The sequence below is a fragment of the Camellia sinensis genome, chromosome 10 (assembly GCF_055761805.1).
Source record: "Camellia sinensis isolate YWXY chromosome 10, ASM5576180v1, whole genome shotgun sequence".
NCBI classification, from domain to species: Eukaryota; Viridiplantae; Streptophyta; class Magnoliopsida; order Ericales; family Theaceae; genus Camellia; species Camellia sinensis.
In genome coordinates this window covers 153,270,233-153,342,321 of record NC_138970.1, presented here as the reverse complement: position 1 = coordinate 153,342,321, position 72,089 = coordinate 153,270,233, and the positions used below count along the sequence as shown (strand labels likewise).

The window sequence follows — 72,089 nt, the reverse complement described above, 5'->3', positions numbered from 1 at the left end:
CTTGTTGAAATTCTGTGTGAATTTACAAGTTGAAGTTAAACCGAGATCATATTTAACACTTGTTGAAATTCTGTGTGAATTTACAAGTTGAAGTTAAACCGAGGTCATATTTAACACTTGTTGAAATTCTGTGTGAATTTACAAGTTGAAGTTAAATCGAGATGATATTTAACACTTGTTGAAATTCTGTGTGAATTTACAAGTTGAAGTTAAACCGAGGTGATATTTAAACACTTGTTAAAATTCTGTGTGAATTTACATGTTGAAGTTAAACCGAGGTCATGTTTAACACTTGTTGAAATTCTGTGTGAATTTACAAGTTGAAGTTAAATCGAGGTGATATTTAACACTTGTTGAAATTCTGTGTGAATTTACAAGTTGAAGTTAAACCGATGTGATATTTAACACTTGTTGAAATTCTGTGTGAAATTTACAAGTTGAAGTTAAACCGAGATGATATTTAACACTTATTGAAATTCTGTGTGAATTTACAAGTTGAAGTTAAACCGATGTGATATTTAAACACTTGTTGAAATTCTGTGTGAATTTACAAGTTGAAGTTAAACCGAGATGATGTTTAACACTTGTTGAAATTCTGTGTGAATTTACAAATTGAAGTTAAACAGATGTGATATTTAACATTTGTTGAAATTCTGTGTGAATTTACAAGTTGAAGTTAAACCGAGATGATATTTAACACTTATTGAAATTCTGTGTGAATTTACAAGTTGAAGTTAAACCGATGTGATATTTAAACACTTGTTGAAATTCTGTATGAATTTACAAGTTGAAGTTAAACCGAGATGATGTTTAACACTTGTTGAAATTCTGTGTGAATTTACAAGTTGAAGTTAAACCGATGTGATGTTTAACACTTATTGAAATTCTGTGTGAATTTACGAATTGAAGTTAAACCGAGGTCATATTTAACACTTGTTGAAATTCTGTATGAATTTACAAGTTGAAGTTAAACTGAGGTCGTATCGGAAGAAGATTGGTTTAAACACTTGTTGAAATTCTGTGTGAATTTACGAGTTATAATTAAACCGAGGTTATGATAAAGGAAGATGGTTTAACACTTGCTGAAATTTTGATACAAGCTGAAGTTAAGCCGAGGTTATGATAAAGGATGATGGTTAAACACTTGTTGAAATTTTTGAGAAAAATTTACAAGTTAAAGTTAAGTTCAAGCAATATCTGTGTACTTGCCGAGACTACCAGGTTGTCAAAACTTGAAATATGGAAAACTGAAGTCTTGATAGAAGACATTGAGAAAGTGACAAGTCCTAAACAACACTTGTGAAAATATTTGTTACAATATTTTTCAAGTGTTAGGACAAGGCCGAGATGAGCAAAATTAGAAGTTGTGACAGAGGTATTTTACCCGAAGAGATTGCACAGTCAAGGTGTACTTTGAAGACATGCAAATTATTCTAAGTATAGAATCATACAAGAGCAGAAAAAAGAAGACATACATTCAAAGAAGAAATCAGAGAAATGCATTTAAAGAAGAAAGAAGGCACTTCGGCCTGAATATTGAAAAATAAATTATTCAGACTACAAAAATGGCACGTCGGCCGGATTAAAAGCATATAAAGATGGACAAAGTACAAGGTACAAGGAGTAAAAGAAGGAAACAAAACTACTCAGCATCAATGGTAGGATATAGAAGACAGTTGGGAAGACTTCTCAGCAGCCTTCTCGGCCTCGAGCTCAGCATCGATCTCCCGAAGAGTTTGATCATGGCTCTTCTTGACGATTGGCACCTCGGAGTTTGAAGGCAAGGATTGAAAGCAAGAATCTGGAAAAAGACACAGAAAACAGAAACAAGAATGTAATTCGTAATCAAGAATGGTGATGAAGCTATCAGGAAATCAAGACAAAAAGATTGCACAAGTGTGTCAAGCCAAGAACAGTGGCAGAAATCAACAAATGTGTGAACAGTGTGTATTCAAGAAGATGATTTGGAAACAACGGGTAAAACAGCAATGGTGATTAACAATGAAGCAGAGCTTCTTGGAAAGCAACAAGAAATAAAACCAGGAGGAACAGTGGCTTAACAGAAAGAGGGAAGCTGGAATGAGAATTGCCGAAGTCTGACAACAATGACAGAATGACGTAAGCTTCACCGGAGGAGAGGAACGAAGACTGTTGCAGAAGCTTGAAAGCTTGGAACAATGACGGATTTAAGCAAAAGAGCTAGAAAGAGAAAAAGCCAGATGATTGAATGAAAAAAGAGAAAAATAGTTAAGAAGACGACAAAGTTCAAGAATAAAGCCAAATGCACAGGCATTAAGTAAGTACGTGAAGAACAAGAAAGTAATGACCCAGACACGATGCTAGCAACAGAAAGCGGATATGACAAGAACAGTGCCAGGCATTCAAACAATTCAAAACTTGAAGACAGACGAAAATAGAAGGCAACAGATGGCAAGTAAACAGATTCAGAAAAGTGAGCTTAATAGCAAGTAAAGAGTTTATGAACCTACAAAGTGAAATGAACGCCGATATGAAAATTGCCGGAGTCAAATAGATGACTGGAAATCGGGAACTCACCAGAGAGTGTGAGTGGAGCAGTTGCAAAACTCTTGGAGTTTACGAATTAATGGAACCAGAACCTCGGCTAGGAGGTGCGATTTCAAGCAGCTTGGAAAGCATGAAACTTGATTCTTGACACCAGTGGACAGTAAAGTCCAGGGAACTTTGAGGTCGGCGAGTTTGATCTCGGACAGAGGGGCACAGATGAACGAACAGTGTAGGTTTCATCACCTCAGAATGCCGAGGTAACAGAACCTAGGGGGCAGTTGTGGGGATATATTTTCTGAGTACCAACACGTGGCAAGGTGACGTCGACGTGTCAGCTAAGGTGCTACATGTCCTGGTCGTGATGCCGAGGTGATCTCGGCAAGGCCGAGGTTATCTCCGAAGATATCGGAATCCGAGATAAGTGGATAAGGGACAAGAGTCCTAGAATGAAAAGGGAACTCAACCTGAATGAGGGACAAGAGTCCTAGAATGAGAGAAGACTTCAGTTTGTATTAAGATAAGACTCTTAGAGAGTTTATCCTAATCTTACTGGGAGTCCAAGATTAGCAGTAATCCTGAGTCCATAGAAGTTAGGCTTCTATTGGGACTAGGTTTATGTTGGCTATAAAAGAGAGGCAACCCCATGGGTCTAAGGTATGCTTTTTAGGCTCAAGCTTGTGAGTTGAATAATTGATTATCTTTTAGAGATATACTGACTTGATCATCGGAGTGCCCCCGGGTGGACGAACCACCGCGGGATTCTTATATTTCTGTTGCAGGTCAGTCAGGGGCCATCTATTCTGCTAGTGCTCTCCAGCTGAATTATTGAGTTGGCAGTGTGGTCGGAAAATCACTCACACAGATAGTTAGATGGACACGGATAACTAATGATAATATGATCTTTTTAATTATTATTATTGTTTTTTGTTCTTTTAACCCCCCAAAAGTATACATCTTAGGGCTATTGTCCAAAAATTTATGAATTGAACTTATGGGCCAACAAAAAAAATAAAAAAATTACAAAAACACATGGCAAAGGGCTGAAAGTCCGGCCCAGTCCAATACAACAAGGTGCAGTAACCTGTTTGGGCTTGTTTAGCCCATGAATAAGTTGGAACTATTGGCCATGGAGTTGAGTGGGGAATTCATTGGGAATTTTGGCATTGGTTACGGTAACCAATTTTTTTGAGTTGAGATTTTTTTAGCCTGACTTTTTTAGTCTTGTTTGGTTTTTGTTTTTGGACTTTTTGATTTTTGTGAGAGAAAAAATATAATAATAATGGTTTGGATGTAACATTTTGTCTTATTAGCTTATATAGTCTATTTTGTCTTTTTGTGCTTTTTTAGCCCCAAAATGTTTATCAAACGAGGACTAAGGCTCCGTTTGGGATCATTTTTTTTTCTTGGCTAAATAAACTAAAAAGCAAAAGTACATTTGAGAATAGTTAAAAAGCCAAGCTAACTAAAAAATTCCAATTTTCTCACTAACATAAAAAGTACTTTTTTTGGCAATTCTCAAACACATCAAATTCTTTTTTTAATTTTTTTTAAAAGATCAAAAAAATACTAAAAAAACCATTACCAAACTCCTGTAGCACAGTTTTTATTTTTGATTAGGAAAAAAACAACTTTATTGATCACAATGAATTTTTATTTCTGATTAGAAAAAAAAGAACTTTATTAATAATATCATAATGAATTACATTAGACGGCCAAAGTTGATAGTCATATGGACAAAGATTTAAATTTTCCGCAGATTTAATCATAAGAGTAAACAACAGATTGAAATATCAAACAACAACAGAGTGAAAATGTCAAGGCAAATACTAATTTAAGAGGGGACTCTATTGTTTATACCATTATATAAAATGTATAAGTTAATTGATGTAAATACTTTTTAAACTTTTTCATACTTTTTTGTTAGTTTTCAAAAATTCCCACAACAAATAATCAATTTGAAATTATCATATGAAAAAATAAAACTGATTTAGATATTTAAAACTCCAAAAACACGGACAATTTCTAACAATATTCTCTCACATTGAGAGAATCACGTAAAATTCGTGTGTTGTTATTGATTTAATTTTTCCTTTTTAGTTTTTATTCTCATTGATTGATTTACTTGTGGGGAATCATATATTTTCCTTAACAACTGGTATCAGAGCTTACGGTTTATTTGGGTTTATTTATTTGTGTAAATCAATAGAGGGGAATGTGAGTCGTATGTCTAGCTTCAATGGAAGCAATTGGGTAATTTGAAAAACTAAAATAGAGGACATATTATTTTGTAAAAATTTGTTTAGGCTTGTTGAGGGTGAAGTGACAAGCCTGATGATATGAAAGATGATGAATGGAAGAGGTTTAATCAAAAAGCCGTTGGTGTTATTCGTCAATGGATTGATGACAGTGTGTTTCATCATGTTGCTACTGAAACTTCAGCACATGATTTATGAAAAAAATTAAATGGCCTTTATGATAGAAAATCAGTCACAAATAAAGCTTTTCTGTTTCGTAAGTTGGTTAATTTAAAATATAAACAGGGCAACCCTATTCTGGAACATTTGAATGAAATAAAGAGTATTGTTAACCAACTTGCTTCTATGAAAATTGTTTTTGATGATGAGTTGCAGGCTTTGATGTTACTTAGTTCTCTGCCCCGAAAATTGGGAGACTTTGGTTGTGACGGTTAGTAATTCGGTGCCCGATGGAGTTGTTACAATGAGCCAAGTTACTAATAGCTTGTTGAATGAGGAAACTAGAAGAAAATCAGCGGGTTCCTCTCATTCAGAAGCATTTGCTGTAAGAGGCCAAAGTAAAACAAGGGGGAGGAGTAAGACTCTTCATAGTCATGATCAAAGCCGTGACAAATCAAGAGATGGTTCTTTTTCAAAGAAAGACATTGAGTATTATTATTGCCATTGAAGCGGGAGTGCCGAAAGCTCAAGAACAAGGAGAAAAGGCTTGACAAAAGTGTAGATAAGAAACAAGAAGACACAACAACGGTTACTACCGATGGTGATCTTATGGTCGTTTGTGAAGATGATTGTATCAATTTTGTGGGCCAAGAGAGCAATTGGGTGCTTCTTTTCATGTGACTTCTTGAGTTGATTTCTCCACTACCTATACCAAAGGAGATTATGGTTGTGTTCGAATGGGTAATGAAGGTTTGTCCAAGATTATTGGCATGGGTGATGTTTGGTTGGAAACAAATTTGGGTTGCAAGTTGTTGCTTAAAGATGCGAGGCATGTTCCCGACATTCGCCTCAATTTGATCTCTACCAGAAAGCTAGATGATGAAGGCTACAACAACAAATTTGGTGATAGAATATGGAAGCTCACAAAGGGTTCTTTGGTGGTGGCTAAGTGCAAGAAGACTCATATACTTTATTCGATGTAAGGAAAAATTTGTAAAGGTGTTGTCAATGCACTTGAAGATGATACTTCTACCGAATTATGACGCAAGCGGCTTGACCATATGAGTGAAAAGGGGCTACAAGCTTTGTTTAAGAAAGAGCTTCTACCCGGTTTGAAAGGTACACATCTTAAAACTTGTGTTCATTGTTTGGCGGGTAAACAACATAGAGTTTCTTTTCATATAAATGTTGCTTCTAGAAAAGAAAATATTTTGAAGTTGATTCATTCAGATGATTGTGATCCTTTGAAAGTTAGAACACATAGTGGTGTACTTTATTTTGTTATTTTCATTGATGATTATTCAAGGAAAGATTGGACTTCTATACTAAAAACTAAAGATCAAGTTCTAGAAGTGTTTAAGCATTTTCAGGCCATGGTTGAAAGAGAAACATGGTAGAAATTGAAGTGCATCTGATCAGACAATGATGGTGAATACATTGGGCCATTTAATGAGTATTGTCACAGCCAAGGTATTCGGCACCAAAAGACAGTTAAGAAGACTCCTCAACAAAATGACGTTGTCGAGAGGATGAACCGCACCATTATGGAAAGAACAAGGTGTCTGCTTTCACGTGCTAAATTGCCAAGATCCTTTTGGGGTGAGGCAATGAGGACAGCGGTTGACGTGATCAATTTGTCTCCTTCCTATCCTTTGAATGGTGATGTTCCAGAAAAATTTTAGACCGGCAAAGATGTGTCTTATGAGCAATTGAGAGTGTTTGGTTGCCGAGCTTTTGTTCACATTCCAAAGGATGAGAGGTTCAAGCTTGATAGTAAGTCAAAACAATGTATTTTTCTTGGCTATGGGCGTGATGAATTCGGGTATAGATTGTGGGATCCGGTCAACAATTCGTGATGTTGTGTTTCTTGAAGACCAAACAATTGAAGACTTTGGTAAATGTGATCAACTGGAGCCAAAAAGTAATTATCTCATTGACATGGATCCATCTCCTTCATCATTAATTGATGATGGGGGAGATGTGGAGCCATCTATTGAAGATGTGGAGGATGATACTAACCCTAATGAACTTATAGCGATCCCGAGTTTGTCCCCTTTATGTACAGTGTTCCGGATTTAAGTTTCGAGGAGTTGGAGGTCATATGTCTTGTTGTCATCCTTTAATTCCGTATGTCTGATTTTTAGGATGTGTTAGGCGTGTTTCGAACAGATTTGCTGAGCCTTAGTCCCTTTCCTTGTTGCCCAGAGTTTTGGTAGTATGCTTGAGCGGGTACCTTTGCGCTCAAGCGGAGTTGGATTTTTGGTTGCCCGCTCGAGCGGGACATTTCACGCTCGAGCGGAGTTTTCACACTTCCAGTATCTGTGTCTCTGCAAAATTTCTGCAGATGTGTTTTTCATACTCGAGCAGGTTTCCTTACACTCGAGCGGGTCACGTTCGAGCGAGTCTGTCGGCGCTCGAGCGGGGTGTTCATTGTCAGTGAAAGTTTTGAGAGGGGGTAATCTATGCTCGAGCGGACTGGTCTTCGCGCTCGAGCGGATGTATTTTATTCTTGTGTCTTGGAGCTCGAGCGGGCCTTGTTGTGCTTGAGCGTGTTCAGATTTTTGTGCTTGACGCTCGAGCGTTCTATTCTCCGCTCGAGCGGGAGTGTTGTATATCAATTGGCAGCTGGGCATTTTTGAATCACTTTTTAACTTCTATTCTTTCTCTTACTTTTCCGAAAAGCCATTTTTGAGAGCTTCTCTCACTACTTTCTCCCTTCTCTCTTAGGATTGATCTAGTTAGAGTGTTCTCTTACACTTTGGCTTTTACAAAAAGTGTGTTGATCGTCGAGGGCTACGTTTTGATCCGAAAAGTTTGGAGTTTGGGGCACTTTGAGTTTGGTCTTCTTCTCCGTTTGAGCTCCAACTTCGAGGTAGGGATATCCTACTCCTCCTTATGAGTTTTGTCTTTAAATTTTAGCATTTTGACATGTTGGGGATTGTTGGGTAATTTTGAGAAAGTTTGGGTCTTTGTGTAATTTTATAAAAGATGGGGTTTTATTTATATAAGCCTATACGCATATTTAGCATGGAGAAATGAGATAAATGTTGGGTTATTGATAGAAATGGAATCTTAGGGTTGTTTTGTTAATTATGGAAAATGCCCTAATTACATTGATGAATTAATTTGTGAAATTAATTTTGAGAAATGAGAAGTTGAATTGAGAATGTTGAAATTGGGAACGTATGGGGTTAAAGGGTGTAGTTGGATCAGTTATCACTCGCCTAGTTAAAATGCTGATATTTTATCCATTTGGTGCATTTATTTTCTATTTAGAAATAACTGCTTTGGGCTATCGGTGGAGGATAGTCTTGATTGTTGTAGACAATGCATGATGATTAGGCAAATTAAAACTAATCAATTGAGTATGCCATCGGGTATGGTGGTTAGTATAAGACATCAAAATTTTGTATTGATTGATTGAACTTGTATATGATAATTGTTTATATACATTGTGTGTGGGAGGAGATAGGGGATGTACTTCACGGTTTAGGGGAAGATAGGGGATGGACCTCTAAATCGGATTTTGTGTGACATTGATACAGCACTACCATGTGTATCATTGTGAATTATAGAAGTGTTTTGGTTTGACATGGATATAGCACTACAATGTGTATAATTTGTCTTAATTAATTAAATTTGTATATGATCTCTGTTTATATACATTGTGTGTGGGATGAGATAGGGGATGCACTCCACGGTTTAAGGGAAGATAGGGGATGGACCTCTAAACCGGATTTTGTGTGACATTGATACAACACTACAATGTGTATCAAGTGTAGATTATGGAAGTGTTTGAATTGATTTGATATAGCACTAAAATGTATATCGTTATCAATTGTGAAGTATAGAAGTGTTTCTATGTGTTATTGATACAGCACTAAAATGTGTATCCATCTTGAATTTCGAAAGTGTTTTAAAGATGAGTCTTAATCTCATTAAGTTATTTGGCTAGGTTCTAAACCTTGTTTTCAAACTCAAAGTTGAATAAGAAATGGAAACTGAAGTGTGCCATAGACATGACTGTTGTGAAACTGTAATACGACATACATTGGAATACAAGTGTGGACCATCCATGGAATGTTATTATTTTAGTCATTGTTTATAGTTGGTTTAGTATATTTCTACTGGGCTGTGGCTCACCCTTTATGGGACATCATTTTCAGGTATAGGTAGCATGCCACCTCCAAGGACATAGCTTGAGAGGCTAGAGGCAGACAGACTGTTTCTGTTGTTTTGTTTTCTTTTGATGTATTACATGTATATCAAGCCAAGGGCTTTCTTTGTATAGAGTTAGTACTCTCTTTTTGTACCAAGTGTTGACTTGGAAAGTTGTAAGCCCATAGGACATTTACTTTTGTTGTCAACATGTAATACATTTTGTAATGATTACTCTGATGGAATATATTTATGTTTTATTTTCTTATGTCTAAGCAGGCTATTGTTGGATGATTTATGGGTTTATTTTGAGGGCGTTAAAACTTGGTATCAGAGCGTACCAGGTTCGAATACTTTGGGTACGTGGGAAGTGATTAGTATCACAATGGGTTTGTCTTGCTTGTTAGAGACTTAGATGTAATGTTATATGCTTATGTGATAACATGTTTATGTGACTATATGGGTATGGGATTTACTTTCTAGGATGTTGATTGGATCCTTGGGTTTCTGTGAGTCTTGTTGGATCAATGCTGTTTCTAACCGGAACTCTAGTAACGCCTCGGAACTATCATTACCCAGAAATGAAATTCGTAAGTGCTTATGTGTTTATATGCTTACGTGGAATGAATTACAGCCGTCTATCGTGTTAGGACGCTAGTGAGATAGTTTCGGCACCCTTGTTGTTGTGCTAATACCTTTGTTACTTTTACTAGAATGCCTAGGCGAGGAAGTTGTGATTTCCTTCCTTCTGCTCGGGAAGAGTTGCGGAAACAGTTTGTGGAACTGCGCCAAGGTACTACACCTTTGGTACGGTTTGAAGCATGGTTTGCTAACCTGTCGAGGTTTGCTCCAAAATTGGTGGAGACAGAAGAATTGCATTGTTTAGAATTTGAGAGTAGGCTGTGTGACGACATTCGTGAAAGGATAGCGGGGTCTGGGCATAGGAGTTATAGTGTGCTTGTTGAGGCGGCTGCTCATGTTGAGGCAGTGGTGCTAGCAATGGGGCAAAATAGGGAAGAGCTCATAGTTGAGAATGTTGGTCAGATCAGGGAGGAGGCCATCTCGGTGACTCCCACAACTTATAGGTACTCTAGGCCCAGTAAGAGGTGGAGGCGAAAGTATGCTCAGACCTAGGCTAAGCTCTTTTCTTCGTCAGGGGTTTCAGACTCTTTTGTTGGGAGGTCCAGAGAGGTTCAGGTTATCACTTGTTTCAAATGTGGTCAGCTGGGCCACAAGTCCCCTGCTTGCCCACAGAGGAAGAGGGCTGGGTTGACAGTTCGATCAATAGTTGCCCTACCAGAATCTTTTAGCCAGCCAAGTTTTGGGCCGATTGAATGCTTAGTGGGGAAGCAGTTGTTGGGGTCTCTATCAGCTCATACTTTGAGCCAGTCTCGTGCTAGAGAGCCGCTCTTTTGTTGGGTGTGTAATCGGCCGGATTATCTCAAACGTTTCTGTACCCAGCAGGGGGCTTCTTTGGGGGTTTTACAACCTAGTCGGGTCCAGCCTTATTCGACTGGACAGGGGCAGTATCGTTTTGGGAAACAATCAGGCCAGACTTCGAGGGCCTCAGGAGAGTCAAGTTCCCAAGTCCCACTTGGGAAAGTTCGCAGCTGTTCCAAGTGTGGTCGGTTTGGGCACATCAGTAGTTCTTGTCCGTGGCTTGTAAGCTCATAGGATATCTTGGGTCTGAGGATGACCAACTCTAGCAATCCGGTGAGGGACAGTAGTGGTGGTAATACCTATGGGGTGGTTTTGTTTTGACTAATCCGTTTTGTAATCGGTGAATTATCATTTTGTAATCATTGGATTCTGTTGTGTAACCAATGTGTTTTGGAATTGTCGGAACATCGAGGTTGTTTGTTTCTATATATATATAGTTATGTGTGCCTGTGCTTATCTATTTTCTTGAAATGGGCAGATTATAGCATGTTGTGGCTCTAAAAGTTTTATTAATGTAATAAGTCGTAGTGAGACCATAAAATTTTTGGTAATAATGCATTTGTATGCGTGTGAATTGGTTTGGGAAAAATGAGGGCTAATGAACAGTGTTTACAAATTTGGAAAGATTACTGAGGGATGCGTGTCTTAGTCAGGATTACTAGGGGGCGAGAACAGTCTTACTTGACGGGTGTTCGGAATCTCATTAGTGTTATTTAATTGATTTTTTTTTTTTGTGCGTGAAAGTGATGTTGATCTACTGTCGCAGGAACTCCTCAAGGGGATGTGAAGTGTGCGACTAATACTAGATGTAGTATGTATTTAACATGGTATTTTACGAGGTCATAGTGCATAATCTGGTTAGGAATAGAATTGTACCTTCGTGGTAGGTAACGTTGCTAAATTTGCATCTGTACTGACTGGTCGTTTCGATTGAGGGAGTGTTAGTCTCTATATAAGGTTGTGGTTGTTGCCATCAGAGAGTGGTGTGTTGTGAGCAGCTGGTGCTGTATCTCGGGTAGTAGTATATGGGTGTCTCCTAAGTTTTCGGGCTCCTTTATTATGAACGAATGCAATAGGTTTGTACCTTGGCACTAGTTAGGTTAGGAGATGCTATCGGAAGGGTTGATTGGGCGTATAGCCCGTGGTTAGGGTGTAACCCGTGGATGGAGTCACAATGGTATGGTGTTTGCGGATGAAGGTGCTATGTTGCTGGTGTTCAGTACGAACGGTTACTTGGTAGTGTTAAATGTCATGGTGTAGCAAACCCTGTCAGTTAAATCGGTATGAAGGAAGGAGTATGCAAATTCTGTTACTTCGAGTTCAATCGAGGTGGTGAGTGAAATCTCCAAATGAGGGAGTTTTGCATAGTGCGGTGTGCAATAGTGCGTGGTTCGTATGTTGTTAGTAGATGATGTGTAGAAGGGGATCACTCTTAGAAAATCCCAGGTGAATGCCTTGGTAAGGCTATAATGTGGTTAATGATGGAATCGCGTGGTTTGAGGTTTGGTAAAGCTGGGTCACTTTGATATAAGTGTCCGTCATCCAGTTTGGATTGTGATAGTACAAGTGAGGAAGTAAGGTTGTGTAGAGTGAGTGAGGCACTCTGTTAAAGTCGTTTTGACTCGTTCGGTCCTTGTTTATGCGTTGTAAGGCACGGGGGTGTGCAAAGTTATCCTTTATGTTGCTGTGTTGTTGGGAGCTTCAAACGTTTAGGAGTACCTATCATGAAAGTACTATTTTTGGGGATTGCGTCATCACCGTGGGTATGGCGGGTTTTGTGGGTTGGTTACGTTGTGATTCGCTTGAGGGACATTGAGTACTCTTCGTAAACTAAAATGATTTTGAATCGAAACGTGAGTTTGCGATCCTTGTTTTCGGAAAATAATTTGAGGAGAATCTCTGAGTTCGGCTGTGGCCAGTTGTAAGTGGCATGCTTAAGTAGTGACGATATAAGTCTGTATACCTTTAAAAAAAAAAAAAGGGAGTGCTTTGAAACAAACGGAGCAAATAAAATTCTTTAACTTGAATGGAATATTTTGTGGGAAGTTAGATTTGACCTAGCCTGAGTTGCTGGCTACATGTTTTGTGTCTTTGGTAAGACCTTAAAATTTTAGGGTATAAATGGGCCGTAATGTTGTTCCTTACCCTTGCTTTGTCTTGCGTTCCTATTTTGTGAAAGTCGACTGGAAGCCTTGTGTACAAATGATTTCATATTTCATATGTTGGGGTAGTAAGTACTAAATACTGGTTTGAGTATTGTCTGTAGCCGAGACGTTGTGGATGTCTCATAACACTGTAGTCGTTGCAGGTGGCTTACTATTATCATTGTTATCGGGTCTTGGGGGACGGGGCTCTTACATTAAATGAGGTGTTGTGGAAACATAACGGGGTTGGGGAAAGCCACTTGGGTAAGTGAATTTCAGGTCCGAGAGAAATATCCGGATCTATTTGTGGATGCTTGAGCATGTGTTGTATCCTTGTTGTTTTGTTAAAACTTTAGAGAGCATTGACCATGTCTCAAGTTGAAAAACATTGCATTTGTTTTGGTTTACGGAAGTATTTTGAAACTTGCCTTGAAATGGAAGTTTAATGTAACATTGCATATGTTGAATGTATTGTAGAACTAGGAACATATCATGAACTTTGACTATGATATGAAATTGTGAATCATGTATATTGGAAATCGTTGGGTTTGGAAGAAATGCATGTGGGTAATACGTGTTGTGATGTGTACTGTAGGTTGCCTCTCGAATAGAGACAGGGCGACCAGTAATGGGTCAAGTGGTTGATAGTTGAATTGTGATATTGTTGAGAAACTGATTTAATTTAAATCATGGATGGTCATGCGTTATGGGTGACATCGTGTTTATGAAAAATGTTTGCAAAAATTTTTAAGTTTCGTATGGAAATTGCAAAAATTTTTTTTTCTTACTTCAGAATGCCAACGTTGAAAATTTGATTTTTTTTTGAGAAATGCCTCATGAGCAAGAGAATAATTTCCCTTTATTTATACAAAAGATTTGCGTTGGTTGTTTTATTTGGAATTATAATTGTTGAGAAGTGACTTAGCTGGGAGGGCTAGTCGGGTGTTTTGGTGATTTATCTCGGGAAGAGTTTGGTTTTGTTGAGCTCTTTTGTGCCTGAGTGTTGTCTGTGGAACGTGTTTCTTTAGTTAGTCCTTTCTTTTGTGAGAGTTAACTACAAATTTGTTGAAAGAATAGTTTCTTCCCTAAGTGCTCGGGTGTTGAGTGCTTTGTGGTCGGTTGACCTTGTAATCGTGTTGTTTTCTTAATTTCGGGGACGAAATTCTTTAAGGGGGGGAGGTTATAGCGATCCCGGGTTTGTCTCCTTTATGTACAGTGTTCCGGATTTAAGTTCCGAGGAGTTGGAGGTCGTATGTCTTGTTGTCATCCTTTAATTCCGTATGTCTGAGTTTTAGGATGTGTTGGGCGTGTTTCGAACAGATTGGTTGAGCCTTAGTCCCTTTCCTTGTTGCCCAGAGTTTTGGTAGTACGCTCGAGCGGGTACCTTTGCGCTCGAGCGGAGTTGGATTTTTGGTTGCCCGCTCGAGCAGGACATTTCACGCTCGAGTGGAGTTTTCACACTTCCAGTATCTGTGTCTTTGCAAAACTTCTGCAGATGTGTTTTTCACGCTCGAGCGGGTTTCCTTACGCTCGAGCGGGTCACAATCGAGCGAGTCTGTCGGCGCTCGAGCGGGGTGTTCATTGTCAGTGAAAGTTCTGGAAGGGGGTAATCTACGCTCGAGCGGACTAGTCTTCGCACTCGAGCGGATGTATTTTATTCTTGTGCCTTGGAGCTCGAGCGGGCCTTGTTGCGCTTGAGCGTGTCCAGATTTTTGTGCTTGACGCTCGAGCGTTCTATTCTCCGCTCGAGCGGGAGTGTCGTATATCAGTTGGCAGCTGGGCATTTTTGAATCACTTTTTAACTTCCATTCTCTCTCTTACTTTTTCGAAAGCCATTTTTGAGAGCTTCTCTCACTACTTTCTCCTTTCTCTCTTAGGATTGATCTAGTTAGAGTGTTCTCCTACCCTTTGGCCTTTACAAAAAGTGTGTTGATCGTCGAGGGCTACGTTTTGATCCGAAAAGTTTAGAGTTTGAGGCACTTTGAGTTTGGTATTCTTCTCCGTTTGAGCTCCAACTTTGAGGTAGGGGTATCCTACTCCTCCTTATGAGTTTTGTCTTTAAATTTTAGCATTTTGACATGTTGGGGATTGTTGGGTAATTTTGAGAAAGTTTGGGTCTTTGTGTAATTTTACAAAAGATGGGGTTTTATTTATATAAGCCTATATGCATATTTAGCATGGAGAAATGAGATAAATGTTGGGTTATTGATAGAAATGGAATCTTAGGGTTGTTTTGTTAATTATGGAAAATGCCCTAATTACATTGATGAATTAATTTGTGAAATTAATTTTGAGAAATGAGAAGTTGAATTGAGAATGTTGAAATTGGGAACGTATGGGGTTAAAGGGTGTAGTTGGATCAGTTATCACTCGCCTAGTTAAAATGCTGATATTTTATCCATTTGGTGCATTTATTTTCTGTTTAGAAATAACTGCTTTGGGCTATCGGTGGAGGATAGTCTTGATTGTTGTAGACAATGCATGATGATTAGGCAAATTAAAACTAATCAATTGAGTATGCCATCGGGTATGGTGGTTAGTATAAGACATCAAAATTTTGTATTGATTGATTGAACTTGTATATGATAATTGTTTATATACATTGTGTGTGGGAGGAGATAGGGGATGTACTCCACGGTTTAGGAGAAGATAGGGGATGGACCTCTAAATCGAATTTTGTGTGACATTGATACAGCACTACCATGTGTATCATTGTGAATTATAGAAGTGTTTTGGTTTGACATGGATATAGCACTACAATGTGTATAATTTGTCTTAATTAATTAAATTTGTATATGATCTCTGTTTATATACATTGTGTGTGGGAGGAGATAGGGGATGCACTCCACGGTTTAAGGGAAGATAGGGGATGGACCTCTAAACTGGATTTTGTGTGACATTGATACAGCACTACAATGTGTATCAAGTGTGGATTATGGAAGTGTTTGAATTGATTTGATATAGCACTAAAATGTATATCGTTATCAATTGTGAAGTATAGAAGTGTTTTTATGTGTTATTGATACAGCACCAAAATGTGTATCCATCTTGAATTTCGAAAGTGTTTTAAAGATGAGTCTTAATCTCATTAAGTTATTTGGCTAGGTTCTAAGCCTTGTTTTCAAACTCAAAGTTGAATAAGAAATGGAAACTGAATTGTGCCATGGGCATGACTGTCGTGAAACTGTAATACGACATACGTTGGAATACAAGTGTGGACTATCTATTGAATATTATTATTTTAGTCATTGTTTATAGTTGGTTTAGTATATTTCTACTAGGCTGTGGCTCACCATTTATGAGACATCATTTTCAGGTACAGGTAGCATGCCACCTTCAAGGACATAGCTTGGGAGGCTAGAGGCAGACAGACTGTTTCTGTTGTTTTGTTTTCTTTTGATGTATTACATGTATATCAAGCCAAGGGCTTTCTTTGTATAGAGTTAGTACTCTTTTTTTTTTACCAAGTGTTGACTTGGAAAGTTGAAAACCCATAGGGCATTTACTTTTTTTGTCAACATGCAATACATTTTGTAATGATTACTCTGATGGAATATATTTATGCTTTATTTTCTTATGTCTAAGCAGGCTATTGTTGGATGATTTATGGGTTTATTTTGAGGGCGTTACAGAACTTGAGCTAGAAATTGAGGATGAGCATCCAACTCAAGAACCGTCACCACAACTTGAGTTGAGGAAATCTACAAGGGACCGACAACCTTCGAGAAAGCATCCTCCCAATGAATTTATGTTGATTTCTGATCAAGGAGAGCCTGCGAGCTACCAAGAAGCAATTGAGCATGCAAAGAAAGATGACTGGAAAAAGGCTATGGAAGAGGAGATGAATTCCTTACTTGAAAATCACACTTATGATTTAGTGAAGTTGCCTAAGGGGAGGAAAATTCTGAAAAATAAGTGGGTTTTCAAATTGAAGAATGATGGTAAGAATCTAAGGTACAAAGCGTGTCTTGTTGTGAAAGGCTTTAGGCAAAAGAAATGTATTGACTTTGATGAGATTTTCTCGCCAGTTGTGAAGATGTCTTCTATTCGAGTTGTACTTGGCATGGCTGCAACTATGAACCTTGAAGTTGAACAACTTGATGTGAAGACCGCATTTCTTCATGGTGACCTTGAAGAAGAAATTTACATGGAGCAACCGAAAGGTTTTATAGAGAAAGGGAAAGAGAAATTTGTTTGCAAATTGAAGAAAAGTTTGTATGGCCTCAAGCAAGCCCGCCGGCAATGGTACAAAAAAATTGACTCTTTCATGATGAATAATGATTTTTCTAAAACCACTTCGGATCATTGTGTGTATGTGAAAAATTTTTCGGATGACAAATTTATTATTCTTTTGCTTTATGTTGATGACATGTTAATTGTGGGTCAAGTTTCTATCATGATTAATAGGTTAAAGTTGGAGTTGAGTAAGTCTTTTGCTATGAATGATTTGGGACCGGCAAAGAAAATACTTGGTATAAAAATTATTTGTGATCACAAAGAGAGACTGATTTGGTTATTTCAAGAGAGCTACATTGAAAAAGTTCTTGAGAGGTTCAACATGGATAAAGCAAAGTCGATTTCTTGTCCACTTGTGGGTCATTTCAAGCTTAGTTCGAATCAGTGTCCTACAAGTGACAAAGACAAGGAAGAGATGCTGAAAATTCTTTATGCTTCAGCGGTTGGTTCTTTGATGTACGCCATGGTTTGTACAAGACCGGATATTGCTCACGTCGTTGGTGTGATGAGTCTGTTTCTCTCTAATCTGGGTGAAGAACATTGGGCAGCGGTAAAATGGATTCTAAGGTATCTTTGAGGGACTTCGAAGGTGTGTTTGTGTTTTGGGGATGGTAAGCCGATGCTTGATAGGTTCACGGATTCTGACATGCCCAGTAATGTTGATTCTAGGAAATCTACTTTAGGATATTTGATGACTTTTGCAAGGGGAGCTATGGCATAGTAATCTAAATTACAAAAATGTGTTGCTTTCTCAACTACTGAAGCTGAATTTATTGCCATTACGGAAGATTACAAAGAAGAGTTATGGTCAAATAAATTTTTGCAAGAATTGGGTTTGAAGCAAGAAATGTATGTGTTTTATTGTGATAGTCAAAGTGCTATCCATTTGAGTAAAAATTCCACTTTTCATTCGAGATCGAAACACATTGATGTGAGATACTATTGGATTTGTGATGTGTTAGATTCGAAATTATTGCAACTCAAAAAGGTTTACACAGATGATAATATTTCGGATATGTTGACTAAAACTTTGTAGAGGGACAAACATTTAAAGTGTCGAACTTCGGCGGGTATGGTTGATGTCTCCACCTAAGGCGATAGGGGGAAAATTGTTGGGTATACCTCCTTATTTGGAGTGTGGGACCCAATTAGTTTATTAAAAGAGTTTAGCTTGGTTTGGTGTTACTTATAATATATTTTAATATATTATATCTAACTTTTAGAGGCCTAATTCAGTTTGGTAACAATTAGGGTTTGATAACATAACCCAAGAATCAATAATATATATATATATATATATTTGGTATTGTTTTTCCAAAGGAGAGGTGCTGTGCGGCTGCTACAATATTGGGAAACCAATTCGGTGGAATTAAATTTGAGTTAGTGTGCTTCGGTTTCGGCTTCATAGTTGGATGATTTGGTGAAGTTAATTTGGGTTTTCTACAACTTTGTTTTGAAGACTTTTGTTAATCTATTTGGTGAGATTTTTCCTCTTGTTTATTTGTGATTATTTGGAATTTACCTAACGGTGGTTTGTGAGACCATTCATGTCTCATTTGTAATCATTTGGAAACTTTACGGTTGATAGTGGAATCGGATTTCGATCCCGTGGACATACATCATATTGAGGGATCTACGTAAAATTCTTGTGTTGCTATTGATTTAATTTTTTCGCATTAGTTTTTATTCTCATTCATTGATTTACTTGTGGGGAATCATATATAACACTTTATTCATAAACTATAGATCTTTGTATGCGTATCATATGTGCACCCACACCAGTATCATTATAAAATACAGTTTGGTCCATTGATCTCTACAAGCTTGTCTACTATAGAAAATAAAGTCAAGCTATAATGAAAGGAAAGGAAACTAAATTTGTCCAAAGCTTAAAATGCAACTAAACATGGCTAGCAAGCTCACCTGCATCTCTAGTGGATTCACCATCTTCTTTCCTATGAATCTCAACCGGTTTGAAAGTATAAAATTTCGCGCAAAACACATAGTATACAAGGTTAATAATTTGCATCACTGTAATCAACCAGTAAAAGTACTCCAACTTCCCTTCATTCAAATTGTAGTCTGGAAGCCAGTTTGATCCGTCAGGACCAGCACTCAACTTATGCACCACGGTAACCAAAAGGGTACTTACATAATGCCCCAACGAATTCGCGGACCAGAAAAGAGCCATGGCGGTGCTCCTCATGCTCTCTGGCGCTTGATCGTACAAAAACTCCATGTGTCCAATGGACATGAAGGCCTCAGCCACACCATGGAGGCCATACTGCGGCACAAGCCAAAAGACAAAGATGGGTATGGTGGCCTTAGGGTTGTTAGTGAGGCCATAGGCCGAAGCCACATGTTTTCGCTTCACTTCGACAAAGCCAGCGACTAGGGTGGCGAGGATTGAAATGACGAAACCAATGCCCATCCTGTTAGAAAAATATTAATCACCAATACAATTTTGTTGAGTGAAAAATGAATTAAGAGGTATAAAACAATTAAAATAAGAATGCATGTAAAATAACAGAAAAATATTAAGCAACAATACAATTTTGTTCAATGAAAAATGAATTAAGAGATATAAAACAATTAAAATAAGAATGCATATAAAATAACATAAAATAAGAAAGAGTTGATTTTTGAGATTGAGAGGCATATAATCATTGTTTTAAAGTCGTTGTTTTTCCCTCAGTAAAGGTACAATTGGAGTGCAACGGTTTCAAGATATAATCTATGTATTAATAACCTTCCTCATCTAGTGTTCACATCTATTAGAAATGTATGAATGAGTTATGAACGAAAATTGCCTAAAAAACTAATACAAGGATATTTGGGATGTGCAAGTTAAGCCTACTTTATGGTTAGAAAAAAGGCTAAAAAACCCAAAATTATTATTAGTTAAAAAAAAGTCAAATGTCAAGTTAAATTTTTTCACTCATAAGAAACTTTTTTATCAACCTTTGTAGGAAGGTGATGCCACGGTCAATGCCGGTGAAAGTACGGATGAAGGGGACAAAAAGGCGGTCGTAGAAGGCGATGGTGGCAAGCATACAGGTGAAGGTGAAGACGGTCATGGAACCGGCGGGGATTTGGAAGGAGGATGTGAGGTGCCTGTCCATGGTTTTGGCTTGTTGGAGGGAGAAGGTGGTTTGTTGGGAGTAGGCGGTGATGAGGATGATTCCGGTAGCCCATATAGGTCCCATTCGAATGATTGATTTTAGTTCTTCGACACGGTGGACGGTGTTTAGCCTCCATAGGTTGGGTGATTTTAGGTCGTCTTCTTCAGTCACAGTGGCTGCCTTGTCCAAAAATCTGCATACCAATATAGGAAGAGATAGGGTTAATTTTCCAGCTTGTAGGTCTATACTATACTAAATTTAAATTTACACTCTGCATTTGAATTTTGAACCATTTTTTAATATTTTTTTAGGCATATAGCATTTCTAGAAAAAAAAATTGTTCAATTTTTTGTTGAAAGAATTCAAGAAGGTGCAAACTCTAGTACACTGGATTGAAAGGTTCATTTTGGGCTCTTAAGACTTAGACGGATTTCATTATGATATTATGATAATCTGAATTATTTATCTTATAGATTCTTGTGTAGTTCATATATAAAAAGGTCAAATTGATAATCATTATCACGTAATTTTATTATATCTGTTAAACTAAACAAATAGAAATCTTACTTTTCAAATCATATTTATCATCTATCTTTTGAGACAAATAAAATAAAATTATATGATTATGATTATAAAATGAATTTGAATTTTTTTATAAATGATATATATATATATATATATATAAATGATACATGACTTACAAAATATACCACTAAAATTATAAAAAATGTGACCTATATGTTCAAACCTAGAGACCCAAATTTGACATTCCAATCAACTATATAGACAGAAGAGAATCTCCTATTTAAAGAAAACAAAAATCCTAACTGAGGTTCAGAATGTAGAAATATCGATAAAAAAAAATCAAATAAAAAGTTTTTTAAATGAAAAAAAGTTTATCCACATGAAATTGAGAGAAGAAACTAAAACCAGGATAATGTAATCCAATCTTCAACAGATGTTGGTAGTTTGTGGATGAGTGAATGTACAATCAGCTCTCCCTCATGGTGCTTCTCATGAGTTCGCCAATAAATTTATTTTATTCACATGTAGAGGACAAAAACAAAAAAAAACAAAAAAATCAAAGAAGCTACGTACACGTGTCATGTCATCAAATCTTCTCTAATTAAATTTTTTGTTATCAATAAAATATAAAAATCACTAGAAAATATCGAGAAAAGGGCATCAAATTAATGGGAAACTAATGCCTGTTAGGCTTTGGCATAGTATGATTACGAATAAAATTATCAAAATGTGATGTGTTTAATTTTAGTGACTCAAAATAAATAATTAAAATTATCGAAATGATATATGCTGAATGTTGTCAGCTTGCCAATTGAGGCTTTGTTAGGTTTTGGTTTCAATCTTGGATTACGCTTTTCAACAAATGATGCTCAGAGCTTTAGCTCTTTTATTTATTGATGTTATCTGTTATAATTCTTGTACTGTTTTTTCATCAATAAGGTTACGTTTGATTTTTGATTAGAATTGTGATTTTAATCCAAAAAAAATTAAATAAATAAATTCAAAACTCTTTTTCAAATTCATAACTAAACGCACAATTCAAAACTCAATTTAAAATCTATTTTCAAAATTCATAACTAAAAACATAACTAAAAATTCAATTTAAAATTCTTTTCAAAACTCACAACCAAACTATTTTCAAAACACTATTTTTTTTAAAAAAAATTTAAAAATATTTTTTTTATTTTGTTTTCAAAATTATTTTTAAAATCATGATTTCAATGTGGAATTGTGTTTTGAGTTATGAGTTATGAATTGAGTTTTGAAAAGAGAAAATTTGTTTGGTTACGAGTTTTGAGTTGTATTTTTTCAATGTACATTGTATTTCATACAATTATGCGTTGTATTTTTTTAAAAAAAATATTTGAGTTGTATTTTTTTTTAAAATGTTATTTTTATTTTAAATATATAATTTTTTAATATTTTTTTAAATTTTAACAAAATGTGAATTGCCATATAAATCCAAATCATAACAAATTATTTGGACAATACTTAAAAAAATAACAAAATTTATTTTCCAAAAAAATAAAAATAAATAAATAATATTTTTCAAAAATATTTTTTTTTCAAAAAATATAAAAGAAAAAAATAATTTAAATTTTGAATATTTTTTAATAGAATTTTGGAAAGAGTTTTGGAAAGAGTTTGGTTATGAATTTTAAAAAGAGTTTTTGAATTGAGTTTTGATTTATATATTTGGTTATGAGTTTTGAAAATAATTTTTTAATTGAGTTTTGCGTTACGTATTTGGTTATAATTTGAGTGTGGAATTGTATTTTGAGTTTAAATATTAAATAAAATAAAATATTTAATTTAAAAAATTAAAAAAAAATTATATATTTAAAATAAAAAATTAAAATTTTCTTAAATTTTTTTTAATATTTAGAAGAAATAAATCCAAAATTTTTTAAAATACAACTTAAAACTCAAAATTCAAAATATAACTCAGAACTCTTTTAAAAACTCAAAACTCTTTTCAAAATTCAATTATATGTATAATAATGAATTTTTTAGTAATTTGTTAAGAAATTTAAAATATTTATACTTCAGTTTCTACTACAACATATAAGAGTTTTAGAGACTAAATGTTTTGGTTTCTAAATGTGAAAATTTTGTTACAAAAGGCATTTAGAGATCAATTTTTATCATCGTGAAGATAGTTGCTAAAATGTCGTATCGAAAAGTAAAAAATTAGGTTTTTAGCAACAAATTTTAAAAAATGTCATTAATATATAGATTTTTAAGAACAAAATAATTTAATTTCAAAATGATTTATTTTTTGAGACAAAAAATTTGATTCTAAAAGGATAATAATTTATCATTAATATTCAATTTTCGTTGTTAAAAATATAATAATGACATTTTTTGTAACAAAAATATTTGGTCCTTAAAAATTAATTTTGTCTCTAAATTTTGGTCTATAAAATTTTAATTTTTTGTTCATAGTGTGTTTAATAAAGAAATATATAATTAATTTAAATTTTGTTAACAAATACTTTTGCTATGTTTGATTGGGAGTTTAGAGAGAGGAATTAGACCTTTTTTGAGAATATGAAAAAAAAAATTCAACTTATTAGCTTATTGATTTATTTGAATCATATTACCTTTTTATTTTTTTTATACGTTTAAAAAAAATTAAAAAAAAATCAATAAGTTAACGTTTTTCATACTTCTCAAAACAAACCTTAGATTAGTAATCTATATGGATTCTAAACTGTGTTTTTGTTTGAAAAAAAAAATGACATGTGATTAACAATCTCATGGGACTATCAATCCTCACCCCCCATGGTGGGATTGCTAATCCCAACCTATGAATTGCTAATCCCAATCAATAAATAATTTTTTTTTTATTTTTTTGTAATAGGGTTTTTTTTTTAAATGTAATTTTGTAAATTCAATTAGTACGTAAATAAATGTATTTTGTCTTATATTTTTAATTTAATACCATTATACTGATAATCTTATTACTCAATTTCATGATACTTATAATTATATCTAACATAATCTGTTAAACAAACATGTCCATTAAGACATTCGTTAATCAAATTTTATAATAATTACATGAATAACTAATTACAAAATCAATAACAAAAATATTTATAAAATACTATATTTGGATCAACTCTTTGTAGTACAATCATCTTTTGATTGTTGAGTCAATCTCATCTCATCATCTGTTGTGTATATCTATTATCATTTTCATGATTACTTTTATATCCTTATAACATATGGGGCCACATGCATGCATGAGAAGATTATGTGTGGTTGGCGTGGTCCACTTGCAATAACCCTATGGCAAAGTCACAAGTATATATGTTTATGCTTGTGCAAATGATTTATTCATAAGAGAAGTCTAACAACTCGAAATTTTATATCAGAGTATAAATGAAGAGTTTGAGATTCAAATAATATATTGTGAGATTCATATGTAGATTAATTTTGAGTTATATACTTAAATTTTAGATAAATTATACTTTGACATTTTTGTCATTTTGATTTTAGAAATTTTAACAGACTCGATTTTAATTATAAATTTATGATTTTGTTTTAATTTGTTTTAATTGATTATTTAATTTTTTGATACAAAATGCTCACATAAGTGACATATGTCATGGTTTTATATGCAAAATTATAAATTTGTTCAACTTACTAAGTTAATTTCAACTAACTCAGTAACATTTTTTTCTTCAAAAACTCTCATCCGTGTCATTAATTGGATTAAATTAACAAAATATCAAAAAATTAAGGGTTAAAATTAAATTAATTAAAATGACAAAGACTAAAATAATACAATAGACAAAATACGGAGACTATCAATATAATTCACCTTTATATTTTGAATCAAACTTGAAATAGAAATTATAGATATATACAGTGGCGTAGCCAAGAATTCAGTGGAGAGAGGACACAAATTAATGACAACATTAATTTTTTTTTTTCATAATAAACAACAATGAGATATTACTAAACTTAAATATTAAGGTGCCGTTTGGTAACACTTATGTTTTCAGTTTTCTGTTTATATTTACAAAAATTTAAAAAACTCAAATAAAAACTTGTTTGGTAAAATTTTTGATTTATAAATCAGTGGTCTCAGTTTATAAATTTGGCCAAAAAAGGAAAACACAAAAAATGTGTTTCCATTTTCAGTTTTCAGTTTTTTTTTTTTTTAACCACCCAACACTAGCCACCACCCGCCACCATTTTCTACCACCGTCTTCCGCCACCACCCCCCACCCCCCACCACCACCTACCACCACCACTTACTACCCACCTGCCACCACCACCCACCACCCGCCACCCACCTGCCACCACCACCCACCTGCCACCCACTCGCCACCACCACCCACCCCTTGCCACCACCACCCACCACCCGCCACTACCATCCACCGCCCGCCACCACCACCCGCCACCTACTTGCCATCACCACTCACTACCCACCTGCCACCACCATCCACCACCTACCACCACCAACCACCCACTATCACCAGCTACCTGTCACCCACCCACCCACCACCACCACCACCCACACCCACTCGCCACCTACCTGCCACCACTACCCACCACCACCACCCACTCGTTACCACCTACCACCTACCCGCCACCACCTGCGCATCCGCCACCCACTTGCTACCACCACCCACTACCCGCCGCCACCACCGCCACTACCCACTCGCTACTACCCACCACCCGCCACCGTCACCCACCTAACCATCGCCACCCACCACCCACCCACCACCACCCGCCACCGCCACCGCACCACCACCCACTCACCACCACCCACCACCCGCCACTATCATCCACCCACCCACTACCAGCACCCGCCACGTACCCGCCACCACCCGCCACGTACCTGCCACCGCCACCCGCCACGTACCTGCCACCGCCACCCGCCACTGCCACCACCACCACCCACTCGCTACCACCCACCACCCGTCACCGTCACCCACCCACCCGCCACCACCCACCACCACCAGGTACCCACCACCCACCGTCACCACTTTTCACCACCCGTCACCGCCATCACCACCACCCGCTCGCTACCACCCGCCACCGTCACCCACCCACCCGCCACCACCCACCACCACCACCACCACCAACTACCCACCACCCACCGTCTTTCGCCGCCACTTGCCACCACCGTCTTTCGCCATCACTTGCCACCACTTGCCATTTTTCACTCTTTTTTATATTTTTTAAATTTTGTAAACATTTTGTCAATTACCAAACGCGTTTGTAGTTTATGTTTTTCTAAAAATAAACAAAAACCAGTTTATTAAATTTTTGTAAATATAAACTGAAAACGTAAACGTAAGAGTTCATTTGGATAAATGTGAATTTTAAATTAAAGGATTTGAGATTAAATTTTGTACAAATATTGGAGAATAACTATTTTATAGGTGGATTGGAAATTTAAAAAAGAAGATAACTTGAGATAGAAATGATATATTTTAGTAGAGAAATTTTATAAAACATACTGCAATAAAAATGTCTATTATATGTCGCAATTATGATATTCGTGGTTTTTAACACATTATAGTGTTAGATAAAATTTAGTTATAACTTTTTGTGGTTATTATTTTGGTTATGACTATATATCAAGTAATAGTTAGTTATGACTCATTCTGATATTAATTATGATCTATTATAATTTTTTTTTATTTTTTTTTATAATTGAAGATGTGTTGCTTGATTATAATTTATATAGTTGTCATTTTAGTTATGAATGGAAAGAAACACATGGAGGATAAACTCCACATGTTAAATGTAATTAACAATCCAATAAATTTCATATCTTTATTGAAATTAATTATGTTTGCATGTCAATAGTGGTAGACATTACCATTACATTGAAATTTTCATAAATAATAATATGACTTATCATAATCTCTTTATTTTCAATCAAAATAATCATTATTATTCTCATAATTTTAAAATGTCATTGACATTTTACTTTAAATAATATTTTTATAAATTTTTTTATTTAAAATATTTTCTTTATGTTTAAAAAAAAAATTCCCAAAGCCTAAGGTGCCTCCGCCACTGGACATCTATGGGGGTGTTTGGGAAGCAATTTTTTTAGCTTTTTTGGCTGAAATAGCACTAAAGAAAAAATAGACTAAATAGTTAATAAGACAAAATGTCACATTAAACCCATAATCATTTCACTTTTTATCTCACAAACATCACATCCAATTACAAAAAAATCTAACTATCTTCCCAAGCACAAAAATTTTAACCTCCTACAATAGTCAAAAACAAAAATAGCCTACTAAAATAATATATTAAAGGGAGCTTTTTTGATAAATGCACTTTCTAAGAGTTTTATTTCATCCAATACATATTCTTTTTGACTATTCAATTAGGTCCTATTTGAGATAAGAAGATCAAAATACCATTTTCATCTACTTATGTTCCATTTAATTCACATTATTTTCTTATGTTTCAATAAATCCTATGGGTTACATAATTACCAAAATACCCCTAATGTGAATGTTCACATCGTCAATGTGAATGTTTATATCGTCAATGTGTAGGGCCCGGCCCATGTCGATCCTCGTGGGTGCCTGGAAAAATTCGAGTCGGGCCGGGGTGGGCCCAGCCCGTTGACAATGTGAATAGTCACATTGACATGTTAACATTCACATTAATAGGAATGTAAAATTGGTCCGCATCCCGTGACGGCGCGAAACCAGCCCGCGACCCATGGGCGGCCCGGGCGCGGGCCCGATCCGGCCTGTTGACAATGTGAATATTCACATTGACATGTTAACATTCACATTGATAAGAGTACAAAATTGGTCCGCGGCCCATGAGCGGCCAAAAGCCCGCCCACGGCTCGGGGCGAGCCCGGCCCGGCCTGTTGACAATGTGAATTTTCACATTGACATGTTAACATTCACATTGATAGGAGTGTAAAATTAGCCCGCGCCTCGTTGCTGCCCAAAACCCGCCCACGGCCCGTGGGCGGCTCGGGGAGGGCCCGGCCCGGCCTGTTGACAATGTGAATATTCACATTGATATGTTAACATTCACATTGATAAGAGTATAAAATTGGCTAGCGGCCCAAGGCGGGCCCGACCAGGCCCGTTGACAATGTGAATATTCACATTGACATGTTAACATTCACATTGATAAAAGTGTAAAATTGGCCCACAACCCGTGGGCGGCCCGAAGCCCGATCGCAGCCCAAGGCGGGCTTGGCCCGACCCGTGAGAATGCGAATATTCACATTGATATGTTAACATTAACATTGATAGGAGTGTAAAATTTGTCTGCTGCCCGAAGCTTGCCCGTGGCCCGGGGTAGGCCCGGCCCAGTCCGTTGACAATGTGAATATTCACATTGACATGTTAACATGCACATTGATAGGAATGTAGAATTGGCCCGCAGCCCGTGGGCTGCCTGAAGCTCGCCCACGGCCTAGGGTCTGGGCCCGAGCATGTCCGAGACCCTAGGCTAGGGCCTAGGCCATCACTTTGAAGCCTGGCCCGACCCATCAGCCCGCTTAAGGCCTATTCAAGGCTTGGTCCGAGGCCCAGCCCGCCCGAGGCGCAATGTCTTTTTTTGTGGAAAATAATAAAATTTTGGTAGAAAAAATTAAAAAGAATTACAAAAAATAGCCAGGCCGGCCCAAGCCCGACCTAAGCTCGAGGCTAGGCCCAAGCCCACCGACCTGACCCAAGGCTCGATCCATCGGCCCGTCCAAAGCCCGAATACCCTTGTGCTAGGGCTAGGGCCTGAGCCTAATTTTTTGACCCATGGGCCGGGCCGGGCTGGATTTTTTCGGACACCCACAAGGCTCGATATGGGCCGGCCCGGGTCTCTACGCATTGATGATATGAACATTCACATTCACGATGTGAACTCAAAAAGAACGTAGGCTGCCCGAAGCCCGCCCGCGGCTTGGGAAAGGCTCGTTTGGGCCCGGGCTCGAGCCTAGTCCGAGACCCTAGGCTAGGGCCTGGGCCATCACTTTGAAGCCTGGCCCGGTCTATCAGCCCGGTTAAGGCCCATTCAAGGCTCGGTCCGAGGGCCGGCTCGCGCGCGAGGCCTAGTGGCTTTTTTTGTGAAAAATAATAAAATTTTGGTAGAAAAAATTAAAAAGAATTAAAAAAAATGGCCAGGCCCGCCCAAGCCCGACCCAAGCCTGAGGCTAGGCCCAGACCCATCGGCCTGACTCGAGGCTCGACCCACCGGCTCGAGCCCGGACCCAAACGAGCCTGCCCCGGGCTATGGGCAGGCTTCGGGCAGCCCATGGGCCGCGGGCCAATTCTACATTCCTATTAATTGCATGTTAACATGTCAATGTGAATATTCACATTGTCAACGGGGCGGGCCAGGCCTATCCCGGGCCGCGGACAAGCTTCAGGCAGCGGGGCAAATTTAACACTCCTATCAATGTTAATATTAACATGTCAATGTGAATATTCACAATGTCGTGGGTTGGGCTGAGGTCGGGCTTCGGGCAGCCCACGGGCTGCGGGCCAATTTTACACTCTTATCAATGTGAATGTTAACATGTCAATGTGAATATTCACATTGTTAATTGGCCGGGTCGGGCCCGCCCTAGGCCGCTGGCCAATTTTATACTTTTATTAATGTGAATGTTAACATGTTAATGTGAATATTTACATTGTTAACAAGCTAGGCCGGGCCTGCCCCGGGCCGCCCACGGGCCGTGGGCAGGTTTCGGGCAGCCACGGGGCGTGCTAATTTTACACTCCTATCAATGTGAATGTTAACATGTCAATGTGAATATTCATATTGTCAACGGGCCGGGCCGGGCCCGCCCCAGGCTGTGAGGGGGCTTTGGCCGCCCATGGGCTGCGGGTCAATTTTATACTCTTATCAATGTGAATGTTAACATGTCAATGTGAATATTCACATTATCAACGGGTCGGACCGGGTCTGTCTCGGGCTACCCATGGGCCGCCGGCGGGTTTCGTGCCGCCACGGGACATAGGCCAATTTTACACTCCTATTAATGTGAATGTTAACATGTCAATGTGAATATTCACATTGTCAACAGACCGGGCCCGCCCCGGCTCGCTGGCGGGTTTCAAGCAGCCCACGGGTCAATTTTACATTCCTACCAATGTGAATTATAAAATATAAATGTTCACATCATAAAATTGTTAACCGTTCAAAAAATATTTATAAGGGTATCAAAATTAAATATAAGGGCATAAGTGTCCAAGAAAATAGTGTAAATCAAGAAAAATGACTTTATGAAGTAAAACTATACATACATAGAACTAAATCATCATAAATTTTTTGAATTAAAAAACTTCTAAATGAGATTTATTAATAAAAATTCCTATATTAAAACCACAATTGGAGTGGTCTCCGTCTACACTTGTCTGATGTTTCTGTTCCAACGTGATAATGAAAAGGAAAACTTTGAAATTATTCAAAATTAATGTAAGTGTAATATTTTTTAAAATTTACATCTAAGATTTTTTATTTCCTCTTTTGGATTACACGTGCGTTTTCTTTGTTTTTGTTTCAACTTGTCACACGAAAACAAAAAATTTTAAACCACACAATAGAAACGATGACTTTGGAGTCTTTTGAAAAGTAGGTTATAATTCAATTCTCAGATCTCTTTTCATAAAAAATTGATTATAATTAATTTTTAATCGGCTTTTAATTAAAAAGTTGATTATAACTATCTTCCCAAAATAACTCTTTATGTGCCGAAAGTAACAATTTTTTTTGGGGGGTGAGAATATGAGGTTGTAATTATGAGTTTTGAGAGTGAATTTATCATTGCTTTGTGAGTTTCTAACATTTTACTTAATTTATCATGTAATATATATAGATACACATGATTTTTTTAAGGACCAAAAACTGTAACTGACCAATAGCCCTGTTTGGTAGAGCTGTGTGAAAGTGCTTATAGCTTATGCCTAAACAGCTTATAACTTATAACTTTCAGCTTAAGCTGATTTTCAGCTTATTCTTAAAGCATCTCCTGCCCCACTCAAAGAATAAGTTGATTTCTGACTTCCACAAAGCTATAAGTTATAAGCTATAAGTTAAACCAAACACATCAAAATAGCTTAAATTAAGCTGAAAGCTGAAATAAGCTGTAAATAATTTCTGCCAAACAGGCACAATATTGTTATTCAGTTATTTAATATAAAATATTATGAATAAATTTTAAATATGCAAAATTATTCATAAATTATGCATATTAGTAAAGTCATAATATTTTGCTTTATGTGAGAGTTGAATATAAGATATTCGGCAAGAGAAAAGTTAAAAACTCACAAAATACAAAAATATCTAAAAATTTATCAAAAAATTGATTTGGAGTCCAGATTAGCTCCTAAAATGAATCTGTACAATACAATATTTTGTAGATATTTTCTTAGGAATTATATAGTGCATATCTATATGGAAGATGCTCTTTCCACAATTTTTAAAGTCTGTTCGGAAAGTGATTTTTAAAATTTTTTTTTTGATTAAAATATGAGATGAGAAAAATTAATATGTTTAGAGAAATTTTTTCATTTTTTTTAAATAAAAAATGTTCAAAAAATAATGTGAATGAGATGAATTTTCCACTTTATAGAGTGAATTGGAATTTTTAAAAAAATTTTAATGAATTAAATTTATTTTTATTTTTTAATTTTTTTTCTTTTAATGTTTGCTTAAAAAAATACTTGTCAGTAGGCTTGCAAATGAATAGAATTGTTCATGAACAGGCTTGAGCCCAGCTCGGTAAGAGCTCGTTCAAACTCAATTCATTAAATTTTTATTGAATTCGAGCTTAAGTTCGTTAAAATATTAATAAACAAGTTTAAACATACTAAAACTCGATTTGTTAGCTAGCTCATTTAACATTTATTTAAATAATAGAATAAATATATTATTTATATATTAAATAATATAAAATATGTATAAAAAATAGGATAAATATGTTATTTATATATTTAAATAATATATATGTAAAAAATATCTAAATTTATTTGTAAATAATAGCTAACTATACATAATATATTTATATAATAGTAGCGGTAGATATTATTATTTTAGTAAGATATTGACTTTTTTTTTTTAGTATGTTTATATATATGATATATATAATTGTACAATCAAAGTTTCTAAAGTAACTTTAGTTTTACACGTAAGTATGAATTTATATTTTCTTTAGTTCGTTAAGGCTCGTGAGCATGCTTGAATTCGAGTCAAACCTAAGTCAACTCGGCTCAAGTTCGATTTGTTAAATTTTTAGTGAGTTCAGACTTGTTAAAGTCTTAATAAACAAACTCAAACATACTAAAACTTAACTCGATTCAGCTCGTTTGCAGTGTATAGGTTAAGCACAATCTGGGTTTGTCCTGGACATCGAATCTAGAATGACCATGTGCCATAAATAAATACGAAGTCTAATCTTTTTTTCTTTTTAATCAAATTTTTTTTTTTTTGAACTTTTTAATCAATTGTTCTTACAATTATGTCTAACACTAAGAAATTATAATAAAAAGGAGGGGGCATTTCCCTAAATAAGTCAAATTATTAATTCAATTTTTAAACTAAGCCTAGTTTTGAAAGAATTCTCAAAATAGGCTAAAACGTGGTTCACAACCACGCTTTTAACGTTTGTGTGTCTGTCCCACGTGAAAATTGGAAAGTCTTAAAAGCGTTGTTACAAATCACGCTTTTAATTAAAAAAACGTGATTACAAATCACGCTTTTAATTAATTTATTTATTTTTAAAAGCGTGATTGTAAATCACGTTTTTAACTGAAAATTTTTTTTCTTCTAAAAACGTGATTAAAAATTACACTTTTAACCAAAATGTAAAAACGTGCTTTGAAAACACGTTTTCAACACGAAACCACGCTCACAGCTTTCAATTCATCAAACACACACAAACTCCCTCTGACAACCCCACGCACAAACCTCACTCACACTCAATACACATCACTCACACTCAAAATATATATATATATATATATATATTTATTTTAATATATATTTATAATTTAATATATATATATATATAAATTTTATTTCATAAAATTGAAACTAATCTTAAATATATATAATAACCAATTATATAAAATAATTATTTTTTTATTTTAATTCTTAATTTTTTTAAAAAATTTTACTGTTCAGGGATAAAATTTATTTTTTTTTTATTTTTGGGTTTAAGGTTTAATTCTTAAAATTTATTTATTTTTATTTTAGGGTTTAGGATTTATAAAAAAAATAAATTTTAAGAATTAAATTCTAAATTCTAAACCTTAAATTCTAAACTCTAAAATAAAAATAAATAAATTTTAAGAATTAAACCCTAAATCTTAAAATAAAAAATAAATAATTTCTATCCCTAAACACTAAGGTAGCGTTTGGTAACATTTACTTTTTTGGTTTATGTTTATAAAAATTTTATAAACTGGTTTCTGTTTATTTTTAGAAAAACATAAATTACAAACGTCTTTGGTTTGAACAAAATATTTAAATTTTTTTTAAAACATAAACTAAAAATATATTTGTTCAAGTCTAAAATATTTATATTTATACTTATTATTTATGACAGTGGGATCACACATATTATAATTGAAAAAAATTAATTAAAAAAATATTGAAAAAAAACGTGGTTTGTAAAAATTAATTGGAAAAAACGTGGTTTGTAAAAATTATTAAAAAAAAATTTAATTGAAAAAAATTATTTGAAAAAAAAATATTTGAAAAAAAACGAAAAAAAAATTAAATAAAAAAATAATTGAAAAAAAAATTAATTAAAAAAATTATTTTTCAAAAAAATTTATTTGAAAAAAAATTTTGAAAACTGAAACCGTAAACTCATTTTTTGAGTTTACGTTTTTTTCTCAAATAATTTTTTTCAATTAAATTTTTTCCAATTAAATTCTTTTCAATAATTTTTACGAACCACGTTTTTTCCAATTAATTTTTTTTCAATAATTTTTACAAACCACGTTTTTTCCAATTAATTTTTTTTCAATTATTTTTTTAATTAATATTTTCGATTATAATATGTGTGATCCCGCTGTCATAAATAATAAGTATAAATAAAAATATTTTAGGTTTGAACAAACATATTTTTAGTTTATGTTTTAAATTTTTTTTAAACATTTTGTTCAAACCAAACACGTTTGTAATTTATGCTTTTCTAAAAATAAACAGAAACCAGTTTATAAAATTTTTGTAAACATAAACAAAAAACGTAAATGTTACCAAACGCTACCTTAGTGTTTAGGGATAGAATTTATTTATTCTTTATTTTAAGGTTTAGGGTTTAATTCTTAAAATTTATTTATTTTTATTTTAGAGTTTAGAATTTAGGGTTTAGGGTTTAGAATTTAGAATTTAATTCTTAAAATTTATTTTTTTTTATAAATCCTAAACCCTAAAATAAAAATAAATAAATTTTAAGAATTAAACCTTAAACCCAAAAATAAAAAAAAAAAAATTTTATCCCTGAACAGTAAAATTAAAAAAAATTAAGAATTAAAATAAAAAAAATAATTATTATATATAATTGATTATTATTTGTTATTATAAATTATTATTATATATATTTAACATTAGTTTCAATTTTATGAAATAAAATTTATATATATATATATATATTAAATTATAAATATATATTAAAATATATATATATTGAGTGTGAGTGATGTTTGTGCGTGGGGTTGTCAGAGAGAGAAAGTCTTTGTGTGTGTTTGATGAATTGAAAGCTGTGAGCGTGGTTTTGCGTTGAAAACGTGTTTTCAAAACACGTTTTTACATTTTGGTTAAAAGCGTCGTTTTCAATCACGTTTTTAAAAGAAAAACAAATTTCAGTTAAAAGCGTGATTCACAATCACGCTTTTGAAAAAAAAAAATAAAAAATTAAAAGCCTGATTTGTAACCACGCTTTCTTAATTAAAAGCGTGATTTGTAACCACACTTTTAAGATTTTCTAATTTTCACGCGGGACAGACACACAAGCGTTGAAAACGTGGTTGTGAACCACGTTTTAGCTTATTTTAAGAATTCTTTCAAAACTAGACTTAGTTTGAGAATTGAATTGATAATTTGACTTACTTAAGGAAATGCCCCAAAAAGGAGAGAGACTTACTTCATGTGTTTAGTATGTAGAAGCTTTCCTGCCAAAGAAATAGAAGCATCAAGTTGATCATTCTCATAGAGCAATTTGGGATCAGAAACCCTAGCCAAATTTCTCTTCTTAAAAGCAGCCACACAAACTTGTACCAATCGGGTAAACGGGCTACCGGATGGGTCCAAGTTCCGATACATCGGGTACCCGAAGACAAAGGTGATGATAGAAAGAAACATGGCTATGGTGGGAATTCCAAGTCCCCAACCCCACCCAACATTGTCTTGAATATAGACAATCACTGTGACAGCAAGAAGCATTGAAGCCCCCATACAAAAGTAGTACCAATTGAAGAAGGTCCATGTTTGGACCTTTTGTTTAGGATCCGTTTCGTCGAATTGGTCCGCCCCGAATGCCACAATACAGGGTCGGTACCCACCCGCCCCTAAAGCACATAGGAAGAGTGATCCATAGAGGATTGCCAGCTGTCCACCATTGGCTTCTTGGCACAGTGATTGATTATTATGATGATGATCACCTTTACATGGGGGAGGCCTTAATTGTGGTAGCATTGCTGATATTGTCAACCCAGTCAGCCCCTAATTTAAAAAAAAAATTACAAGAAAGTAAGTTTTTAATTAAATTAAATTGTTGAAATCGAGTTTTATTATTGTGCAATGTAATTTTTTCTTTTTTAACATTTTTATTTTCTTACTACCAATGCCATTTGGTTGAAGTCGAGGAAAAATTTAACTTCTAACTAAACTTTCGGTTTTGTGAGAAGCTGAAGCTTACCTCATGCTATGATTTGGCTTTGTAGGTTTAGTGTAAATGAAGGATTCACATGAGATTTTAAACTTTTTTACAGCAACTAGTAAAATTTTACATTAAAAATATAAATGGCCCACTCTATAAATGGCCCACTCTATAACTTTTATTATAAAACGTAAACTATTAGTTATTTAAATTTAAAGCTCAAAGAATTAAATATAAAACAACATTCAATCAATTTAATTTATGTTAGTGTAATTTTGAAAAAAATAAAAAAAATAAAAACAGATACTATATTATGGAAAATAAATTAAAAAAATAATTTTAATTAATCTTAGGTGGTCAATTCAGTTTGGTTAGTATTCAATTTATCTTTCACTCCCAAATTGTATTAAATTAAGCAAAACTACATGCAGGGATGAGTTGGAAAAAAAAAGAACAATTGCCAATATATTATTTACACCCAATTACAAATAGGCTTACACTTCATAAATTTGTAAATTTTTTTTTTTTTTTTACTACCATGTTTGGAAGATATGAGATATTGATAAGGTTTTATACTGTGCATATCTGAACCGACCAAATCATGTTACTTGATTTTTATTCCACCAAATTCAATTTATTAATTATATTTTTTAATTTTCGTATCTCTATATCTCATATACTTATATGATTAAGATTACATTAGGACAGATAAACAAAAGCATTTAAAGAGAAAAGATCCCTAACCTAAATTAAAATATATATGGTACAAACCAAACAAATTTATGTTATTTAGTATAATTTGTCTAATCAAATCAAACCAAATCAAACTGTAAATCTCATCAAATGAAATCGATTAAATGAATATATTTTTTTCACTCGACTCTATCAACTCGACTCTATCAACGGCCTTTTAACATTAGTCAACTTTGTAATTAATCTCTCTAAAGAAAATGATATATATGTACACTTTGTAGATCCATTTTTTAAATTTAATAATGTATAAATAATATGATTAATTAATGATTCCGAAAGATATAAAAAAAATATTATTTCCAATATATAATTGATTGTCATATCATTAAAATTCAAAAATAAATATAATTTTTCAACTTAAATAATAATAATCTTTATCCAATCAAGTGTGCCCTTATGAGACAAGATCACAAAAAGTTTCATATAATTATTAGAAAATTCCATTCAAAGTTTTACATGAGGTAAGCAATTCTACGTCGGTTCAAATTTAGGTCTCAGCAATAAATAAAATTTTATAATTCTAATTTTGGGTCCAATTTGTTTTAATAATTTTTTTCTTGTATGTTTTAAGAGCAATACTATAAATTCAAATTATTCAAAATAAATAAATAAATTAATGGGTTAGATTCATTGTGCATTTATTTTGCATCTCACTAATTTTAAATTTTTACTGCACAAATAATTTTTAAGATAAAATTTAAAATAAAATATTTTGGCTTTTAATTATCCAAATCAAAATTTAAAAACTCGAGAGAGAGAGAGAGAGAGAGAGAGAGAGAGAGAGAGAGAGAGAGAGAGAATTAACTATCTGATAAAGAATGGAAGAAACAGTGATGGTCCAGAAGCGGCCGACATAGGCGTCGGAGATGAAGGCGCCGAGGAGAGGAGTCAAGCTTGAAGTTCCGCTGTAGTTTGTGTGTGTGTTGGCTGCCTTTGTTAATGGCATATGAAGCTCTTGTGTTAAATAACTTAACATATTGGTGCCAAATCCCATCACAGCCAACTTCTCACATACCTCATTTGCTGCACAAAACCACCACTCAAAACATAAAACACAAATACAAACACAAAACCCCCAAATCTCAAAACAATCATTTGGAGCACTCCAAGTTCAGAGGCCACCCTATGTCTATGAACGGAGCAAGCCAGAGGAGATTTGAACCCTTGTTTGGACTTTTAATACTGTCATTTTTAATATATCGGCTGATACTGTTTTACAATATCATCCATACTGTTACTTAAATCCATGATATTCACTTACTGATTTGATGGCCCTTGATGGGTGTAGCAATATCATGATTTTAAATAATTAAATCAATGAAACAATCATATATGAGTCGATATTGGTAGATATATTGATGAATGAAGATATTGAAAGTTCAAAATGTAACAACCAGTTTTAGTAGAAGAGGAAGAAGAGGGCATTTATTATTAAAACAATAAAAACATACCAAAAATGAAGGGCATAGTGATCATCCCACCCTTTGGTCTTTGGACATGGGAATCTTTTCCCTCCCTCATTTCCATCTTCTTAGCAACTCTTTTTAGTGCTCTAAATGGTCACTCAAACTCCAATATTTATAGGCTCCATGAAGATTTTAAAACAATAATTAATGCTCTTGTAATTTGTAATTTTCCTTAAAGAAGTAAAATTCACTGACAAATTCATGGCCACAAGTGTAGTAGTAGGCACATGATGTGGATAAGTGATGTTGAAGATACACCACTAGCTAGCTTAGCTGCTAGCTCCGCTAGCTTAGGTTGCAGTCGCAGCTCCAAACTACAGCTTCTACCACAGCTATCAGCTTAGATATTTTGAAAAGATATTTTGTAGAATTTGTTAGGAGTTAGTTGTAGTGGTTTTTAGTTTGTTAGAGTCATTATATTGTATATAAGTATAAGTGATATATGTACTTTAGATTCATTGAGAATGAAAGAGATTTGATTACAAACTTCTTTATGGTATCAGAGCCATAGAAGTTCTATCGAGCAACTGATCCATGACAACATCACTCTCTTCTCCTCTTCCCTCGAATTTGACTTTACTGATCTCTAATTTGTCATCATTTGTTACAGTCAAGCTTGATGGAACAAATTTCATCATCTGACAATCTCAACTCTCAAATGTTCTTCGAGCCACCAATCTTCTTGGTTATGTTGATGGCTCAATTACACGTCTTTCATCTACAATCATTGATTCAACAAGGAGTTCAGTGCCTAATCCCAAATTTCTTCAATGGACTATAATTGATGCACATCTGTTAAGTTGCATCACTCTAACTCTTACACCATCGATCTATGCATCTATTCTGCAATTTCATCACTGTTCAGAGGTATGGACATCTCTGCAAAAGCGATTTACGACTTTATCTCGTTCGTATGTTCATCAATTAAAAAATAAACTGAATAGTGTTGCTAAGAAATTAGATACAATGGAAGAATATCTGTTCAAAATCAAGGTCATAGTTAGTCAGTTAGCTTTGGCCTTTGTTATCATTGATAATGAGGATCTGGTCCTCATTACTCTGAATGGTCTTCCTTCAGAGTATGATACTTTTTCCACCACAATTCGTGCTCGACCAGAGGTTATTATTATGGATAATCTCTCATCCTTGCTATGTTCTGAGGCTCTTTATTTAGATTCGAAGAATAAACAATCTGCAGAATCAACTGTAGCTTTTTCTACAGTTAAAGGATCTGACAATTCACGAGCTCAGTCTTTTAATCAAACATGTGGTCGATCTTATTCTAGAGGAGGAAGAAGTAGTCGTACTTAGGATCCTACAGAGGATATGGATATAGAGGATATGGAGGATCTTACAGAGGTTTTGGTGGTGGTAGATTTTGAGGCCAAGGATCAAGAGTTTCTAATCAATTTTGTCAGATTTGTGGAGGTTCTAGTCATTCTGCCTTAGACTACTAGCGTCGTACGAATCCACAATACTCTTTATTTCAATCACAGTCTTCACAAACAAGCAACTTCAATTCACAGGCACCATCAATAGCTTTTGTTACTACTTCCAATGCTTTTATATCTCTATCTTCATCATCTGCTCCTAGTCCATGGTTCTTGGATTTTGTAGCTACAGATCATATGACCAATGATCTTAGCCAACTCAGTTATTATCAGCCCTATCAAGGATCATATCAGATTACTATAGGAGATGGTAACTCTATTCCTATACAACCTACTGGTAAAGGTCTTCTTCCCACTCCTCATCATCTCTTTAAGCTTAACAAAGTGCTTCATATAGATTCTTTATCATCTAATCTGGTCTCTGTTCGCAAATTGGCTCAAGATAACAATTGCATTATCAGTTTTGATGATACTCATTTTGTGATTTAGGACAAGGTTACGAAGAGAATTCTTCACAAAGGCTTTAATCTGCATGGCTTGTACCATTTCTTTTCCACTGCTGCCTCACCTGTTTTCACTCCTCATTCTGCAGCCACATATACCAGTTTACATGCTCTCACTCCTCATTCTGTAACAACACACATCAATTTCACATCTCAAGTGCATTCTAGTTCTTTTGCTCTTAGTACTATATGGCATAATAGGTTAGGCCATCTTATTAGTTTGAAATTCAAGCATCTTAGGCCTCATTTGCATCTTAAAAATCCTCCTTCTGTTCAGGTTCATGAATGTGTTGATTGTTGTGTTACCAAGAGTCACAGATTACTTTTTTCATTGTCTAATTCCACTGTTAATAAACTTCTTGCTTTAATACATAGTGATGTTTGGGGCCCATTTTCTTCCACTTCTGGTTACAAATACTATGTTCTCTTTGTGGATGATTTTAGTAGATTCACATGGTTGCATCCATTAGCTTACAAGAGTGAAGTATATGATAAGCTTCTTGAATTCAAAGCTTATGCAAAAAAATAATTTTCTATATCTCTTCAGATTCTTAGAACTGATGGTGGCACAAAGTTTTTTAATAATAAAATGAAGCAATTTACTGTGTCTCAAGGTATTGTTCATCAACACTCATGTCCCTATACACCATCTCAGAATGGTGTGGTTGAAAGGAAGCATAGACACATCACTGAAGTTGCAATTACTTTACTTCATCATTCACTTGTTCCTATCCATTACTGGTTTGATGCCATTGCTTGTGCCACTTATCTTATAAATAGACTGCCTTCTTCCAAATTGGCCTACAAAACTCCTTATGAAACTCTCTTTCAAAGCACCCAGATTTTTCTATTCTTAAGGTGTTTGGTTGTCAGTGTTTCCCTTGGATTAAACCTTACATTTCTACCAAATTGCAATCTAAATCTATTGAGTGTGTTTTCTTAGGCTATCAGCCTTTTACTAAAGGTTACAGGTGCCTTGATCCCAAAACTGGCACCATTTACCTTTCTAGACATGTGTTGTTCAATGAACAAGTTTTTCCTTTTGCTCACTTGTCTTTTTCTTCTTCCTCTTCTTCCTGTCATCATCTTCTTCTATTAAACATCATTCTTCTTCTTTCAGCACTCCTAATTCTTCTGCTGCTACTCTTAGTCCTTTTTCATCTCAGTCACAGTCTTCTTTACCTTTTCTTACTTCTCCTCATCAGCCTTCTATTCCTATTAACTTTATTTTTATTCAATTACCTATATCTGCTCCATCTTCTTTCGTTCCTTCTCTTTCTAATTGACATCCTATGGTTACTAGATCCAAAGCTGCCTTGTCTACTGTTAAGACACCTGCATTTTCTTCATGTACTGATATTGAGCCACCTACTCATAAAGAAACCTTACTTACTCCTATTTGGAAACAAGCTATGCTTGAGGAGTTCCAAGCTTTGCAAAACCAACACACCTGGTCTTTGGTTTCTCTTCCTTAAGGCAAGACTGCCATAGGTTGCAAGTGGGTGTTCAAAATTAAACGGAATTCAGATGGGACAGTGGCTAGGCATAAAGCCAAATTAGTTGTTAAAGGTTATCTCCAACAGAAGGGGATTGATTTTCAAAAAAACTTGTAGCCCAGTTGCTAAATTACCAACAATTCGTGTTCTGTTATGTCTTGCTCTTCATCACAATTGGCCTATAAAGCAATTAGATATTTCTAATGCTTTTCTTCATGGGATCTTAGAAGAGGAGGTTTATGTGCTACAACCACCAAGGTTTGAAGATCAGTCTCCTAATCAGTCTTCTACTTCTCAGATTGTTTGCAAACTCCATAAGGCCTTGTATGGTCTTAAACAAGCCCCGAGAGCTTGGTACTCCACATTCTTCTCTTTTTTGTTGTCTTAAGGATTCAAGAACAGTAAATGTGACTCTTATCTGTTTATTAAAAACGCTGGTTCTGTTTTTTTTGCCTTACTTGTTTATGTTGATGATATATTGATCACTGGTAATGATGATACATATATTCAAGCTCTTATTACTCAGATGCATCAAGTTTTTTCTATAAAGGAGCTTGGTTTTATTTCCTATTTTCTTGGCATCTCAGTTGATACCTCTAGTTCCACCACTGTTCTATCTCAAAAGAAGTATGCTCATGATATTCTTCTTAAAGCTGGTATACTAGATTGCAAAGCTTGCTCATCTCCTATCTCTGTCAAGTTGGTCTGCCTGCACATTCAGATAAGCCCTTTGCCAATCCATCTGTCTATGGAAGCATAGTTGGAGCCTTACAATATTTGACAATTACCAAACCTGATATCTCATTTGCTGTGAATCAATTGTGTCAACATATGCATAATCCCACTGTTGGTCACTATGTTGGTGTAAAGTGGTTGCTCAAGTTCATTAAGGGCACCATTTCTCATGGTCTTACCTATACCCCTAGCTTATTTGATCTTCATGCTTATTCCGATTCCAATTGGGTTGGAGATTCTGTTGACAGAAAGTCTACCTCAAGGTATTGTGTATTTTTAGGATCCAACCTCATTTCTTGGTCATCTAAAAAGCAAGCCGCTGTCTCTCGATCCTCTACTAAAGCAGAGTATAGATCTTTAGCTCATACAGTAACAGAGCTTGCTTGGCTTGGTATGTTGCTTCAGGATTTTTCCATTGTCCTTCCTACAGTTCCTCTTCTCTTGTGTGACAATATGTCTGCTATTGCTCTGGCTTCTAACCCGGTATTTCATTCCAGATCTAAGCATATAGAAGTTGATTTCCATTTTGTTCGAGATCAAGTGCTTGTTAAACAACTTGTATTGCACTACATTCCTACCATTAATTTGCTAGCAGATATCTTCACTAAACCTTTATCTATCTCCAGATTTTCCTACCTTAAAGATAAGCTCATGTCAGTTTCTCCCTCCATCAGCTTGCAGGGGAATGTTGCAGATACACCACCAGCTAGCTTAGCTGCTAGCTCCACTAACTTAGATTGCAGTCGTAGCTCCAAGCAACAACTTCTACCACAGCTTCAACCTCAGCTATCAGCTTAGATATTTTGAAAAGATATTTTGTAGAATTAGTTAAGAGTTAGTTGTAGTGGTTGTTAGTTTGTTAGTCATTATATTGTATATAAGTATAAGTGATGTATGTACTTTAGATTCATTGAGAATCAAAGAGATTTGATTACAAACCTCTTTAGAGAGTACAAAATGTTAAAAAAGCTAGGTTATGTTTATTTGATTTTTTAAAAAATTATTTTTAGATGAATTTTTGTTTATTTTTAATATTTTTTTAATATTTTATATTTTTTAAATATACTTAATCAAGATACATCTAAAAAGTAAAATAAATTGACAATTTAAAAAATATATGTATAAGTAAAAAATTGATGAAAATTTGACCAAAAATTTGTGTGCATTTTTGTTTGGATTTTTGTTTATTTTAGTGATTTTTTTTTTCATCTAATCTTGATGTATCTATAAATAAAAAATTTGATTAAAATATAAACAAAAATAAACAAAAATTCGTTAAAAAATAATTTCTAAAAATTGTAATCAAAGCCTAATTTTTGTCTAAATCACTTGTATATTATAAAGGAGGATTTAATCAAAACCCCTTCATAATAAAATTTTACTGTATTAAGGATAAGTACAAAAAGTTTTCTTTAAAAAGTCTAACACATACCATTATTATACTAAATGTCTGTTTTTAATAAAATTAATATTTTTAGGATTCTCTCATTAAGATATATCAAATAGGATCTAGGGTGAATTACACTAACGGTCCCTATAATTTGGGACTTGTATCACTTTGGTTCATAACTTTTCAATTGTGATACATTTGATCTTGAATTTGAATCTTGTTCCAAATAAGGACAATTAAAGATATCATTGGATTTTTCAAGGGCAAAATAGTCAATTTGATAAAATATAAACTAATTTGATAAAAAAATATTTTTAAATTTTTAAAAATTATTTCTATCCACTAAAGATAAAATTATGTAAAATTAATAAATCTTTTAGACATTTATTTATTTTTTAAAAAAAAATATGTAAAATTAGTGTAATTCGCCCTAAGATCTATGTTGACTATGTAAAGTTAGTGTAATTTGCCCTAAGATTTATGTTGACTATAAAATTCTTTTTAAAAAAAAAAATTATTACCGTCGAAATTGATGTAAACAGTAACATGTTACTCTGATTCACAGTAAAAATAACATGTTACTCTAGTTCACAGTAACATGTTATTTTAGCAATATTTTCCAAGAAAAAAAAAATATTTACTTTGACCTTACTCAATTATGCGCCTCCTCCTTAGGGTGTTTATGAAACAAAATAAATTAAACTATCATTTTCACTAAATAAGGATCAAATGAAAAAATCTTGGCCAAATTTTCCTATTATACAGACAGCTGAATTTCGTAATATCCACTTCCAAAAATGTTGAGAAACTTTAAAATAAGAGCTCTAAAAAATTTTAATGCGTGAAACTCACCAATTGACGTGATATTTTATTTATTTTTTTTCCTTTTTTTCTTCAATACCACATATATACTTCCATTTGGATGATTATTCAGTATTTCCGAAGTATGGACGTGGTGCTCCATAAGGTTTTGATTGGTGAAAAGATATAAGGGCCTACAATTTATGTTGGTGATGGGGGAACAATATGAGACTAAGTAATTAGTGATTAATTTAGAATATGAACACGTGATGCTCCAGGAGTATTGAATACTTTTCCCTTCCATTTAGTGCTTTGTACTTAAAACTCTCAATCTCTGTCCTTTCCCCTTCCTTTTCAGCCTTGTATTGTCTGTTTTGGTGAAGAGAAATATATAATATAACCTCATTTTTTTCAAAATATTTTGTTGTTTTCTAAATTAAAATGTAATAATTGAAAAGTAAAAATTAAAACTATTCTTCCCTTAGTAATCAATTTTTTTTTAAAATCTATTTAAATTATTTTAGTCTCATTTTATTATATAATATAAACAAAAACGTTGGAGGTTCTTGGTGATACAAAATTTCAATACTTTTTTTTTAAATTTTTTGAATTTAAAAAAAAAATGGTATAAAAGTCCATTTTCTAGACACAATGATGTGTAAGTAATATATTTAGTTGATGATTAGAGAAACTATGAGAAAGAATGTTACCTTTAATATCCTAAAAATTACATTTTGTTTTCCAAGAGCAATCCTAAGAAAAATTTATTCTTAACAAATATTTATTTTAAACCGTGCATAGCACCGGTGTATTTCTAGTAAATTATAAATAGAAACGATATTGAACATTATGTCACATATTAAAAAATAAATAAATAAAATAAAAAAAAAGAAAGAAAAAAGTTATAAGCAAAATAGGAAAAAAAAGTTACACCAAATAAGTTCGATAGGGTTGACTACTAACCCAGTCGTCTGCCCAAACAAGCCCCATCTTTTAAGGGTTAGTGTGAATATTTTGGCACATATGGCTTGATAGGGTTAATATTTTGAGTCCATTCAATCTTTGAGTGAGTTTGGAATGAGGAACTCTAGCTTGGCCGAATTTGTCCATTTATAAAATTTCAATGAGTATATATGTGTGCGCGCGCTTCTCTCTATGATTTAAATTCAAATATTTTTTAAAAGGTTCAAATTTCAATTATAATTGAGTTTTGCTAATTGTCCAAATTTAACTAATTATTCATAGGGCTAAATTATTAAAAAGAGCAGCATGGGGCTAAATTTAACTAATTATTCATAGGGCTAAATTATTAGTAAGATTTTATTTTGACATTAAACGATTCGCAGTAGTTACAATTTATGAGAGAGAGCCCAATTTGAAAGGAACATCAGTAAATCACTTAAAATTTGGAGTTGCAGTTGCGCATGGTGCGCAGCTGCAACTTGCACATCTTATTAGGCTATTTTAGGGCCTAATTCGATAATTTAAATTGTTTATATTTTAAAAATTATTGAGTAGAATATATTTGTAAAAAATCAAGTCGATTAGATATCGTTATATCTTTCATCAAATCACATTTGCATTGAGTTTTATATTTTAAATTACATTTATCTTTTCTTTTTTAGAATACAAATGTGATTTGATGAAAGGGTCAACGATATCCGATTGACGTGATTTTTTATTAGTATATTCTACTCGATAACTTCTGAAATATGAACGGTTTAAATTATCGAATTAGACCCTAAAATGGATCCAATAAAATATGTAACAATTGCTGTTACGCACCATGCGCAGTAGCAACCCCAAACTCTTAAAAAATAAGGTGATGTTATTTTCACTCCAATTCACCAAAAATAGTATTTTAACTATTAAACTTAACGTATGTGTACATAAAATATTCAAAATATTATTTTTTTTCATTGAGTTTAATGACTAAAATATCATTTTTTTAATCAATTTTACGTAATAAAAATAAACAAATGATTTAGATTAAAAACAAATAAAAATATTAGCGTTTAAATTTATCAAATTTAAAAGATCGTGATTTATTTTGTTACAAAGACTGAACCTTAAATATTTTGTTTTAAATGTAATTTTTCCTAAAATGTTGTTAATAAAAAGGTACCTAGAATGTTGTTAATAAAAAGCATAGTGAGAATAGCACTGAAAAAAACAGAGTTAGACATTGAATGATTAAATTAAGTAGATTAGTGAATCTCCAAATGGCTAATCAGAATCACTCTGCAATAATCTTTCTCAATTTATAAAAGTAAAAGGAAAACAAAAAGAACATGATGAAGGTCATCCAGCTACAGTCCCTGTTTAGATAAGTTTTTCTATGTTTATGGACCATAGTCAAGTGGTTCTCCTTAGTGATGGTTATTGATTGATAGTGAGAATGAAACTTACAACTTTATGTTAGAGGGTTCGAGAGTAAGTAAATAATATGACATTTGGTGATTGGTGTATAGCATGGATAGGGATGATGACGGATAGTGTATAGGTTGAGGCCTCCTATCCCATTCCATCTCTATTTTCGCCGCTTGCCCCTATCCCAATCTGACTCTTATGGAATTATCCACTACCCCAACCCAAATCTGCAAATGTAACCTCTATCCCGACCCTATTTGATTCACAACACAACAAGAAATTTAACAATAATGTAAAAACTCAATAATTAAAATTAAAAAATAATATTTATAATTAAGAAATATACTAGTATTCATTGTACATATATTAAAATTATATTATGTATATATATAATAGAAACTCAATAATACATTGTATAAATATTATATATATTCTGTACAAATTCAGTAATATATTATATGCATTATATATATATATATATATATATTTAATATTATTATTTATTTATTATTATATTTGCGGGTTGGGTTGGGTAAAAAAATTACTCTCTTCCACATCTGACTTGAACCTAATCGGATTTTTAAAAAATTTCTCCAAATCCAACCCTACCCTGTTCAACCACTCCTAAGCTCATCTCAGTAGGGTCGGAGAGAGTTGAGGGCCTAGCAGATCGGGATATTTTGCCATCCCTAACATAGACGACGTGGTGTTCTATAGACACAAAATAATTTTCGCTTTGTATATGTTGGAAAAATAATGGTTTTTGATAACTTTAATGAAATATTAAAGTGGGTGTTAATCCTCAATTGAGGTGGAGTAAAGTGAGTTTAGATATTTGCAATGAGATCTTTACATCACAAAAAAAATAACCAAAAACTATTGAGATTTGAATGAGAAATTTCCTCATGAAGTTAGCTTCATGAAAGAGGTATCCACCAAACTCTATTGGCTTTTTCCAGACCTAGGGTTTGTGTGTGGCTGCTGCAGGATTATTATACACATGTGTATAATAGGTTTGTAACTCCTGCAATATTGCAGAGTTTAATAGTGCATTAGTGGTAGCCTTGAAGGCTGGCCACTTTTCCTCTCTTCCCTATACATGTATAAATTGAGACCATCTGTCAAGTCTAAAAGAAGAAAATAGAAAACTTGGAGATCTCATGTTGCTTCCATTATCCAGTCAGTTTGCAGAAATATCCTACAGTGCAAGAGTGTAGTCATTTCTGCCGTAGCTGGTCCTTGACCGTCGTATCCTGAGAGATAGACACCGGAATTCCTCAAGCACTCGATTCGTAAGGCGGCGAAAATTTGTTTTAAGGAAATTGCTTCTGTGCATGCTTCGGTTTGTTTCTTTTTACCATTTTATTTTGTTATGAAATTATGTTCAATATATAATTTCCAGCAGCTTTTTTTTCTATGATTTACATTGCTTTATGAATCTATTTCTATTATTTAATTATATAAGTGAGAACAAGCTTAAAACAAAATTTTGTGTTTGTGCGTACCGGATTCCGCACTAGATGAAAGTGAATCGGGGCCCCGCACTCGATTGGACTGTATAGGGACTGGGGTTCCTGCCACAAGAAGCACCGTTAGAGCTGCCCAGCCGGGGTTGGCCGGATAACCCCTCTGGTGTGGGAATTAGTGATCGGAGAAGAAGTGCATATAGAGTTGAATCTATCTCTATGTGTGAGTTTGCTTGGAATAGTTCAGTAACCTTCAATGTGAAGTTCATGTTGTATATATAGTGTTTCTTGCTTGCTTCTCAAGGTGGGTTCATGGAGTTTGGATGCTGCCAGGTGTCCTTTTAGCATTGCTCAAGATGGGGGACCACCTGGTAGTTATCATTGAATGCATATACTCATTGTAGTCATGTTGATAACAAATCACATTCCTTTGATTCAACAACTTCTGTGATTCTAGGTGTAGGGGACCAGCTGAGGTGGCGACTTGCACATGCACACATTCACAACTTCCACGTTCCCTTGCGAGGTTTCCTCAGCTCGGTACCACTGTGCCTCAGCTCGGCACCATTATGCCTTGTCTCGCCCTTTCGTAGGATCATTCATTGAGATGGGTTGATCCATTTAGATATCTTTGTATGGGCTCAGCCTGTCTTCTGTTCGGCCCATAGGTTCAGTCTCGCAGCTCGGCCCAGCCCAGCACTACGGCTGAACTAGCCTTTCCACTGCAGGTTGGGCCCAAGTGCTTGAGGACTTGGGTGAACTGTTGATCATGAAGTTGGGCTCAATTGATTTGCCCATATACTCATCTAACCCACTTGGATTTGGACTTCAGTGGATTGGGCCAGCCTAAGGCTTGGACCCGACCCATTTCACATTTAGCCCCTTCATTTGCCCCCTAGCTCGCGCTAAGGTTCCCCTTGGGGAAAGCTATTGTTCTGCTTCCCAAGCGTCATGTTGTTTCAGTTTTTTTTTCCCAGTTCGGCCTTGGTGATGGTTCAATCCTGACACACAATCCCTGCATGCGTCCTTTCATGGTGACACGTGGCGCTGTGAGATAGGTGTGCAGAGATAGTGCATCGATTCCATACTGAAGGTCGTGCTCCGTGTACCTGCGCACCGGCTAGTGCAATTAATGCTCTGGCTGTCGATATAAATCCCTTCATCTATTTTTTCGTTCCTCTCGAGAGTTTCAAAGAGAGAGAAAGGATCTTCCCGTTCCTCTGACTTTTTCGCCGCTGATCTTGCTTTGCAACCACTGTTCTAGTCTCTGTAAGTCCTCTTGTGATTCTTCTTCTCTTGCCTCTTTTTATCTTATTTATCTTGTTTGGCCCACTCGCTGTCTGTGTTCCATACTTTGTTATCTGAGTCCTACCTCTGTCTCATTAGGTTTGTTAAATGGGGAAGTTCTGCTCGCTGGTTGATACCCTCGAGGCCATGGCTATGTTCCGCCTAGACTATAATATTTTCGACGACGTTACCCTTTCGTTGGCGAAAGTAGACGCCAAGCGTATGGGCACAAGGAATACCGTCGCTTTTCCCATTGCGGCCATAGTCGAGGGAGGGGTTCGGTTTCCTCTTGACCCGTTGGTACGCCGGTTTCTGCATCAAGTCCAGTTAACTCCAATGCAAGTATCTGTGAACCTTTTCCTTGTTGTTTGCGGCATATCTGCCCTCAATAGACGATTGGGTTTGAACCTTGACATATGGGATATCTTGGGTTGTTATACTCTTTCTCATAACAAAGACCACAACACATATTACTTGCATGTTCGCTCGTTTGATTGCCATTTGGTTACTGGGTTGCCCGATTCGGATAAGCACAACGATGATTTCTTACAAGTTGGTGGAAACTGGGAGTTCCCCGCCGGAATTGAGTTTCAATTTGAGAGGATGTCCCAGAAAGACGGCTACCCAGGTTCGGGCCTCTCCTTCTAATGCCTTTTGTATTTCTTACTTTATTTTGGATGTTGCTCTGATGGATCACTTCTTTTTTGCAGAGGCCTCTCGTTTCCAACGAAGATCGAACCGAGAGAACGCTGAAGCCATAAAAGTGGTCCTGAGGTATAAAAAGAGATCTGCACCCGAGTTATTGGAATACCAGTCTTCTTACCGTTCCACTATTCCAAAGAAGGCGAGGCTCGCTACTGCCCTTCTAGACTCTGATACCGAGACCGACACGTCTCTCACTCCTTTGGTCACGAACCGTCGCAGGAGTCAAGGTGCACTTTCTGAGAGAGCGCCCTCCCCTGCCCCTAGTTTCGCAAGGGGCGGGTCTGTGGCGAAGAGAAGAGTGTTGGTGGATTTAGAGGCGGAGGCTTTCGGAGCCTCCGATGTCTTGGAAACCCCTCCGAAAAGGACCGAGGCGAAGAGCCTAATGGAAGTGAAGATGGAGGTGGGAGCTTCTGGGACCCCTGCGATTGTTGCCGAGCCCTCAGCTTCGGTTACTGAGCGAGCAAAAAAGAGAAGAAGAGAGACTGGTAAAGTAGTGGTGGGGGAAGCTTCTGAGATCCTGCTGAGGATGAGGCTTTTGAGAAATGAGAGCCGCCAATGTCGCATAAAGGCAGGCCCATTTCCACTTCTGATTCAGTTGTTGCTTCACAAGATTTTGCCTTTGATTTGACTAAGTTTTTGTTGATGCCGGTTGACATGGCCGACCATAATGGGCCCCGTGATATTCTTATCCTGAAGGGGACCCTTCAGATGATGACTGCTATAAGTGTTTCCTCGTTTTACTTGTCTTTATTGTTGTGTTGCTGTCTCCTTTTCTCTTAATTCTTCGTTGTCTTTTGCAGTGTATCCAGAGAATGTATCTGTCCATTACCCGTGCTGAAGAGCCAGAAAGGGCCGTGTTGGAGGCCGCAATGAACGCTGAGAGACTGACGGTAAGCTTGGAGACAGAGAAGGAAGGACGTCGAACCGCAGAGAGGGAAGCATTTCGGTTGAACAAGATTGTCGCTTCAGCTGAAAAATCGAAGGAGGCTGCTATTGGGACACAGGCTCAACTCGAGGGGAAGGTGGCTGAACTGGAAGCCGTTATTGCCGTGATGGCTGCCGAGCGCTTTGCTTTGGAGGCCAAGCATTGGTAACAAGGCTAGGATGAAGCTGGGGCGGCGTATAAGGAGGAGGTGCTAGTACTGCGAGACAAGCTCTTTCTAAAGGGTTGGACGAGTGCTTTGGCTGCTACGCTGGTTCTTGAAGGCTATTCCCTGTTTCAGGATGTCCCCGTTCCTTCGAGATCCTTGGGTTCGAAGACTGTTTCCACCCCTGCTGTTCTTCCAGCTGAAGTTTCCCCAGAAGTTGATTCTGCAAACAAGACCCAAGACAGTAATGTTGCCGCTGAAACAGTGGATGTTGAAGGGATTGAAACCATGGAGACCGAAGCCGCGAGAGATGTGGTTAAGGAGGCTTCTACTTCTCAGGAAGTTGGAGCTGCCTCTACTTTTCCTTCCACAGACGGCCTGGACAAAATTGCTGATGCTGCTCCTAAGTTGTCCTCTGTTAATGAAAATTGATGTTGAAAGGATTTGAACTTTTTGCTTTTCTGTTTTGATGTATTGTGGCTCGGTCTCCTTGACGAGCTTTCTTTCTGCACTTGCTAAGACAATTTTTCTTTTCTCTTTTCTTTTCTTTGCTGCTGGTTATGAGGCCATCTGTGCCTTTTGTTGGATGATAGAATTTTTTTTTTGAACTTGTAATCTGATGCTGTTTGAATGTTTTCTTTACTGCCTGCCCCCGGCCGAACACTGTTGGGACCTCGGGGCCGAATAGATGCTCGGTCTGGTTCTGTACTACTTTTAAATGGATGTTCTGTCTGATTCTGTACTGCTTGCCCCCGGCCGAGCATTGTTGGGGCCTCGGGGCCAAACTGATGCTCGGTGTGGAATTGTACTGTTTGCCCTAGGCCGAGCACTGTTGGGACCTCGGGGCCGAACTGATGCTCGGTGTGGCTGACGGATATGTGGTATGGTTGTGCTTGAGTTCGTAAGTGGGTCTTACTTAGGTCTAGGTTGGTTTTGAAAGAAAATAATTGTTTGCCCCCACCTGGAGCTAAATAAGATCGGTACTGAAGATTGTGCCCTTGTGTAGAACTGCTCGAGTCTGTTTCAACTTAGATAGCATAGCTGCATTTGAATGCAACAAAGGCATGAATAGGTGTCTTACTCAAGTCCAGGTTGGTTTTGAAAAACAATTGTTTGCCCCCACCTGGAGTTGAGTAAGACTAATGCTGGAAGTTTACTCCTGATAGAACCTGGGCATGCTTGTTCCAACTCTGTTTGTTTGAATCAGTACTAAAGTGTTGACGTGTTGGTACTTGAGGAATTCTGTGGATTCAAAGACGTTTACTTAAGATATGTTAGTGTGGTTTCCACCAAGCAATTCCACTTGGCTAAAGTCCAATTTAGTTGCCAAACATTATTCCACCAAGCAATTCCACTTAGCATGTTTGAGTGCTAACCAAATTTAAATTCCGTCCAGTCGTTCTAGAACTAAGTCCATTTGGGTTAAGACCAAAGTTAATTCCGTTTTATAAACATCAAAGCTAATTCCATTTGGTGAGGACCAAAGCTAATTCCGTTTGATAAACATCAAAACTAATTCCGTTTGATAAACATCAAAGCTAATTCCGTTTGGTAAGAACCAAAGCTAATTCCGTTTGATAAACATCAAAGCTAATTCCGTTTGGTAAGAACCAAAGCTAATTCCGTTTGGTAAGAACCAAAGCTAATTCTGTTTGATAAACATCAAAGTTATTTCTGTTTGGTAAGAACCAAAGCTAATTCCATTTGATAAACATCAAAGCTAATTACAAGAATTTGATGAATTTGAGAGAAGTGGGGAAGCATTTGCATTGGTCAACAGATAAATGCCTTTACATTCTGATAGAGAAGGTGGGGGACAATTCTATTGATAGTATTTCTTGAGATTTGCTACGTTCCAGGGCCGAGGTATAGCTCTGCCATTAAGATCCTCTAGGTAGTAGGCTCCATTTCCAACGACAACTGTGACTTTGTAGGGACCACCCAGTTAGGCCCAAGTTTGCCTTCGCTAGGCACCTTTTTGTGATCCATAACTTTTCTCAAGACCAGTTCTCCTGGTGTAAATTGCCTTGGGAAAATTTTTTGGTTGAAACTCTTGATGAGTTGCTGCTGATACGCTACAAGTCTGATCAGTGCTGTTTCTCTTCGGCCCTCTGCCATATCTAGTGCTTGTGCAATAGCTTCCTCGTTACTGGTGCTCTCAAACAATTCAGACCGAAGGGTTGGGAGGCCGACTTCGAGTGGGATGACAGCCTCCATTCCGTAAGTTAGTGAGTAAGGTGTTTCCCCCGTTGATCGCCGTGCTATGGTTCGGTATGCCCATAGCACGTGGGGTAACTCTTCAACCCATTACTCCGGGGCACGTAGGCATGCCCATAGCACATGCCCATAGCACGTGGGCATGCCCATAGCACATGCCCATAGCACGTAGGTAACTCGTCGTGCTATGGTTCGGTATGCCTATAGCACGTGGGCATGCCCATAGCACGTGGCATACCTAAGCCGTTTCTTTACTCCGTTGATGATGGTTTTGTTTGAGGCTTCTGCCTGTCCATTGCTTTGCGGGTACCCTGGAGAAGAGTTCCTATACTCGATTCTGAGGTCGGCACAAAACTTTCTGAAGACCTTACCATCGAACTCTGTTCCATTATCCGCAATCAGTACCCGCGGAATGCCAAAACGCACCACCACATTCCTCAAAACAAACCACTTCGTGTCCGCCTCTTTGATACTTGCAAGCGCCTCAACTTCAACCCACTTAGTGAAATAGTCGATTACAACAATGAAGAATCGCCTGTTCCCAGTGCCTCGCGCCAATGGTCCGACAATATCCAGACCCCATTGCGCAAAGGGCCAAGGGCTGGTGAGTGGAGTGAGAGTTTTGGTTGGCTGATGAATGAGTGGAGCAAACCTCTGACATTTATCACACTTTTGTACGTACTGCTGAGCATCTTGTTGCATCTGTGGCCACCAATACCCGTGAGTGAGGGCTCAGTGCGCCAGCGACCTTCCGCCAACGTGGCATCCACAAATCCCATCGTGAATTTTGTAGAGAACATTCTCGACCAGATTTGGATGCACACATAGAAGATAAGGGCCAATATAGGAGCGTTTATACAGCTTCCCGGATGGTGAGATCCAAAACCGAGCTGACTTGTGTCTAACTTCGTTGGCTTCCTTTTTGTCTTCGGAGAGAGTACTAGATTTTAGAAAAGCAAGTATTGGATCCATCCAGCTCGGCTCTACGCTGCTGCAGAGGACTGGAGATGCAATGCTTGGCTCTGGCACGAACTCAACCCAAACTTTTCTGGCATCTTTGGTATCCACTGATGAGCCGAGACAAGCCAAAGCATCAGCATGGCCGTTTTTGTCCCGACTAATTCGTTCCACTCGTATGGATTGAAACTTTTTGAGTAAGTCTTTGGCCTTGCTTGTGTACATGGCCATTCTTTCATCCCGTGTTTCGTAGACCCCAGAAAGCTGGTTTACCACTAGCTTTGAATTGCTGAGAACAAGAAGTTATTCTGCATTGAAGTGTTCGGCACTACGTAAGCCAGCCAACAACGCTTCGTACTCTGCCTCGTTGTTCGAAGCCTTCCAACCGAGCCTGAGAACCTGTTTCCAGATAAATCCTTCTAGTGAGATAAGTAATACTCCTGCCCCCGAACCTTGGTTGTTGGACGACCCGTCAACATAGAGCTGCCAGATGTTTCCGATGAAGAGTTTCCAGGCTTCCGAAGTGCAGGGCTTTCCTTGTTCGGTGATGCGTGGCACCTATGTCGAACTTGGGTTCCCTGGTTCGGTACTCTGGATGGGAGCAAATTCTGCAACGAAATCTGCTAAGACCTGGGCCTTAATTACTGTCTTGGGTTGATACCGAATGTCAAACTCGCCAAGTTCTACTGCCCATTTTGTTATTCTGCCAGAGAAATCGGCCCGGCTAAATACATATCTGAGGGGGAATTCAGTGAGGACATTAATGGTATGCCCTGGAAGTAATGTTGTAACTTCTTTGAGGCGATAAGCAGCGCGTAAGCTAACTTTTCCAATGGTAGATACCGTGTCTCAGTATCTAGTAAAGTTTGGTAACGTAGTATACATGCCTCTGTTTCTTGTCAACTTCTCAAATTAATACTGCGCTTACGGCATGATCTGAGACTGCTAGATAGAGGTACAGCTCCTCTCCTGGCTTTGGAGTGGACAGAAGGGGAGATGTACTGAGGTATCTTTTGAGACTTTGCAGTGCTTCGGTACATTCGCTACTCTATTCAAATGCTGCATTTTTCCTCAAAAGCTGGAAGAAGGGCTTCATCCGATCTGAGGATTTGTTAATAAATCGATTCAGTGTGGCCGCCATTCCGGCTAGTTTCTGCAGCTCTTTAGCCTTTATTGGTACTTCAAGATCCTGTATTGCTCTGATTTGATTTGGATTCGCTTCAATTCCTCTGTGAGTGACCATGTATCCCAAGAACTTCCCTGTTCCTACCTCGAAAGCGCATTTCGAGGCATTGAGGCGAAGTTGATGGTTTTTTAAGATGCCGAAAACTTCTCTTAAGTTTGTAAGATGGTTTGTAGCAAACTTGCTCTTGACTACCATATCATCTATATAAGCTTCCATGGTTTTTTCCAGTTGGTCCTTGAACATCCGAGTGATCATCCGCTGGTAGGTTGCCCCGGCGTTCTTGAGGCCGAACGACATCACTCTGTAGCAGTAAGTTCCTCTCGGAGTGATAAATGCTGTCTTTTCTTGATCTGGACCGAACAGTGGTATTTGATGATAACCGCTATAAGCGTCCAGAAAGCTCATGCACTCATGCCCTGCTGTTGAGTCTACTAGTTGATCAATGCGAGGCAGAGGAAAGCTATCTTTAGGGCAGGCTTTGTTCAAGTAAGTGAAGTCAATGCAAACTCTTCATTTTCCGTTCTTCTTTTTGACTATAACTGTGTTGGACAGCCATTGCGGGTACTGAACTTCTCTGATTGCTCCTGAAGCCAGGAGTTTTTCGACTTCGGCAATTACTACTTCGGTGTGCTCGACTGGGGATCTCCGACTTTTTTGCACAATGGGCCAAGCTGAAGGGTTGATGTTGAGCTTGTGGCAAGCAAATTCTGGGTCCAACCCTGGAGTATCATATGCTGACCATGCGAATACCTCCATATTTTCCCTCAACAGTTCCAGCAGCTGAAGTTTCTCATCAGCGCCTAGCGAGGTATCGATAAGGAAGTACTTTTCTGGGTCATCCTCTTTTACCAGGACTTTCTCCAAATCCTCTACTATTTTTTCCTCTAGAGCTCCCCCTACATCTTCCAAGACTAGCTATTCGGCCACTTCTACCGTCTGTACCCGATTGCAGAGCTGTTTTGCCTTTAATGCTGCCATGAAGCAATGTTTGGACGCAACTTGATCCCCTGAGATCTGCTCTACTCCGTGTTTCGTTGGGAAACAGATGAGCTGGTGGTAGGTCGAAGGGACTGTCTCCATTTGATGAATCCATGGACGACCAAGTATGGCGTTGTAAGGGGATGGTGTATTAATAACCAAGAACTCTATCTAGAGGGTTTTTGTTCCCGCCACGACTGGCAACACTATTCTGCCAAGCGGCCATTTTGGTTGTGAATTGAAACCGACCAACAGGGCTGCTGCTGGGGTGAGGTGCTGCTCGGAGAGACCAAGCTTTCTAAACAAATCATAATACAATATATCTGCTGCACTACCATGATCTACCAAGACTCATTTTACATCAAATCGTTTCCCAATTCCCACAGTTATAATTAATGCATCAGTATGTGGGTGCTGTATGCCTTCTAAATCTTTGCTAGTAAACGAAACAGTGCACAAGGGGGATTTAGGTACTGCGTGTACCTTTTTCGATGTAGGCTCCACTGACATGACCCGCTGAATTTGCGTAGCCTTAGTGATCTCTTCCTTCAGTGTCTCCTCAGATTCCTGAGTCGTTGTCCCATGGATCACATTTATTATCAGCCGAGGTGGATGCTCAATATTTGGTTCTGGCGGTGGGTTTCCCAGTTCGGCCACTTCCTTATCCTGATCAATGTAAGCCCTTAGGTGCTCGGCTGCCACTAGGTCTTCCAAGTGTTGCTTCAGTGCCCTGCAGTTCTGAGTCATGTGCCCCATGTCTTGGTGGTAGGTGCATCTGAGCTTCTGATTGCACCGAGCTGGATCACCCAACATTTTCAGTGGCTAAACAAAGAAGACCTCTCTCTTGATCTTTTCCAGGATTTGATAGATTGGCTCTTTGAATACAGTCACAACGGCTTCGTGGGATTTGGACTTATCCACTTCATTCACTGCAATCCCTCGGTGTTCTCCTCGATCTGTTCTCTTCTTGTGTCGAGCTGTTTGTTCTGCTGACACTTCCTCGATGGGGATCTGATCATCCTCGAGGCGAGCGTACTGCTCAATTTTGGCACGCAAATCTTTCAAAGCTGTGACCGGGCGCTTGGTAAGTGATTGTCTCAGCTTACTTTCCGGGCGCAGACTATGTTTGAAGGACACAACGACCATCTGTTTGCTGCACACATTTTCCTCCAGGTCATTGTACTCTTCCCAGTACCTCCTAGCATAATTGCACAGTGTTTCCTCCTGCTCCTTTCGGAGGCCGAACAGTGTATCCATCTTCTTCGGGATCTTAGTGTTGAAGACAAACTTGGCTAGGAACTCTTCGCAGAGCTGCTTCCAGCCATGGATCGATCCAGCAGGGAGACGATCGAACCATCGAAGTCCAGTTTCTCCCAAGCTGGATGGGACGACTTTATACATCAGTGCCTCATCTCGGCTCCATAGGGACATCATCTGTCTATAATGGCTAATATGTGTCAGCGGGTCCGACTTCTTGTCGTATGAAGTGAACTTTGGTGGGGTGAATTTCTTTGGAGGTCTCATGGTCTCAATCTCTAGGGAGAATGGTGAAGAGACGAGCCTGTCCAGCGCTCTGTGTTCTCTCTTGTGAACAATACAGTCCAGATGATCCCGATGTTGTTCGTTCTGTCTATTGCCAATCAACCAAGTACGAAGGTCCTGAGGAGGGTAGTCAGTCTGTTGGCTAACTGTCTTCAGCCTCTTGGCCCTTCTCCGGTGTGACCCACAAGTGTGACTACTTACTGCCTCACTCTGTACTGGGATAGGCTGGCTTTGTTGCCCAGACTCATTCCTAGGGAACTTCTTCACTGGTGGCTCTCTGGATGAGCTCCTCCGTCGCAAACGAGAGGGCTCCGCTTCCGTCTTCTTTTCCGTCGGACCGCCCAGCACCCTCTTAAGTTGGGCTTTCAACTCCTGTATCTCCATCCCCATGGAGTCTATGATTTGATCTCTATAATCCATTTCCAAAAGAAAGTGATGAGAAGAACCTCCAGTGAAGGGTAATCAATGCTCGACGGATTCAGGGGTTCGATTATTGTTTCCAGTTTGTTCCTCCAGGACTGTTGGGAGTGCCAAACCTTTGTCCTTCATTTTCTCCGTCCGTGGAGTATGTGTCGAAGGCGGAATGTCCTCAATCCCCATCGTCGGAATTGAGTGCAGAGTTCAGAGATGAAGTGATCCATGTTCACTGCACCAATTGTGCGTACCGGATTCCGCACTAGATGAAAGTGGATTGGGGCCCCGCACTCGATTGGACTGTCCAGGGACTGGGGTTCTTACTACAAGAAGCACCGTTAGAGCTGCCCAGTCGGGGTTGGCCGGATAACCCCTCCGGTGTCGGAATTAGTGATCGGAGAAGAAGTGCATATAGAGTTGAATCTATCTCTATGTGTGAGTTTGCTTGGAATAGTTCAATTACCTTCAATGTGAAGTTCATGTTGTATATATAGTGTTCCTTGCTTGCTTCTCAAGGTGGGTTCATGGAGTTTGGATGCTGCCAGGTGTCCTTTTAGCATTGCTCAAGATGGGGGACCACCTGGTAGTTATCATTGAATGCATATACTCATTGTAATCATGCTAATAACAAACCACATTCCTTTGATTCAACAACTTCTGTGATTCTAGGTGTAGGGGACCAGCTGAGGTGGCGACTTGCACATGCACACATTCACAACTTCCACGTTCCCTTGCGAGGTTTCCTCAGCTCGGTACCGCTGTGCCTCAGCTCGGCACCATTATGCCTTGTCTCGGCCTTTCGCAGGATCATTCATTGAGATGTGCTGATCCATTTAGATATCTTTGTATGGGCTCAGCCTGTCTTCTGTTCGGCCCATAGGTTCAGTCTCGCAGCTCGGCCCAGCCTAGCACTACGGCTGGACTAGCCTTTCCACTACGGGTTGGGCCCAAGTGCTTGAGGACTTGGGTGGACTGTTGATCATGAAGTTGGGCTCAATTGGTTTGCCCATATATTCATCTAACCCACTTAGATTTGGACTTCAGTGGATTGGGCCAGCCCAAGGCTTGGATCCGACCCATTTCACATTTAGCCCCTTCAGTGTTTATCATAAAGTTAGATAAATAGATTTAGATTTATAATAGATTAATTCATCTCATCATAATCTTTGTGGTCTACTTCCATTAGTCAGATTCATAGAATTGCATATCAGTTTCTTGCTACTGCTAGTATTCATTTTGAAGGAAAAACATGCAGAACCTGTTTGGTGTTCACAAACCGTAACTGTTTCCCAAGAGCCCTCTGTTTCACCAATTATTGACGAGAATTCCAATGGATTTATATATATATATATATATATTATAATGCTTATGCTTTTAGAATTGAATTTTATATATATGCTTGTTAGAGTTTCTAAAAGAGATGAATTGTTCAGTGTGGGTGTTGATTTCTGACCACACAACCAAAAGGAGAAACTCAGCTGGAGAGCACTGACAGAATAGATTAAGCCCAAACAACCTGTCACAGAAAGATAAGAATCTCGCGGTGGACCCAAACAACCTGTCACAGAAAGATAAAAATCCCGCGGTGGTTCGTCCACCCGGGGACACTCCAATGATCAAGTCAGTAAAATATCTCTCAAAGATAACTAATAGTGCTTAACTCACTAGACAGAGCGTAAAAGGCATACCTTAGACCCATGAGGGTACCTCCCTTTTATAGCCAACACAAACCTAGTCCCAATAGAAGCCTTGCTTCAATGGACTTTGGATTACTGATTGGGATAAACTCTCTAAGAGTCTTATCTTTATCCAAACTGAAATCATCTCCCAATCTAGGACTCTACTTCTCTATCCAAATAGATAATTTGATATCATCTAGGACTCTAGTCCTCTATCCAAATATCTCAGATTCTAGTATTATTGCACCATATCTCGACATCATGGTCCGCCCACGTAGACTACCCAAAAATATGTCCCCACATTCAGAATGGTTACATATTTGCGTGCTTGTGAATAAACTATTATTTCTAATCGGCACTGCGTTGAATAGCCCATTGTTATTTTATTAAACACCTGTTTCATTGCATTCAATTCATGATTAGGAGGATTATATATTTTACAATAGCCACTGTAATAGCCACTATTTCATGTTAGGAGAGTAATAGTCATCAATATATATATATATGAATATAAATATGATGTTGTGTGTGGGTGAAAATCTGACCACACTGCCTGCTTAGTAACCAGCTGGAGAGCACAAGCAGAATAGATGGCTTCAGTAACCTGTAACAGAAAGAAAAGGCTCCGGCGGTGGTTCTTCCACCTGGGGACACTCCGACGATCAAGTCAGTATATCTCTCAAAGATAATCAAGTGCAAAACTTAATACTCAAAACATAAATTGCATACCTTAGACCCATGGGGGTGCCTCTCTTTTATAATATACTCAATCCAAGTCCTACTAGAAGTATGACTTCTATGAACTCCAATTTAGTGTTTACTTTGGACTCTTTTAGAGATAAAGATAAACTCCCTAAGAGCTTTATCCTTATCTTGGTTAAGTCCCCTCTTCGTCTTAGGACTTTCGTCCATTATTCGTTTATCTCGGACTCCGATATCTTCGGAGTTAACCTCGGCCTCGCCGAGATCATCTCGGCGTCACGACCAGGACACGTGGCACCTCGGCTGACACGTCGGCGTCACCATGCCACGTGTTGGTATTCAGAAAATATATCCCCACAACTGCCCCCTAGGTTCTATTACCTCGGCATTCTGAGGTGAAAGAACCTATATCGATATTTCGACGTTTCTTTTCTGAGTAATGGCTAAAAAAACCATTTAGCTGAGATAATCCACTTCGAGCCGATGTATTCTCTTCGGAGAACAAGGTTTCGAACGTACTCTTCCACGCGCATGAGCTGTCATGCATATCTAACCGTTCTTTTCACGTGTATTGTCTTCATTGGAGCGTGTCTGTGACGCGCCTGAAAGCCGTCTGTCATTTGTCTGCGCCGTCTGACGCGTGCGTTGCTCTAGGCGTAATAAATGCCCTATTTTTGCCGCCGTTTCACATTTTTGTCAAAACTTTTCCTTGCCTTTTTCTTTCTTCACTTTTTCATTCTGATTTCTTGCTCTTTCTCTCTGAAGAAGCTCTTTCGAATCTGCCATTGTTCTAACTCGAAGTTCTGCGATTTTTTGTCCCTTCACCTTAGCAAAGTTTCCTCCGTTTCTTTGTGCCTGCAATCGTTACTATTTCTCGGCGTCGTTCTTTCCGACTTCATTTGTTCTGGTAAGGCCCTGTTTCCTTTACTCCCAATTTTTTATGTGTTTTTACCATTACTGCTTTATTGCTCGATTTCTCTTATATTTTGAACATTTGCACTGTTTCAACACTTTTCTTGCCACTGTTCTTGATTTTCTTCACTTCTGTATTTCTTTTGTTTCTGAGAACTATACCTCTGGTCTTGAATCTGAAACTCCGTCTTTGTTTTTTGTTTTTTGTATCTGTCCCAGATCTGTGCCTTCGATCTTGATCTTTACAGTTCTTAGGCTTAGGATTTGTGTGTAGAACCTTCAAGTTCTTAGGCAAAACTGAAACAAGTCTTATTAGTCCTTGCCTAGGCCTTTGTCGAGGTTTTTGCAATCCTTCTAAAACGCCCATCTTCTGAAACACACTCCTTTTTGTTTAGACCGACGTAATGGGTATGTGGAGGCATAGGGTAAATACCCCAACAAAACTTGAATACTTTAGGTAGGAATTCTCTATTCCAGCCGATGTTCACCTTAAGCTAGCTGGGGACGATGATACCATCATGCCCACAGACCATACGATGCCCTTTCCTATAGTTGCCTTTACTGAATGTGGACTTTGGCTTCCACTTGATCCCTTGTTTCGTGAAGTTCTTTATTTCTACAAGCTGAACCCCATGCAACTTACCATCAACTCCTATAGGGTGATTAACGGTATTATAGCTTTAGCTAGGCAGGAGAATCTTAGGATCACCCTGGCCGACCTTCAATACTGTTATACAATGTGCCCCCTCAACCTGAAGGAAAGGGGCTTTGTTTATTACCTTAAGCCGAGGTCTACCAAGTACAAAATTGTAGCCGACCTCCCAGACTCCAACAAGGGGGCTGGGGATGACTTTGTTATCGTTTCGGGAAATTCAGAATTTGGCCCAGATGAAGATGTCCACCTCTACCCTCTTCCTCGAATAGTAAAAGAGGGCAAGGGTAAGAGCCCTGAGCCAACACTTAGTTGTTTTTATTTAAGTCTTTAATACTTTCTGTTTCTAACGTCTGTTTCTTTGTCCTGCAGATCTTCATCAGCCACCGAAAAACTTCCGTCAATCCTTCTTCCCAGGAACAGATCTGAAAAAACTCCTTGACCTTCCAGTCCATAAACGAAAAGCCCCACTGTTACTAAACTTCATCCCTACATATAAATCCACTTTACCCGACATCCCAAAAAAGAAGAAAAAGAGTCTCTCTCCACCTACTGCTACAACTGTAACCGCTTCTTCATCTCGAACAGATCAAGGATCCACCTCTGACCCAGCCGATCTTCCATCCACTTCGGCCCCCTACTTAATACCAATTCCAGAACGTAAACGTCGACGAAGACTTGTGAAGAATGCCGAGATGGTTCGTCTGAGGCCTGTCGCTCAAGATTTGTTTGCCGACCTTCCAACCGACGCCGATATTGTGCCAACGCATGCGATGCCCCCACCAAAACCGAAGAGAGTAAAAAAGGCTCAGCCTAAGGCCAAGGCTACTGATGCCGAGGTTGAGGATGCTTTGCCTATCTCTCAACTGGCTGAGAGCAAAAAGGCTACCTCCGCTTCCACAAAAAGATCCGCTGAGACCCAACCCTCGGGGTCCATACAATCAAAGAGGCCAAGGTCATCGTCTGCGATGACCTCAGCGTCAAAGAAGCCCGACGTTCCATGGTCCCCTCAACTAACTCTGGAGGATAGGCCTATCATGGCCAGTGAAAGTGCCGACGATATTAACGTTAGTGTCGCCCTCAGCACTGCTCTTCTCCTTCCGAAGGATTTGAACCGAAATGCTGAGCTTAGTGAGTATGAGAATTACGCTCTTATGCTCCAACACTCCGTTCAAGTAAGTGTTCCTGCTTGCACTTGTGATTCTTCCTTCTTGTTTCTTACTGAGAATATTTTCTAATACTTCTGTTTTTCTTTAGGCCATTCAGCACGCCCATTCATTTTCAATGCAATCTTTTGAAAATCGGCAAAGGTTGGTTGATATGAAGAGGGAAGCATCTTCCATGAAGAAAGAGATCAAATCTCTTGAATCAAGGATGAAAAAACTGGAGGATCAGGCCGAGGCTGCAACTAAGGCCCAAACTTTAGCTCTTGAGAAGGCCAAATCCGCTGAGGCCGTTAAAAAAGTTGCTGAGGCTAAGAAAAGAGAGGCCGAGGCTAAGAAGGCCCAAGCGGAGAAAGAGCTCCAGCAAGCTCTGGCCACCAAAGAGGCCGAAGTCAAAGAGGCCGATGAAAAGGCCTATGCCCAGGGTATGGCCGACGTCGCAGAGGATTATAAACTTCAAGTCAGGCAGGCATGCAACAGGGGATTTTCCCTTGGTTGGATGTCCTTGATTAAAAAACTTGATCTCCCTGTTGACTCGCCCTTTCGTAATGCCGATGTCATTCCTTTACCATTTCCTCCTCCAAGTCAGACTGAAGACGAATCAGAGACTGAGGCTGATGCTGAGGATGAGGATGAAGAGAAAAATGATGATGAAGCCTTGGTGAGGAAATCCAAGGATGCTGCTGAAGCCAAGTCCCCTCCTCCTGCTGAGCAGGTTATGGACTTAACCTTGGATGAGGAGGGTGATGAGGTTGAGGAGGCAGCCAAGGAAATTGTTATTGGGCAGCCACCGTCCGATCTTCTCTTGGTAGAAAGAAGTGTTGAGAGAACATTAGCAGAGATTGATGCCGAGATACAAGCGAAAAAGGTGGCCGACGAGGGTTCCACCAGAATTGTCCGAGGTCCCAGTCCCTGCAGCTGCTAATACTGAAGAGTCTTGATTTAAAATGCTTTTTGTACTTTTTTCTTCTTTTTCTGTACTTTGAACTCTGTACTCTCTTTTAATTTCTGGATAATGTAAAACTCCTTCTTATGGCCGACGTAGCTTTTTCTCTATGTAACTGCAACTGCTCTTTCTATAGATGTTTTTTAATCTTGTGATGTTCCGTTGATTGCTTCTGCGTAATTCTATACTTAGAAATTTTCGTATGCTTTTCCATTTTGCTTCCTTTGTGCAATCTTCTCGGGGTTACATACCTCGGGTATAACTACAAAACTTTTACTTCGGCAAGATACTGACCTGCAAACCTTGCATAAATTTTAACAAGTATAAAGCATATACTACTCAATGTAAACTTTGCAAGCTTCTTCTCAAGTTTCAATAAGTATTAAACAGTGATCTCGGTCTATCTTACTTGTAAATTGCTACAAATTTCAACAAGTAATAAACAATATACTTAGCCTTTACTTCAACCTGTAAATTTCTGTATACCTCGGCGGGTGATCATATGTCGGCTTAACATAAACTTGTAAATTGCTACAAATTTCAACAAGTGTTAAGCATCTTCCTTAGGTTTAAGCAACCCATATATTGCTATGAGAACTTAAGTAATAACCTCAGCTTAACTTCAACTTGTAAATTGCTACAAATTTCAACAAGTGAATTAAGGAATAATCTCGGCTTAACTTCAACTTGTAAATTGCTACAAATTTCAACAAGTGAAGATAAGGAATCAGCTTAATTCCAACTTGTAAATTGCTACAAATTTCAACAAGTGAATTAAGGAATAATCTCAGCTTAACTTCAACTTGTAAATTGCTACAAATTTCAACAAGTGAAGATAAGGAATCAGCTTAATTCCAACTTGTAAATTGCTACAAATTTCAATAAGTGAATTAAGGAATAATCTCGGCTTAACTTCAACTTGTAAATTGCTACAAATTTCAACAAGTGAAGAAAGGAATAATCTCGGTTTAACTTCAACTTGTAAATTGCTACAAATTTCAACAAGTGAAGATAAGGAATCAGCTTAATTCCAACTTGTAAATTACTACAAATTTCAACAAGTGAATTAAGGAATAATCTCTGCCTTTTCTTTGCCCCCAATGTGAACCTGAGTTTGACTTGGGTTCACATTAATTATGTCTTCAATAAACATCAATGCATAACTTTCTCAATCATATGTGTTGAAAGAATTCTGAAAAGACTTTATTGATGATATCGGCCAAAATATGATGTACATCTAATGATAGAAAAATTTCAAGTTACAAGTATTCCAAGGTCTGGGCAATGCTTTGCCCTCATTGTTCTCAAGCCGATAAGCTCCATTGCCTAATACTGAAGTAATTCTATAGGGTCCTTCCCAGTTTGGGCCAAGCTTGCCTTTCCTAGGATCCTTCTTGTTCCCGACGACTTTTCTCAGGACTAGGTCGCCGACTTGAAAATCTCTTGGATTGACCTTCTTGTTGTAAGCTCTGGCAAGCTGTTGCTAGTATACTGCAAGCTGAATTGCAGCTTTCTCTCTTCGTTCTTCCAATAAATCCAGATATGGGGCTAAGAGTACGTCATTGGTGCCATTCTCTACTCCCTGGGTTCTGATCCCTGGGATGCCGATCTCCAATGGGATGACTGCTTCTGTGCCATAAGCCATGGCAAAGGGGGATTCTCCTGTTGATCTTCTCGGCGTAGTCCGATATGCCCAAAGTATGTTGGGCAATTCGTCTACCCACTTTCCTTTTGCTGCCTGCAGCCTTTTCTTTATTCCATCCAGAATTACTTTGTTGGATGCCTCTGCTTGCCCATTGCTTTGAGGAAAGCTTGGTGTTGAGAAATAATTCTTGATCTTGAATTTTGCACAAAAGTTCTTGATGAGTTTACTGTCAAACTGTGTTCCGTTGTCGGCAACTATTGCTCTTGGAATCCCAAATCTGGTGATAATGTTTCTCCATATAAAATTCTTGACGTCCACATTTCAGATTTTGGCAAGAGGTTCTGCCTCTATCCATTTTGTAAAGTAGTCTGTCGCTACTAGTAAGTATTTTCTTTGCCCAGTTGCCTGGGGAAGTTGTCCAACCAGATTCATCCCCCATTGGGCAAATGACCAAGGGCTGGATACTGGGTTGAGGTCGGTAGCTGGCTGATGTATCAAAGGTGCAAACCTTTGGCATTGTTCACACTTTTTCACATAGGCTTCGGCATCCTTTTGCATGTAGGGCCACCAATACCCCTGGGTAATGGCCCTGTGGGCTAATGATCTGCCCATAGCATGGCTTCCACAAATTCCTTCATGAATTTCGTAAAGAAAATCTTCAACCTGCAAAGGGTGTACGCACCTTAAAAGCGGCCCAATGAAGGACCTTCTGTAGAGATGGCCTTCTGCTGTTAGACTGAATCTGGCCGACTTCAGTCTGATTTTATGTGCTTCCTTATGGTTTTCTGGCAGCTTCCCCTCTTTTAGGAATGCAATGATTGCATCCATCCAGTTTGGTCCCAAGTCCACGCACATTGCTTCTTGTTCGGTAATCTGTTTATCTATGCTCGGGGCCGACATGTAGTCGATCATAATTGTCCTTGTTCTTCTAGTTTGAATTGAACTGGCCAGGTTAGCCAACGCGTCGGCGTGGGTGTTGTCATCTCGGGTAACTTGGAGTAATCTGCAGTTCTGAAATAGGGCTGCCAATCTGATGACTTTCTTTGCATATGCCGACATTCTTTCGTCTCTGGCTGCAAATTCTCCTGTTGACTGGTTAACAATGAGTTGTGAATCACAAAAAACAATTACCTCATCTGCCTCTGCTGCTGCTGCCAGCTTTAGCCCTGCAATTAATGCTTCATATTCTGCTTCATTGTTGGAGGCTTTAAACCCCAAACGGATGGACTGTTCTACTATTTCTCCATCTGGAGATATCAGCAGTACTCCTGCCCCTGCTCCCTGGCGGTTTGAACTTCCATCGACGAATAGTCTGAATGAATCGCCGATGTAGATGCTGCAGGGTCTGAGCTTCTTTTTCTCTTGCTTTTTTGTCTTTGGCTGGGATTCTTTTTGCTTGTTGGGACAATGCTCATCTTGGCTCGACGGAGCCCGATGTGCGATGGCTTCAGGTGTGAGTTCTGCGACGAAGTCGGCCAAAACTTGGCCTTTTATTGCTGTTCTCGGCCTACACTCCAGGTCAAACTGGCCCAGGGTTACTGCCCATTTTGCTATCCTTCCTGTTAAGTCTCCTTGTTGCAACAAGGACTTCAGTGGGTGCTCTGTTAGGACCATAATCTTGTGTGCCTGAAAGTAATGGCTCAACTTCTTTGAAGCCATTACTAAGGCCAGTATTAATTTTTCCAGTGGTAGGTATCTTGTTTCTGCGTCGGCCAAAGTTTTACTTACATAATAAACAGCCTTTTGTTCTCCTTTTTCCTCTCGGATTAGCACTGCACTGACTGCGTGTTCTGAGACTGCTAAGTACAAAAACAGTTCCTCCCCTGGTACTGGGTTGGAAAGAACCGGAGTTGTGGTCAAGTACTTTTTTAGGTCGGTTAAGGCGGCTTCACATTCTTCTGTCCATAGGAAGTCTGTGGCTTTTTTTACCAGTTTGAAGAAGGGTCTGCACTTATCTGAGCTTCGGCTGATGAATCTGTTTAGGGCTGCGGCCCTTCCAGTAAGCACTTGAACTTGCTTTGCCGATGTCGGGCTCTGTAAGTCCAGGATGGCCTTGATTTGGTCTGGGCTGGCCTCAATGCCCTTTCTTGTTACCAGATATCCTAAAAATTTACCTGATCCAACTCCAAAGGCGCACTTTGAGGCGTTGAGTCGGAGCCGATATCTTTTGAGTATGTCAAAGACCTCTTTTAGGTCGGCAAGATGACCCTTTGATTCCTTGGTCTTTACGACCATGTCGTCGATGTAGACTTCTACTGTTTTGCCAATCAGGTGCTTAAACATCTTTGTCACTAACCTCTGATAGGTTGCTCCTGCGTTTTTCAACCCAAAAGGCATTACCTTGTAACAGTACAGGCCTTTAGGGGTGATGAACGCGGTCTTCTCCTCGTCTGGAGGGTACATGGCAATCTGGTGGTACCCTCTGTATGCATCTAAAAAACTCATCCTTTCATGTCCTGAAGTGGCGTCTACCAGTTGGTCGATTTTGGGCAGAGGAAAGTTGTCTTTGGGGCAAGCTTTGTTGAGGCTGGTAAAGTCTACACAAACCCTCCATTTGCCATTCTTCTTTTTTACTACTACTGTGTTGGACAGCCATGTTGGGTACTGAACTTCTCGGATGGCCTTGGCCTCCAGGAGTCTGTCTACCTCTTCTTCTACTGCTTCGACGTGCATCAACGTCGGTCTTCTGGCTCGTTGAATCACAGGTTTTGCCGATCTGTCGACATTCAGTCTGTGGCAAGTGACCTCGGGGTCAATGCCTGGCATTTCATAAGGTGTCTAGGCGAACACCTCTATGTTTGCCCTTAAAAAATCTTCCAGCTCTTTTTCTTCTTCCCTAGCTAAGCCTGAGCCGAGAAGAAAGAAGCGTTCTTCGTCGTCCTTTTGGACGAAAATTTTTTTTTAGCGCCTCTTCGCTCTTTTCGGCTGGTTCTTTCCCAACATCTTCTAGGACCTCCATGTCCTCATCTTCAACTTCTGCTTTCCTTGGCTCCCGTATACTACAGGTGGACTTCATTGCTGTCATGGAGCAATTTTTTGCTTGTAGTTGATCTCCTCTGACTTCTTCAATCCCATGCTCTGTTGGGAACCGTAGTAGTTGATGCAACGTTGAGGGAACTGCCCCCATTGCATGCAACCACGGCTTTCCCAAGATGATGTTGTATGGTGAGGGCGTGTCAATTACCAAAAATTCCGTCTGGATCTTCTTAGTGCCGGCTTGTACTTCCAAGCTTGTTGCGCCTAGTGGCCATGTCGGCGTTCCATTAAAGCCGACCATCGGGCCGCTAGATTGTTTTAAGTCATCAGGGTGAAGGCCCAGCTCCTTGTAACATCTGACATACATGATGTCACAGGAGCTGCCTTGATCTATTAGGATGCGTTTCACTTGGCACTCCCCAACCTGGAGGGATACTACCAAGGCATCATTATGCGGATGTTGGACCAATTCCAGGTCGGCTTCAGTAAAGGCTATCATCGGCCCTTGGCATTCTTCTGGCCGATGTCTCTTCTCCCCGACTTGGTAGACAAGCTGTAAATGTCTTACCTTCTGGGTCTCCCCTCTGACTTCGTTTTCGTTGACCCTTGAGTGGATCACATTAACCACCCTTGGTCCTCCTGCTTGTGGTGGCTGTGCTGGGGGAGGCGGCGCTGCTGGTGCTTGAGGCAACCTTGCCTGTTCTTCCCTTGTCCTGGCTTCATCGACCATGTCCCTCAGAAGGCCTTGTCTCACCAGGTCCTCCAAGTGTGCTTTCAAGGCTCTGCAACCTTGAGTTGGGTGTCCTTCTTCATTGTGGTAGGCACAACGTCTACCAACGTTCCTTCCCATGAATTCCCCTGGTGCTCTTGCCGGAGCCCTGAAATAAGGTTGGTTTCGAATTTGATCTAGGACTTTATGGATTGGGATTCGGAATACCGTCGTTACTGCCTGTTTACTTCTCAACTCTGTTTCTTGTTTGGTCGGCCCATTGTTGCCTCGGCCTCGCTTCGGCGAGCCATTGCCCTTTTCTTGCTTTACCTCTTTGTTTCCCGATGTATCTTCTTCGGCTCTGGCATACTTCTCAATTCTTGCCATGAGTTCTTCCATGCTTTTTGGCAATGTTTTTACCAAAGACTTCCGTAGTGGGCAGTCATCTTTCAGGCCGTTTTTGAAAGACACGACCGCTACCTCTTGGTTGCATTCGGGTATTCGGTTGAACACCTCGTAGTACCTCTTCGCATAGGCCCTAAGGCCTTCTTCCTTGGTGATTCTTAGAGCCATCAAAGCATCAACCCTCAGGGGTTGCAGCTTGTTGGTCATGAACCTGGCCACAAACATCTCGGCCAGGCCTTCCCATGTCTTTATGCTTCCCTTTGGTAATTTATGGAACCAATCAGATGCAATTTCCCCAAAGGATGAGGGGAATACTTTGCAGAGCAACGGCTCGTTCCCGCTATATAACGCCATTGAATTCAAGTATAGTCCAACATGAAAGTTTGGATCTGACTTGCCATCATAAATTTGAAACCTCGGCATACTGAATCTTTTTGGTGGTTCGAATTTGTCCAGTTCCACCGAGAAGGCTGTCTTCGGCTTTACTGGGGAGTTTACCTCGGCTTCAACATTCTGCTGCCTCCTTTTGAGGTAGTCCCTCAAGTCTTCTTTGCTCCTTCATGGAGCTCGGCTGTCTATGAATTTTAGTCTTTTTGGTACACTGCTTTTGTCCTCGTGGTGGGCTTGTTTGGATCTTTCTCCATGGGTTGTGTCAAAGCAGAGTGCTTGCCTTTGAACATGCCGATGTTCTCTGGGCTCTGGATTTTTCATGTGGTGCGTCCTTCGGGACTCTTCTTGCCTCGGTTCTTCTCGTCCGACTTCCCTGGAAGGCCGGTGAGAATGCCTTCCGCTCCTGGTATGCTGAGGGATGTCGGGGATTGTTTTTCTTCCGCCCTTCTGGGTGTTGGTTGCTGGCATCGGCGTATCTTGCAGCGGGTATGGTGGCTGCATAACATTATTCTGCATCATGAAGTTGACGACTGACTGAAGGTCTGCCAACTTGTTCGCCAATTCTTTTACTTCCTCATCCCTCCGTAGGCATCTGTCCCTCCATACCTGGAGGTTATCTTCATTGTAGTATTTTCCTTGGTCTGTCCTTTTTGACGTGTCACCCTCCTGGATGACGTCTTTCTCTCTGTGACCCTGGTCACGAGCTTCTGTATTGTGGTTGTCTCCTTCAATGTCAAGGTCAATTGGTCTGCCACTCCCAGCGGGAGCGTCATCCCCAATATTTTCCTGCTGTCCGTTACTGGCCATCTATTCTTCCTTCGTTCCCACAGACGGCGCCAAATTGTGTGGGTGAAAATCTGACCACACTGCCTGCTTAGTAACCAGCTGGAGAGCACAGACAGAATAGATGGCTTCAGTAACCTGTAACAGAAAGAAAAGGCTCCGGCGGTGGTTCTTCCACCCGGGGGCACTTCGACGATCAAGTCAGTATATCTCTCAAAGATAATCAAGTGCAAAACTTAATACTCAAAACATAAATTGCATACCTTAGACCCATGGGGGTGCCTCTCTTTTATAATATACTCAATCCAAGTCCTACTAGAAGTATGACTTCTATGAACTCCAATTTAGTGTTTACTTTGGACTCTTTTAGAGATAAAGATAAACTCCCTAAGAGCTTTATCCTTATCTTGGTTAAGTCCCCTCTTCGTCTTAGGACTCTCGTCCATTATTCGTTTATCTCGGACTCCGATATCTTCGGAGTTAACCTCGGCCTCGCCGAGATCATCTCGGCGTCACGACCAGGACACGTGGCACCTCGACTGACACGTCGGCGTCACCATGCCACGTGTTGGTATTCAGAAAATATATCCCCACATGTTGCTATATGTTATTTTGTGGGTGTGTCATAAAACTTGAATATCATATACATGAATATAAATATGTTGTTGCTATATTTTATTTTATGGGTGTGTCATAAAACTTGAATATCATATACATGTTGATGTTTGCTTTCTCAACTTGAAATCAAATCACCTATAGTCCACTGTTTCGATTTTTATTAGATACCTTTGTCTCATATGTAAATATTTGCAATGTTATTTTAATTAGAATATTTTATTTTTAGATCTCTATTAATATTTGCATATTGATTGTTGTAATATAATTTCATGAGTATGGTTTTTATTTCCTACCATGATTTGAATGCTTCTTTATTTTATAATTTCATAACATAATTTGCATGTTCAAAATTTCCTAGATTTTAAT

General features: G+C 37.9%; 3 protein-coding genes across 3 annotated transcripts; 1 reads left to right on the top strand and 2 right to left on the bottom strand.

Moving 5' to 3' along the window:
- Window positions 1–18,682: 18,682 nt before the first annotated feature.
- Window positions 18,683–37,755, bottom strand: LOC114260844 (protein NRT1/ PTR FAMILY 3.1-like). Its single transcript, XM_028201034.2, has 5 exons — window positions 37,603–37,755; window positions 36,957–37,174; window positions 34,664–35,241; window positions 19,880–20,233; window positions 18,683–19,350 (listed from the first exon to the last, which is right to left on the bottom strand). The coding sequence occupies exons 1-5, from the start codon at window positions 37,676–37,678 to the stop codon at window positions 18,819–18,821; spliced, it is 1,758 nt and encodes a 585-aa protein (XP_028056835.2). The 5' UTR covers window positions 37,679–37,755; the 3' UTR covers window positions 18,683–18,818.
- A 1,188-nt stretch (window positions 37,756–38,943) lies between these two features.
- LOC145800772 (uncharacterized) lies at window positions 38,944–42,540 on the top strand. The gene is made up of 9 exons (XM_082890507.1): window positions 38,944–39,045; window positions 39,144–39,425; window positions 39,498–39,995; window positions 40,455–40,543; window positions 40,632–40,682; window positions 40,815–40,964; window positions 41,125–41,336; window positions 41,397–41,663; window positions 41,729–42,540. Exons 1-9 carry the CDS (start codon window positions 38,944–38,946, stop codon window positions 42,538–42,540), a joined length of 2,463 nt encoding a protein of 820 aa, XP_082746633.1.
- Window positions 42,541–53,798: 11,258 nt separating this feature from the next.
- On the bottom strand, window positions 53,799–54,254 carry LOC145800770 (uncharacterized). Its single transcript, XM_082890506.1, has one exon. The coding sequence runs from the start codon at window positions 54,252–54,254 to the stop codon at window positions 53,799–53,801; it is 456 nt and encodes a 151-aa protein (XP_082746632.1).
- Window positions 54,255–72,089: the final 17,835 nt, after the last annotated feature.

Bases quoted from the DNA above. Each gene is read 5' to 3' on its own strand.
- LOC145800770 (XM_082890506.1), bottom strand. From the start codon at position 54,254: ATGGCCATGTACACAAGCAAGGCCAAAGACTTACTCAAAAAGTTTCAA.
- LOC114260844 (XM_028201034.2), bottom strand. From the start codon at position 37,678: ATGGAAATGAGGGAGGGAAAAGATTCCCATGTCCAAAGACCAAAGGGT. The intron at 35,242-36,956 runs GTTAATTCTCTC...TTTTTAAATTAG, and splicing joins CTTCCATTCTTTATCAGATA to GGGCTGACTGGGTTGACAAT. The intron at 20,234-34,663 runs GTAAGTCTCTCT...ATTGGTATGCAG, and splicing joins CTACATACTAAACACATGAA to ATTTTTGGACAAGGCAGCCA.
- LOC145800772 (XM_082890507.1), top strand. From the start codon at position 38,944: ATGGATATAGAGGATATGGAGGATCTTACAGAGGTTTTGGTGGTGGTA. The intron at 39,046-39,143 runs GTTCTAGTCATT...TTCAATTCACAG, and splicing joins ATTTTGTCAGATTTGTGGAG to GCACCATCAATAGCTTTTGT. The intron at 39,996-40,454 runs GTATATGATAAG...GTGTTTTCTTAG, and splicing joins CATTAGCTTACAAGAGTGAA to GCTATCAGCCTTTTACTAAA.